At 38.3% G+C, this 68894-nt stretch overlaps 1 protein-coding gene across 4 annotated transcripts; it reads right to left on the bottom strand.

Moving 5' to 3' along the window:
* Positions 1-9042: 9042 nt before the first annotated feature.
* NMU (neuromedin U) lies at positions 9043-23278 on the bottom strand. 4 transcript variants are annotated; one of them, XM_066549094.1, is made up of 10 exons: positions 22865-23270; positions 20002-20060; positions 16529-16576; positions 16371-16430; positions 15789-15818; positions 15631-15681; positions 13537-13611; positions 11307-11360; positions 9968-10007; positions 9043-9392 (listed from the first exon to the last, which is right to left on the bottom strand). In XM_066549094.1, exons 1-9 carry the CDS (start codon positions 23007-23009, stop codon positions 9972-9974), a joined length of 558 nt encoding a protein of 185 aa, XP_066405191.1. In that variant the 5' UTR covers positions 23010-23270; the 3' UTR covers positions 9043-9392; positions 9968-9971. The 4 variants fall into 4 exon arrangements, with proteins under 4 accessions (XP_066405191.1, XP_066405192.1, XP_066405193.1 ...); XM_066549095.1 differs by lacking the exon at positions 15789-15818 and having other exon boundaries at positions 22865-23275; XM_066549096.1 differs by lacking the exon at positions 13537-13611 and having other exon boundaries at positions 22865-23272.
* Positions 23279-68894: the final 45616 nt, after the last annotated feature.

Here is a 68894-nt window from a genome sequence, read left to right as displayed (position 1 = left end):
GCGACTATTTAAACATAATCCTGTTGTTATAAATGATCAAATCGGTAGCCAAATTTATGAAAAATTTAACAAAGATTTATTGGATTGATAACAAAAAATAGAATTTCGAAAAAGAAGCACCACAGCCTGAACAGCGTCAGCCCCGGGTGCAGGCGCTGGGTGAGCCAGGGTCCACTGACAAAGTGACAGCGTTTCCCCAGGAGCTCACCCGAGGGCTTCCAGCGGCAGCTTGTATACAGTTTATTCTGCCTGAGGCAGAGGTGACCACACATCTCTTTGTGTCTCTTCACATGCAGAGCGGGGTCCATACATGTGCAGGAACAGACAAAGACGAATGAATCTATAGACTCAGACGAATGTCTGAGTATCCAGGCAGAAGCTCTATTCACATGTAGTAGAGTGATACCAGTTCCTGAGTACCGCACATGTAATCATGCCCAGGTGCAGGTCTTGTGAGTTCCTTGAGACCTTCCATTAATCATGGTCCAGGAAGGTCTAGATGCTGTCTCACAGGTGCAGATGCCAGGGGAGGTCATCGATGATGGTCCGGGACTGTCCCTTTCATACAGTAACAGACCTGATATTACTTTAATGCTGTCTGGGAACTGGTTACAATGAGAACAGAACTCTGCTCCCAGCCAGAGTGGTCAAAGGCATAACTTTGGACCTTCACAATATTTTATACACACATATATCTATCTATATAGCATGAATTATCTCTACCATATATTACACTGTATTGCCTGCAGCAGAGCATTGCAGCAAACCGTTTTCTGTAAAATGAAATGCTCAGGATTGTGTATTCTAAGTAACATTGTGAAAGTAATCCCATTTTTTTTCGCTCAGTTAAAAGGATTGTATTTTTCAGTTGATACCTGCGTAGCAATGTATCTAAAAGTATCTATAGAAGTTTAATTCGTGTTTGCGTCTAGAACAAAATAAAGAACTTGACTGCAAATTGTCATGGATTTCCTTTCTGGGTTAATTTTCAGGTAGTTCAATTTCCCCATTTGATTCACAATTGTGACCAAAGCCTTAGGAAAAGATACTGTAGGGTCAGGGTCTTCTTTACCAGTAGTGCTCCCAAAGAGCTAACCATGAGCTTTTCCACTGAAAGAATTCTGAAAAGCATTAGTAAAAATATTTATTTTTGTTACTTATTCATAATACTCCAATTCCAGCTTTTAGTTGAGGAAAATGTAACATAAGGAAAGTGAATAATATTATCTCTTTTGATGAAATGTGGTAGAGCTAATAGGGTACAGCAGGAATGGAACGTCCAGGAGAAAATGTGGGATTATTTTCCAAAAAAAACCCTAATTATCAGAACGAGAATATGGCAAAGAAACCAGGAGGCTACAAATAGCTTCTATCAAATTTGCCAGAAGATCTTTGGTAACCAGTGATAATTCTTCAGAAAAAGTAGGGATGCTGCACTATCTCACACCTTGCATGAATAGGAGCATAACACTTACTTACTGCAATGTTGCAGTGACAAATTGTTCTTTGACAAGATCAGGACAAGCAACACAGCTGTGGAGATGATACACATTTGCATTTTCTGCCAAAGCTGTGGCATAAGCGAGGCCATGTTTTTAATGCTACTTCTCTTTTGGCACTATTTTGTAGGATCCTGAAGGAACAGGACAGCTTAGAGATGATGTGATGGTTTATGAAACTGTTCTCCTAGAAATACTATTGCTCTGTTCTTGTAATCAGTGTGCCTTTGCTGTGTAATGATAGTTCTGATTCACTCACACGGGCTATGTGAGAGCCAGCACACCTTTTAAACAATGCCAGATTGGGAGCAGCAGATCTTTTGTGAATTGGTGAATGGTGGGACTGCATTGAGCTGGAAATGCAGAAATTTCCAATGCACTTCCATTAACTATAGCCATGTTTCCTAGAGAAATGCCATTGCCATCCTGCACAATGTATTTCAGAGCCACAGAACGACCACCTGCTTAGTGTGTTCCTTTTTGATCCACGCTGGCCTGTTCAAAAGAGGGTCTGTTTGAGGAATCTGGTATTGAAACTAAATTTCACATCACTCCAAAATACTAAAATGAGTGGATGTTGACTTGAAAGCCTGTCACAATCCACATAATCCTTGCAAAGCAAGGTTGGCTAATATTCCTGGAGCCTTTTCTTCCAAACAGTGTAACTGACTCCACACCAGAAACATCTGGTTTTAACCTGCAGATTAGCTTGGATTTTGCTGCTGCTTTGTCACATCTGATGGCTTTAATTACAACCATGTGGTCACTTTGCTTGGACAAAGACAGGGGCACCAAAGGGGAGGTTTGGCTCTTTCCCTCTCGCTCCCACTGTCACACCCTGTGCGTGTGTCCCTTGCAGCAGCCACAGGCGTGGGAGGGAGGCTTAGGCTCGCTGCTGAGAGGAAGCAATGCTGCTCTTATAGCAGCCAGCTTTGATACTTGAAGGGACTCTGCAATCGTATCTAAAGTCCCTGATGACCTATTTACATTTAAAACTACTAGCTAGCGTTCTAGTTTGAAGTGGCAGATAACAGCAGATAAGGCATTGTCTCTGAAATGCATCTACTAGTTATCCCTGAATCTGGAAAATAAAAGCTTCCAGCAGTGGTATCTGACAGTAGGTATCTCCCAGTAGGCTTACCAAAGGAGTAGAAAACCATATTTGAACTAACTTATGTCAGAACACGTGATCTTAATTTTTTTTCAAGCAATACATGTTTTTATCTCAATAAAATATCTTACCATGGAATTGCAAAATACCCATGCTTAGGCAATATCCTCACCACAGAATTGAACAAATTCTATACAAATTCTTGGCCTTTTTTTCAGATCTTTCTTTCCCTTCAAAAATAATCAAATACCTTTTCAACCTTTAAAAAGTGGCCTTTAGATCCAATGCTTACAAACAATGTAGAATTTTTCATAATGTGAATTATTTAGAAACATTCCTAGTGCTTTCTGTTTTCAGATATCTTCCCATATGTTTAGCTATCCCAATGAACCTGCCTTGTATTTCGCTAGTTTATATACAAGTATTGTGGGTAAACACCTGTCCTTGGAATTCTGAATGCAGCAGTTTACAATGGCTTTGAGAAACTTGCCTTCTGGAAACTTTCAGGCCAGCAGGTTGAGGTGTTCATTAACCAGTAAACACACTGGGATACTAGAAAAGAATAAGGAAATATAATGACACTTCTAGTGTAAATTATTTGTAAAATAACTAAAGTTATTAAAGCATTTGAAGAACACAAGTACCTTTTCCTATAGTCTGCTTCTACTTTAATATGTTATAAGAATTGCAGGACAAATTTTATTTAGCTTCTTCCTAGATCATTGTGATTTAAAGAGCTGTTGAATTAAAAAATACATGGCAGTACTGTAAACAGAATATGTTAGTAAAGTTACCAGACACTTCAAGCACTGTGCCTCAGTTTCAGTCCTTACTAAGTTTTTAAAACTGATTTTGTCCATTGTGGAGTTTAAATGACAGTTTTGAATCTGTAACATACATTTTACTTTATTTAAACTAGATCTTAGTTTAACATTAAATACTTCAATCCTTAAGTAACATCAGGGAAATCTTTGTATACTTTTATTTTTACCATGCCTTACCATGTTCATTATTTTCATAGTTACTATTTAAAATACAATCTATATAGACCCCAAAAACCAACCAATGGATGAAGAAAACACAGGTACAGAAAACAACAAAACCAAGAATTTTTCTCATTTCCCTCCAGCCCTTTGAGCAATTAGGATCTTTTGTATCTGACTGAAGTTAAATCAGCTGGTATGGCCTGTGGACCTTGGAAGTCAAAGGCAGGTGAGCCAGTTTTGTTAATAGTGATGAGAGATTTTGGGGATACTCATATTCATTCCTAAGGGATTACAAGTTTCCTCAGAGGTTCTTATTTATGCAGTGGTAAAATTGGTTCTCCATTATGCAAATTAAATTAAAATCAAGAAAGGCCACTATTTTCTCTCTTCAGATCTTGAAATTTAAATTACTATAATTCTAACCATTTCACTTGGTTGTCCTATTCCTTTTGCTCCTGGAAAAAATATTTGATTCCTGACAATTGAGAAGAAGCTCCCTCCCAAAAAACTTGAAAAGGAGGAAAAGAGAAAACTTGTCTGAATCTAAAAAATGATTAAACATTCTATACTAATTCTCAGTGCTTTCCGATAACATCTAATAGAATTGCTAACATACACAGAACTAATCATGGGAGTCCTTTGACATTTCTGCTGCATCCTGTCACAACTTCTGCTACCATTAGAGAATTTAGGGGCAGTGGATAAACTAACAAGATTTCCTCAGTTTGCATAGCTGAGACTTTTTTTGAGAGGCTTTTGATTTGTCCAAGTCAAAGGGGAAATAAAGGTAGAATAATCTTGTTAGACCACTCCTGCTGAGAAAAGAACCTGCACACAGTGGACACCACTTTCTTAGTGAAACCCAGGGATCTCAGTAAGGTTGCACACATGGTGATAAGCATGCACAGCAAAATAAGTCTTTCATGTGTTTGAACAAAAGTGAACAATTAACTCTCACAAAGTGAATTAACAAATCAAGTAGGTCAGATGCTCTATGATTCCACTGCTTCCAAAAAATTGGTATCTCATTAGTCTTTTGTATTTAATTTTTCTAGATTTTTTTAATTACCAGTTCAGTTCTTTGTATTGAAGTATTCTGCATCTTATGCAAGAATGTAATTACCTTGACCAATAAAGGTTAATTATAACCTAAACATCCTCTGGAGCATTTCTATGCTTCTTTTGCATAGTGCTTTCCACAACTTTCTCTTAGCTTTACATACTTTTGCCTCCTCTGAAGATGTTTCCGTTCCTGCAAGTGTTGCTGCCTAATTAGAAAGTAAAAATAATAATGAGCATCTTTGGAACATTTAACAAGCATTTAAAAAGAATGTCTCGTACATCTCAGTTACTTAAATTATTTGAGTAACTCTTGAGCTGTTGGTCTTAAAATTTTAGAGCTAGAATGATATCTATGCCAATCTTTATTCAATAATATAACATTAAAATTAATTTTCTTAATTCATCAATATCAGATTTGGGAAACTTGAGTAACAAACAAATTGTACAAGCATTTATAATTTGAGATGAAGCAAGAAAAAATTAGAGCAGGTACTAAATATTTGTGTGATTCTGAATATGAGATTAGTTTAAGGAGGGATTACAGTACTTATACTAGTACTTACCAGACAGTTTTAAAATAATTAAGGAAAGCTGAAATGTAAAATCAGTAGATGGCAGTCTTCGTCTATAAAAATACTTGCAAGGTAGAAAAGGAAAATATTTTACTGAAACTTGACAAACTAAAAACAGCTATTAATTAACTGAAAGCCACTGTGGAATTACTTTTCACAAAAAGAAAATTAAAAGAAATAATAAATGTACAATGCTATTATACTCTAGCAACAGTACATTATAGTTTTGGTTCACAATTTCCACATATTTATGTGAATTATTTTCTTTCTCTGAGAGTATATTACCAGATACACTGTGTTAGTCCTATAATTATTTTAGTCATTTTAACAATTCAACAGCAGTAAGTACAGGTAGAATCTAGATAGAGAAAATGTTTTGATCACATTAGCTTCTTTATATTGTGTAAACTGCATGCCTCATTTTTCTTAGTTACAATACAATGTTGGGCAGAACTCAGCAGAGTAACTTGTAAAATATGTACAAAAATATACACGTGAATGTCTGGTAAAGCAACAATTGCTGAAGTCGATACAAGGTGCCAAAGTTTTCTGAACCCAAATTCATAAGCACATTGACTCTCTATGGCACTGTAAGTAAAATGATTGGTGTAGTCCTAATAAATAGTTGAATAAGGTTGATTGTGTCCCAGTTGTGCCTAAGAACAGTGTGCTGTGTATCACAGATTTCCAGAATTGTAGCCTGGCTGGGCTTGGAAGAGAGGTCACCTGATTCAACCCTCCAGCTCAAGTAGCATCAACCTTGGGCAGGCTGTCCAGAGCCATGTTCAGACAGCTTCTGAACAACACAAAGGAATAAGACTATGCAACATTTCAGTTGTTCTCCCTCACAGTAAAAAAGTGTTTTCTGGCATTCTGAAGAAACCTCCAGCATTTCAGTTTGTGCCCACGTCCTCTGGTCCTGTCATGGGGCACCACTGGAAACACCCTGGCTCTGTTTGCTTTATACTCTCCATTCAGGTACTTATAGACTTGATTAGGTCTCCCCTGAGCCTTCCTTCAATGTAAACTTCAAATGAACATTTTCCTGAGGTAAGAAATAGAAAAGTCATTAAAATCTACTTTGAATAAGAGGCAAACCAAACACAATAGCTGTTTATTAGGGATTCACAGCCGGCTTTTAAAACCACATGAGTTTATAGTCTGGAGCATCTCTCTTATAAGGAAAGACTGAAGGGAATGGGCCTGTTCAGCCTCAAGAAGAGAAAACTGAGAGGGGACCTGTTGACAGGACCTCATCAATGTAAGTATTTGCAGGGAGGATGTCAGAGGATGGAGCCAAGCCAAATTCTTGTTGGGGTGCCAAGCAATAGCAGAAGATACGCTGGGCAGAAACCTATGCACAGGAAGTTCCACTGGAATATGAGGAAGAACTTCTTTACTCTGTGGCTGGCTGTGCCCTGGAACAGGTTGCCCAGAGAGGCTGTGAAGTCTCCCTCACTGGAGATAGTCAAGAACTGGCTGGATGCAATCCTGTGCCATGTGCTCTGGAATGATCCTGCTGGAGCAGGGGTGTTGGACCTATGACCCACTGTTTTCTCACCCAGACTGCCCCATTCTGTGATGCTGTGGTTCTGCAGCTACCACCACTAGAGCACAAAAATTTTAATGTATGATATAGTGAAACTATAGTAATTATTATAGTAATTCATAATAAATTGCATTTTTATTACAGTAATATATTTAGAAACCATATTGTACTGGAAATGAGTGCTATGCTAGAAGAAGAAATGTATTCTGCTCATAATAGTCAAATTAATTACTTAATCAATTAAAAATTCTGAACAGTTTGATTCCAGCACTAAAATACAGTTTTCTTCTTTAATGGCATGCCATCCTCATACAGGTGGCAAGTACCCCATATGCAAAACATTATCTATCACAAAACTGAAGCCACAAAATACTGTTTTTCCTATTTTTCTTGTGCACACAAGAGAAAAGGGATACCCACAACCAATTGTCCATTCTTTCTGGCTTGAAATGCATATAAAACTCTATCCAAAACAGGAGGGAGAAAATGGGATTCAGAACTTCTTTACCCGAACCTTTATCATCATTGCACAAAGTCTGAAGACTAGCAGAAAAAAAAGTGTCTTTAGTGTGCAGAGTTGTCTTTGGTGTGGCAGAGTGAGGGGAACCCTTTAATCAGGCAGAAAGAGAATGAGCCCTACCCGTGTAACTGGGACAAATGTTGAGACTGTAACACTTCAAACATAGCACACCACCAAACACACTGTGGCCCAATGCATCTTCAGCTCAACTGAGGATGTGTAACAGTGGTTTCCACTGTGGCCTGTTCAACAGTGTCTTTTAAATATCCAGCTATCAGAGTAAGGAATTTTGCCCTAAGAGAACACCAAAGCAAAATATGATGTAAACTGTTTCTCTGTGCCACTGGGAGTCAGGAAGAAGTAGGACAGTAATGTGGGTTCTATCTGATGTCAAAAGAGTAGAAAGTAGAAAAAGGTGGTTGTGTGAGTCAGCAGATATTACTATTCAAAATATTCTGAGCTTATTTTTTAGGAGCATGTACAATAGTGACATGTGCACTAATCTGGATGGATATCTCCCACTACACCTGTATATATTAATAGCTTTCTTATCAGTCTCATTAAAGCCAACTTCAGCTCCCTTTAGTTCTTCAAGATTCATTCATTCATATGGTGTCACTAGATACACAAAAAACCCAAACCAAAAAAACAAACAAACAAACAAAAGTCCACCTTTTGTTCTCCAGAGTCACCAAACATTTTAAATGTATGAAAAGTAATAAGCAGATGTAATGTAGAACTAATGAAAGAAAAATATGCATTTATTTGAGAAAGTAGTTAAATTTGTCATAACTCTGGGTAAGAGAGAGGGAACAAAAAGGACTTTATTTAATTGTAACTATACAGGAAAATACAGAAATACAGGGGTGGATTGCTACTAATAATTCAGAATGGTAATCTTCCTTACACCGACTGGCTTCTTTATGAAATTATTTAAGTTAGTTATCTGTACATGTTAGATGTCATAGCACTTGTCACTATCTGCATTGTATGTTTAATTCAGGATCCTTTTTGAAATAATTAAGTGAAAATCATTAAAATTAAACCATGAATATTGAACAAATTTTGTTATAACAAGTGTTAATTATTAAAATGCAGAGCAAAAACAAGTGGGCAAGAAGAGGAAAAGGTCTTCTCAATTTGGCTTCCTCTGAGGCCATATTTTTCCAACTACCTTCTGAAGTTTTATTGCTCAGTGCAGAAGCAGCAGTAATACTGAGGCCAATTCAAACCATGACCAGCCAATACAGTGTTAAAACTTTAGCCCACTTCTAAACTGAGTCATAGAAGCACAGAATGGTTTGGGTTGGAAGGGACTTAAAGATCATCCAGTTCTGAGTGATTAGTTACTTTCAGTATAATTACAACCTCAACAACATAATTTAACACAATTTTGGTGTGAAAATAAACTTGGAGAGATAAAGTGGGAAGACTGTAAGGCTACCTTGTACTTCTGAGTAGAGTTTGTTTCAGTCTCCATCAAAAGCACTTGGGTTTTCAAGTGAATTGTGATCCCAGTTGCAATTAAGTCTTCTAAATGAGAACCATAGTGCATCTGCGTTCTTAATAGCTAAAAAAGCATGCCATTATATTTTAGTTGAAATAAAGTCACAATATTTCTTCAAAACGTGCAACTTGTTTAGGTTCCTTTTATTAAGGGAAAAGGGATTCTCTTTTTTTTTTTTTTTCAGATGGTAACCACACAAGTCACAACATATTCTGGAACAAACACAGTAGTCTTGATTGCAAACATTCTCATTAAAACACTGTCTGGCTGAGGGCCTTTATTTAGAAGGGAAAGTTTCCTTAACAGGGTTGTTAGAGGCAATGTCTGTTGTGTGCAAACACTGGCTCTTTTACAGTTGAATTACATGTGGTTGTAAACATCATAACACTAGGAAACAAATCATTTTAATATGCTTTTAATATAATCAAGATAGTAAAGACCTTCTTAACAGAATCTGGTTTAAGAATATTTACATTCAAGTGATTTCTAATTGTACATTAATAATGAATAATTATTGTAAGGAAAACAGTATGTCCATGTACTCAGCATTCTTGCAGTTTTAGTTCTAAGTCAGGAATCTATAATCCTGAAAAATAAGATACAGCATTAGCTGTTGATATAACACTTAAAAATGATGGCAGAATAAAATACATTAGAAAATACATAGTATTGGTCTACATTTTTACATCTCTCCAAATAGTTGCAGGCATTGAAATTAAATCCTGAAGTTTGCACTCAGTTTCAGTATGAGTTTTTTATCTTTGTGAGATTAGGGAATTATCTTCAGGATGTCAGTTTACTTCTCAGCACTCTTTTGACAGGTAGTTGACTCAGTTCTTTCTTAGATTCACTTGTCATCATTAGTATTTCCAAATTGTTTACAAATGTGGGATATTTTCCATTTCTTGCTGCCTGAAACACCTCTGTGCTCTTTGTTCTGGGAACTGAATACCTGCAGCTTCTGTTCACTTTGAAGATAAGTGTAATTAACACATCCAAGTGTATTTAACACATCTAGGAAAAGTTTGTGGGTGGAAATCTAAGCTGATTACACAGCTAAAGGCTTTCTGAGACAACTTCTCAACAAAAATATTGTGGTCTATTTGGATAAAAATGAACTAATTTACATGTAGATCATGATCAAAAGCATTAAATAAATACCTCCTTAGCGAAAACCCACTGATCTCCTTCCATTACGTGGCTGAAAGACAAATATTCAGTAAGTTATATATTCTGTAAAACTGAGAGAATTTAGTAACAAAGCCCCAAACAACTTGGTGTGTATAGAAATAAGTGAATTTCTCAGTAGTGTCATTGTGATTATTATCAAAGATAGACCTAAGATAAGTTATGGCTTGATCTGTATCTTCCTCTGGAGGAGAATTATACACTAAAATTTACTGCATATCGATTGAGGAATGAATTTTCTATCTTGTATGATTTTATAAGGGGGAGAAAGCCATAAGAGGTCACTTCAAGAGATCATTAACCCTTATTCTTTTTGCACTTTCTTAAAATGTGTTTTCTGATTGTTGTAATTATTTCATTATAAGTGCTTGTTGCTATTAACAAACAAATACATGTCACTCTCAATGATTTTCTTTTTAGACTGTATTATTTGATGTAGGCAAGGACTTCTTCTATTTTCACTGTAGTGTTTTTCAGAAATATTTTGCACTAGTGAGGGACTTGATACAACCTCTACTAAAGCTGATAAAAATTTCTTCCTGGGCTTAATAAGGATTTGTCTTTTACTCTGGAAGCAAGAATGCACCAATATTAATATTACCCATAACTTTGGCCTGTCATAACAACTCTAAGGATCCAAGCCTGATATATAAGAAATGTAACTATACAAATCTCTGGTCTTTTCATTTGAATTATAGAATAATTTAGTTTGCAAAAAGGCCTTTAGGATCATTGAGTACAACCCTAGCCACACTTTTATTTAAAGCCATCAGCCACTTTCTTTTTTAAGTAGAAATGCCAGAAAGTCTGACTTGCCACCTTCTCAATTTTGCTAAAGTGAAGTAAAAAGGCTCTATGGTGCAAAAGATGAACACAGTAGATTCAGTCTCATGAGAATTTCTGTATCTAATTTCTTTTGACCTTACTGGTCAAAACAGAAGGAAAATGGCAAGGTCAGACCTAGCATAGCGTGTAAGCGTGGAATCATATTCATGTCATGTGCAAACACACCCTGCTGAACAATGCTTTATGAAGATTTTCCAAGATGCCATATTTTCTAGAACTTTGTCTGACAAATAGATACAAAATAACCAATGACTTCTTAAGGCATAGAATGGTATCATGTATACACAAACCTAGGAATATGATTTTGAAAAAATTCCTACAATGCCTTTATTATAATACAAGGAAATGTCAGGAGCAGACATGGAGATGTCCTATAGGGTGGAATGGTCTAACTTAATCCTTAATCACAGTTTTTTTTAACTCTCACTACAAAACAAAAATAAAAAAAAAAATAAACAAACCATACCCTGTAGAAGAAGTAGCCTCTGCTTTGAATCATTCCAGGTCCTTGAAGTTCTTCCTGAAGAAAAAAGTATTTTAAATTATAGCTACAGGTGTAAATTAATACATACAGAGAGGTTGTTTATATATATATATATATATATATATATATATATATATATATATATATATATAATATTTCTTCAGTACTACATACAGTTTTACTCTTTAAATGCTTTATGTGTATTTCCCCATGTCAGTAACACAGTTTATGGTGTCATGTAGAAATGGAAGAGAATGTATGAATGGAGCCAAATTCCACCTGAAGTTTTAGATCAGCTCAGATTGCTTCTGAATGGTACAGCAATGAGGAACTGAATTGAGGAACAGCCTTTGCCTCTGATTTTCCAGGGTTCACTACCCAGGCATGACAAGAGTGTCTTCATGACAGCAGCTCTACAGATAGAGTTGCTTTTTGCATCTTGCAGGAGGACAAAAATACAAAGTTTAAATATCAGAAATGCTTGGGCTTCTCCCAGGAGTGAGACCCCAGACTGTTCCCAAAGATGTGCCATAACCACACCTCTCACATTAACTCCCAAAAAGCAGTACTTGTGATAGTCCATCCTGTCCATGCTGCACACAGGGTGAAACATCTGCCCAGTGATCCACATAGCAAGGAGGCTTACAAATAATGAAGAAAGTAGACATTCTATTTAAATGTAACAAGTACAAAGCAGAAGGTATCCAGTTGCTTTAATGAGACCTTCATGATTAGAGAACACATAAGCTTAATCACAGTGTTTTATTTCCTTCTGTTGGCATCAGAGAGAAGTGATGTGTCTGTCCTGCAGGTGGGGAGACAGTAAACTTAAGTAACCAAATAATTTTAGTGTTATGCTTACCAGAACGTTAAAATGAAGATGGCTTTTATTTAGCAATGGGAGTATTTCTCAACTGAAAACTGCGTTGCTGTGATCTCTTGGGTAAATATCATAAGGTGAAGTGTCATAGAAAGGAATCACACCTGCTCTCTGCTAATGCTGTGAGAATTGGGTAAAACAGGATGACTCCCATCATTTCCAAACTACAGAAGTAGATTCAATCCAGGGAAGTTTTCAAAGGAAGTGGAGTTTAAACTATACATAATTTTTGAGTCTTAATTTTAATTCTGACTTCAATTCATCACATATAGCATTGTATTCAGTTTCTTACTGCACATGAAACATCTGTATGATTTTTATTTCTATTATTCTTCTCATTCTAGCATTATCTGCATTTGAAACAACCATTTTGGATTTATAATCTGATCACTACTATAATTTTTTATATTTCAAAAGGATAAAAATTTTTCTGTACATTGCCATTTGAGTCTTATGGTATTCATATGTAATATTTTCTACTTTTTCTATTCACTGTGTGAAAAAAACTGAAAACAGGAACAAAATAGGCAGCTGTTGCAAGACTAAGAAATTCATCCAGAACAGAAAGAGTAAAATTACTAGTGAGAAATTGTGATTTATGTTAATGTCATTTTCCTCTTACAACCAGACCCTCCTTAAAGATTACATGTTCTTGTTTGAGTTCATGTCAGAAGTTTGGTATTAGTAAACAGCTGAAGCTAACAATCTGTCATTTTTGTAACACTTGCCTTCTAAACTTCTAAGGGTTTGGAGATGTTAAAAAAAAAACCAAACCTGCCATAATAAATATGCAAGTTTATTCACAAACCTGCATATATATATGTACACAGAAAAATATGTATTCATGAAGACGTATGATTACTTAGAGTTTTATTTTAATGCCTGCCCTCTAGAAGGTATTTTGCTCAGTCTCCTATATTGACTAGCCAAAATAATGCTTGACTCTTCTTTCTTAGATCATATTCTATCAGGCAGGCTGTGGCTCAAGAGGAATCAAAGCTGTGAAAAAATCTGGCGCTGTTTCAAATTGGGGAGAAAGAATGAATTTAATAGACCATGTTTCCTCCTTCACTCATCCACCTTTTCAATTGCTTATCTAGTCAGGGAGAGAGGTGGATGTGTTTATGTACAGCAGGTTCTGTTTTTCTTCCTAATATGAGGAAGAAAAAAGATAACAGCAAGATAACCCTTCCTGAAGCACGTTCTGTGACATCAAGATTTGGGTAGACCAACCAAAATATATAAGCAGAAAGGTCTACAAGGGCATTTTTGGAACAGATAATGAATCACAAAGTGTAAGAACATAAGCATGCAGAGTTTCAGTTTACATACGTCCAGTTTGTATCTCTTCAGTCTTCTCTCATTTAGCTGAGGAACGAGTTGCAGTAAAGGATGCAGGACAGATGACTGAGAGGACACGAACACATAGACATGAGCAACAGTGGAATTTGGCCCTTATGATGCACAAAAAGTCTCTTTCTGCAGTATTGACTCATGGACCAAACATGCACCAATAAAGGACTAAAGACTGAGAAACTGATTAATTGAAAAACTTATTTTTTTAAAACATTTTGACTTGACAACAAACAGAAATCAACATTTATATTTACACTACATAGAGTGATGGAGGGCAAAGCTGTGTATCCTCACCTTTGCTAATTGAAAGTTCAGAACCATTTACAGACTCCTGGAATTATTCAAACTTTGTTCAGTCTCTATGAATGGTACTGAGAATATTTCCATACAGTATTCCTACTAACACGTCTACAATTTTCTACTATAGAAGTTCGCAGCTTCAACCTCTGTTGTACTGAGAAGTTAATTTTACTTCAAAATAAATGGCAACCAAAAAAAATTGATTTTTTGCTGAAGAACAGTGCACAGTAGAAATCCATTTTCAAGGGACATTTGTAACCATGGCACTGGTCACTCTATCTAAGCTCTGGTCATGAAATTCCTTGTGTTCAACAAGACTTTAAGCTTGCAGACAATTAATTATGCACAGTGGCATTGTGTGCAGCCTAAGTACTCACTCTGGAAAAACCCAGCTATGTGGGATTTTGGAGAGACATCCACAGGAAGAAATAAAGTGTAAAAAACCTATGTTCCATTAACCAATTTAAAACTTCAACTCATATAAATGTAATTTAAAAAACAATGCATTTTTGCTGCAATACTGCTTGGAAAAGTAATGCAATTAAGAGAACTATAACCAGAGTTACCAAAGTGTTATTGTACTTAACAGGTAAAAAGAACTTGCTTATTTGTAGCCAATTTTGTGCTATCTGCCTAAGGTAAGCAATATGGGATCATAATACCTAAAAAAAGTAGGAATCTGCTGTGATTGAAGTAGTTAATGAACATCCCAGCTGTCCACTTGGGCTCTGTCGTGCAGCCAGTGGAGAGAGCTTATAAAGATGAGAATGATGGATCTCACCTAAGAAAGTATCTCTGAGAATGGCTAGAGAATTGTCATCTGAACAGCTAAACCAAAAGTGAGAGAGCAGTAATCTCTGGGAGCAGCAGCAATGGTACTCAGGATGGTGGTGCAGTGGAATGCAGTAACCTTTTAAGCAGGACCAGCAGCAGAAATAGCTCATTTCACTGTGCCTTAATTGCCATTAAAGCCTCCAAAGCAGCTGTAGCATGAAAACATTGACACCAATATGAGCAATGTCACTTTCTAGGAAACACACCACATATTTCTGAAGAAATGTAAAGAACAAGGCAAAAATGGACATTTGCATGTAAGAATAATTGTTAAGAAACAAGAAAATATGAATATGTTTAAGTCTCTCAAAATCCTGTGGTGCATAGATGCACACAGATAACAGAGTATGTTTGCATTTCAAAAGCGAGAATGGATCACGTACTTGGCTTGTTGGTTTATGAGAATACTTTTAGAGCAACAATTCTTGGCCATGGTTTAAACTATACTTTTCATTCAAAATATAATCCAAAGTCCAAGTGAGACTTAAATACTATTTTGGCTCTACATATTTATGATATGCGCAAATGAATTAAGACACTTTAATTAAAAATTAATAAAAATGCTTTCAAGAGTATCTAATAGTTATGGTCATGTTCTCAGGTCCTGTAAGTCCACATTGTATCTCTGCATGTGCTATGTTCCAATACCCAAAAAAAGTATTTGTTCTCATTCTTAAAATTTGAAACTGCAAGATTAAGATTCAGTTGAGTTTCCATGAATGTTCAGGTGAGTTTGTTAGATTTTTTTTTCCACAACTCTACAGTACTGATCATCCTCTCCCATATTATTAAAACCCCTTCTGTACTGTAAACATGCAACTCCCAGTCCTGAGTTTGCTGTACTGTTGAAGAGACTACTATAAAAAGGAATGTTGCCTTGGTTTTGTATACAAGTCACACATGTACTCACTCATAAGGAGGTGCTATGCCACTTACCATGATGTCTGAGTTCCCCGAGTCATGAGTCTTAGAGTAATGAAATAAGAACTGTTCAAAAAAAATTAAAAGTGGGGTTTTACTACAAAGCAGGGCAAGAGTTTTAAGATTTTCTTGCCTTTTTTAGTGTGATTGTAGGACATATATAGGCATCTTACCCTTTTGGTGTTGTCTTTCTCATCTAAACCCTGTGGGAAAAATGGTTGGTAGAAAGGCTTTTATTCATTAAAATAAAAAGAACAATTGATAATTTTGATTAAATACATAATCTTTTCAGCACTGGGTTGAAATATCCTTCTTCCTTGGCAGATGTATTGTATGCCTTGCTTATCAATCTAACTAATAATTTCAGACTCTGTAGAGAGCATGGATTACTCTGCCCTAGAAGAGTTAGATGTGTTTAGCAGATGTTCCCTTGTTCATCCCTTTTACTTAGGAGATTTACTCTCCTAAGTAAATTTCTTTGTCTGTTGAGAATTCATAGTTTTTCTAGTCTAGAGCAATAAAAACACATAACATTTTGTACTCAACCTGGAGATAATTTTCCAAACATTGATGTATCCCTGTTGTCTTTACAAGGTGTTACATTCTGGCACATGGCATTTCAGAGTAAAAACTGATAGAAGTACTTCCAGTGCTGAATGACACTTTGCATACTGGGTCCTCAGAATTCATTGTAGACAATGGCACAGTAAGAGATCAGGCTTCAAAAATGCTAAGCAGCCTTTTGTGTGGGTTACCTGTGGTTTCTGGAGAAATCCCATGATCAAAAAACAAAGTTCTTCCAGTGTACTGGATACCTAATGCAATGAAAACAGGAACTCAGGTATCACACTTCCAATTCTACTACATATAACAAACAGTATCCAAATAGTAGAGTTACCTCTGTCTGACTCACCTGAGGCTGAGAATCTGTGGACAGGTAAGCAGAACATGCATCGTCTATCTGTAAGAGTTCACACAGTGTTTTTAGGAAGTCAGAGTAATAAAGACGAGTGAAATATGCATATTTTCAGAAAAGGGTAAGTGCAGCTAATGACATGGCAAGCTTGCCTACTGTTAGACATCCTTATAGGTCCATTCATTACAATGCAAGGTACATTCATTAAGTACCTTGCATTTAAAGGGGGAAAGGGCCTTAATCATATTAAAAAAAAAAGAAAACAACAACAGCAACAAACTTATATTTGTATGATCTGAACAAACATACGTATCTGTGACTCTTATTCTGTACCCAGCACATACTCCTCCTAACTGCAAACTTCTCAGACTAAGTCAAATTTTAAGTTATAATTGTAAGCATCTGGGGCATGAACTATGAATTTGAATCTCTTCTGCAATATCTTTGAATTATACAAAACTGTGAAGAAAATAACAAAACTAAGGCAAGGGATTCAAGGATCAATCCTCAAACACAACTCTTCCATTGGATTACTGCATCCCTACAGGTGTATGACGCATGCATCCCTTGAGTGATTATGATACGTGCTGGCACATCTTATGCACACCACTCAATTTGTGCCAGAAGTTTCCTAAACACTGTGTGAAGCACCACTACTGTTTGTCTTTACTAGTCTTTTCAAAGCTGTCTTTATTCCATGCTGTCATGATCTCCATCATCCATCTTCCATCCTCTCCCTACGGTTCATAACCTTGTATTAATTACATCCTCCTTCTGTCTCTTTTCCAAGATGAAAGAATAATGTAATACTGATTAATTTTTACTGGAATTATTAATTGAGAAGGAATAAGAAATGGAATAAAAGGTATTTGAGGTCAGAGAAATAATATTACCAGCACTGAAAGCTTGGAGTATTCTGTAAGGAAAAGTCTCCAGCACTGCAAATGAAGTTGCACAGTTTAATAATGATGGCAAAAAGAAACTTACAATTTTATTAAGTAACTTCAAAGTTGTATCCTGGTAATCTCAATCAGTATATGCTATTTTTTTCCATGTAATATTTGTTAGTGTTAGACAAAATAAAAAAATTTTGCCATTCATGTTGTTCACAGGCTTTCAAAAACATAGTGGTTTTGGGGTTATTTTTGATAGAACAGGCAATGCAATTGTTCTTGCAAATTTTTTATAGAGAAAAAGCCCTAAGTACCATGCATTAGCAAAGAAAACATTAAAGGAAAAAAGAAATTAAAAAAAAATAGTGCTTATCTGAGCACTTCAGAACAAGAGATGATTCATTTCTCCAGAGACAATCTATGAAAAAGCATTAGCAGATATAGTGGAAAAACTAATAGCTCACAGGATTCCCTTTTCAAATAGGTTTTGTTGGTAACACATCCTCTCTGTTCTCTTTTTCCTTCATCTTGCACGTGTTTGAGTGTGTTAGCTCAGCTTCACTACTTTCAGAGTACAGAGAAAGAAAGTGTAGAGGAAGAAGTCAGCAATGAATGAGATAAAATCAAGCTGAAGTAATTTTGGAAGCTTATGTTAAAGAAAGGGCTATTTCCTTTTGGGGGTTGTTTGTGCTTGGGTTTTACTCGTTTATTTACTTGACACAGAGAACTACCACAGTTCAGTAGCAGAACAAGCCAGAGGCTGCTTTGTGTTCAACACAAGGGTATCTTTCAGCTAAAACCTTTGCAGACAAAGCAAGGGCTGAGGAAAAGCCACCATTTCTGTTAATTCATTTTTAAAACATTAATAGTTTCTATATTTCATGCTTCTTCTCCAAAATTTTCTCTCTTGTCTCAGAAATGTGGCCTGAGGGTAGAAGATTGCAAGTTGCTTGGGGTTGGTTAATTAACATAAAGAAACAAAAGGAAGTAAGAGACAAGTAATGAAGCAAAATACATAGTGACAAAGTTCTCATATTTATAAACTCAGAGCCATTCCTGGAACATACTTGGTTTATTTAAAAGCAGGGTCTCTTCTGAATGATCCACTAGCAAAGTAGCAAAGAGGGAAGAATTATTACTTACTTGCACTTCATGAAACCCCAGTGATCTAGTATGAGTGAGTAATTAGGTTGATTTAGGGTATTATATAAATATATATTATATATTTATATATTCTATATTTATATATAATATATTATATATATTTATTATATATCTATTAATATATATTTTTATCTATTTTATATATATATATAAATATATATCTAATTCTCTTTCTTTAGACCCTTTCCAGTCCAGCATAATTCAAGTTCTAATGATCACTTTTATATTGCTTCTATTACAAAATTTTACAATATTTAGTATCTTATGCACACTGTTTTCTTCATTGAAATCAACAGGACCTTTGTCTTGGTTTCCAGGCACCACAAGGACAAATCTTACAGCTAGCACATCTTATCAAGACATGCAGAAATGTATAAAGCAGCTTTTTAAATCCAGAATGTAAATAACTAATTTTCAAAAATTCCTTATAGCTGTCAGGTTCTTACTTCCCAAGAGACCATTTTTTCCCAGGTGAACAACATCGCTAGGGCTCATTCAAGTGCCAGTCTAGAATAGGTTAAGTTTTGAGTCAATGTCCAATTTATGTCCAATATGAACTGTGGGGAGATGACAGTAAGCAGAATGTCTCCTGTAATTGTCTCAGTCAGAAGAAATTTACTCTCTGCATCTGCCCCTGTGATGAGTCACTTATTTTCCAATGTTATCAAAAGCTACTAAATTAAATGTCAACACAATAGTTGACAGTTGCAGCAACACCAGGGCATGCAAGTTGCAGGACAAACCCTCTCCACATGTTATGCCCTGCCACTCCATCTGTTCCAAAGGGCAGGGAAGAGCCTGTGCTAACACATGCGTCACACTCCAGAGTCAAAACAAACGTTCATTTCAGAGGTGAGGGTGGAAGTTATGATACCAATCAGTAGCCCAATGTTAGAGGGGCTAATTGACACAGTACACTGTCCTTTAACTAGTAAATTGAGAGGCTAGGATAGGATTGAACAGTGTCCCAGCCTTGTGTGCAGAGCAGAGGATGCAAGAAGCAAGACTGGATGAGTTAAAACAATTCCTGAGTATCATGTACAGCCTATAAAACTACTATATAGACTATAAATCTACCAGATGTGAGGAACACTGTGATGTTTCCGGGAACAGTGTCTGCCTGGTCATTGACAGTTCTCAAACATGGCTCTCCATTGAGACAAGACAATATCTTCTCAGAATGACATCTCAGCACTTAGTCCCAACATCCTCCTGAAGCAACTGTTCAGATTACCTGGAAAATTAGATATTTCACCTCTTTGCTGATGCCAGTATAGGAGACATACAGAAAGACGTACTGGAAGAAAACACAGATGAACTCTGTGCAAGAGAAACCCTGGATAGTGAGGTGGGACTGTAGCAAGGATGGGCACAGAAGAAATGGGAGAATACCACATGGCAGATGATGCTTACCTCTCTCAACAGCTGCAGATCCTCATCTGACTCGAGTGCTTGGGATGGCATTGGTGCACCTGGAAGCACAAACTGTGCTTAGCAATGCTGTACCCTAGCAAAGGTCATTTGTGTAAGTGTCCCATGTCAGACATACCTAGCACAACTATTAACTGCAGAGGCCAAGAGCTGCTTGGTCCAAGGAAGTCTGTGACCCTGGGTGCTCTGTGGTTTGTCTGGTAGATTTTCCCTGCTCTCTTTCAGCAACACAGCAGGATGCTTTATCACAAGTTCGCAGCAGATATGGACACTCACATGTCTGAGCAATAAACAGTGTGGAAGTTACTTAGGTCTCACTGAGACCTGCTCAGAAAATCACAGTCCAGTTCCTACAACCTCAAGTTTTCTGAGAGCTCTGCTCACCTCCAGTGCATGCACTGTGAGTTGAGCATCTGGACTCCACTTCTTGCCTTCTTGCATGCTACAGCTGCAGAATTGAACATGCACTACGTAATGTAAGATTGCGTATAAATAGTGCCCATGATACGAACATGTTGTTGTGACAAGGTGATAGACAGTACCTCTGTAACTGGATTTGTTTCCTCTGTCTTGCATATGGGATGTGGAAAAGCTTGTCCAGCTTGTCCCTCGGTAGATTAAATGTGTTCTTTATTGCATAATTATGCAGTGAAGCTGTGCTTAACTTGGGGGAGCTCCTTTCTCTGTCTCTACCCACCCATGCTGCAGGCATGGAAGTCACTGTCCCAGCATCCTTTCCAGCTCAATGTCCAGAATATCCCTCTTACCAACCACATTGTTATTTTACCTGGCAGTGTATTTCTGATAGCAGTGCATTGTTAGAGTCTCTGTAAATAGCAGAAATGAGCATCACCAAATTGTGAGTACGTCAGACACCACACAATGGTGTCAGTGAGGGGATGTTCTGTAACTCCCATGGGAGGGAAACTGGTGCTGGACCTCTAGACCTGGATAGAATGTCCAGTGGAGCAGGGAATACATGCCATCATGTTAATTGTTTTACATTTTCTCCTAATAACAATAATCACAATAGTAGTTATTTCCAGGCATTAATGGAACGGGATGGATTTCAAAACCACATTTTTGTACTGGCACCGACTTAAGGTGACTAATTAATATGGATGCTTTCTTTACCCCAAAAAGAGTTAGAGAGGCTCTTAATTTCACACTATAGAAGTGGGATTTTAAAAATATGTTTGAATTGTTCACATTACAAGGAAACTGATTCCCAATTTTTTGTTTCATTTCAAAGAAAAATGCCAAATAAATTAAAGCTGCTACAGTTGTCTTATGTTGTCTTCTGCTCTTAAATTAGTGTATTCAAACTGGGGTGTCACCTGGGATTAGTATCCTAGTTAAAAGAGTGGAACAGGGCAACATTTCAAATTAGAACACCTTCCCCATCAAAGCACTGCCTGCCTATCTCTGAACACTGCTTCTGCCATTGACTGGTTCCCAAGGCTTTTCAGGGAGACCTAAAGAAATTTGTTTGCATGCATTAGTAAACCTTAGTGCAACAAGCAGGAGAGCCTGAATATCATAACTTTCTCCTTTATTTTTGGCCTGTAGCATAAACTTCTGGACAGAGAAGAGAAATTGTTTCCCACTCCTCACTTTCCTTTACCCTTCTCTACATATTCAGAAAAGTTTCATTCAGGAGCAATCCTATCTGTTTTGTGCACCTAGGACTGTGTTCCTCCAAGAGCTGAGCAGTGTTCCTTCATCACCCCATCCAGAAAAGGGCTGCAGTACCTACAGGACTTCATTCATTTCCACAACAGCACACACAGTGAAATGGTAAGGTTTTTTTGTAATATACACAATAACCATAGGGGGAAGGGGGAAAAAAAAAAAAAGAAGGCAAGAGAGAGAAAGAGAGGAGAGAGAGAAGAGAGGGAGAGGGAGTAAGAAAGAAGCATGTGCTATTAAAGAGTCCTATTTAAAGGGAACATGGAGGTGGAAATCATTCTACAAAATCAACATCATCCACAGCACATTTGCTCTCCTATCCTTCAATTCTGCCCTCTTTAAGAAATGCAACTTCTTTCAAGGCAGTAGAATGCCATATGCACAGCCTGGGACTCACGTCTTATATCTTCTCTTCCCTCTACTGCATCCCTAAACAAGCTCCTGGCAATCATTTGTGTAAGAACAGTGATGAAATACTGTGTGCCACTGCCCTCCATTGTGCTCCTCTTCCTTCCCTCCCCTCTTCCACATCTTCAGAACTTATTTTTAACATATTAAGTATGCTACCATTAGATTTCTTTGGTTATTGGTATTAAAAAAACAAAACAAAGCAGAAAAACCCCATCACAAGTAGAGCAAATCACACAAATAAAATACAAATAAAATATAAATAGTCCTTGCACAGCATTTTGTAACGTTACTTTACAAGGTGTAAGCAGCTAATCTGTCTGAGGTGGGAAAATAGAGTCAAAAAGAGAGCCTGGTTTGTTAAACAGTCCGCGAGATGTTTCACAGGAGCCCCCTGCTACTAAAATAGCAACATTCGGGATTCCTCACCTGATCAATACTGCTACAGGTTGGAATGGCTGCCAGAGGATCCTAATCTGTCCTGCAACTTTGTGACACATGTTGTTTCATGTCTTTTCTTACCTTTTTAAATCAGAGTAAATGACACTTAAAATGAAATCTCTTTTAACCAAAGCCTATTCCCCAAGTTGCTGGAGTGTTTTGCCAGGACAGAGTAATCCTGCCGGGATACGGGAAGGAGCCCCCAGACCAGCCCCGGAGCCGTGCCCAGCCGAGCCCGCAAGGCTGGCCGGCTGCGGGCACCCTGCTCCGCCACGATGGGCAGGATTGCGAGCGAGACCATCCTCACCTTTGCAAGCAGAAATCGAGGAAGCGAGGAGGACGAAGAGGAGGAGCAGCGGGGCCCCGGGCAGCGCCGCGCCCGGGTCTCCTCCGTTCCTCGGGCTGCGCTCGGGGGTGCCCGCGGGGCGCTGCTGGTGGCACAGGTGTCCCATGTCCGCCGAGCTCCGCTCTGCCAGCCGCTCTGCTGGGCATGCCCTCGCTCCCTGCCCCAACTCTTTAAATCCCCCGACACGTGGGGCTCCGCAGCCCGGCTCGGGAGGGCTGCCCCGCTCCGCGGGTGACTCAGCCCGCTCCGCCCCGGCGCGGGGGAGTCCCTGCTCGGCACAGAGGCGAGGCGCTGGCCAGGCTCCAGGCCCTTTGTTAACCCCCCTCCTTAACAAATCCCCCCACGTTTTCGTGCCCGGAGCCCGGCAGGAGCGGCGGCGGCTGGCGCGGCGGTAGCGCTCCCTCGCTGCGCCGCCGCGGGTGCTCCGAGCGCCGAGGCGGGGGCGGCCGAGGAGCGGGGCTCGCACACTGTCCCAGCCCCGTGTGCCGGGGAGCACAGGCGTGATTTACAGCGGGTCAGTGCGACCCACTGGCTGATCTGCCCCCAGCTAGCCCATCGTGGGAGGAAATCCCGTCGAGCTGGCGTGTGGAGAAGCCGTCGGTGGCTCTGGGGATGGACAGATGGACACCCCTCTGCCTCGGCACCCGCCGACTGGTCACTGAATTTTCTGAATAGTTCCCGGCTGCAGAGGTGTGACTGCCTCCAGACTTTTCCTGTGCCTTAAATACACGCACAGTGCCACACCACGAAACAGAACTCAGCAATAGGGTAATATTTAGCAATTAAAATCCTAATATTGTGCTTAGCAAGGTATTTTACTTATAACACAGCTGCAGACCTCGGTCCCAGTTGTTATTTATGCCTGTAGATAATGAAAGCAACTACATTCTATGACAGTCAAAAGTACACAGACTCCAGATCTGTTAAGGCACTTGGGCAATTTAGTCCAGCCATCCCTGAAGCACAACAAGGTCTGGCTTACCACAGTGGCTACCCAAAGTCTGCCGTTCCTCCTGCTGTCAGATCCAGCAAGTGATGATCACCAGTGCCAAGAGTGAGCAAGATGCTCAGGCTAGTGCTGACCTGCTCCTCACACCGAGCCCAGCAGCAAGGTCTGACTTTGAAGTATGGCACATGTCTGTCTGTCTCTGCTTTCTTCCCATCTGCTCCAGGAAGATCCTGCACAGATGAGGTGCTGCTCTGATGCTACAGAAGTGGTTTCCCATGGGAGATCCCAGTTTAGAGTCTGCCTTAATGTTTTTTTTTCCCCTTCTTTTTACATTCACTCATATTTTTTTCTCTTGGTTGCGTTTTTCCTAAGGAATGTGACAATAGCACAGTAGTAGAGATTGTCATTTTCCAAAACAACTTGCAGTTCTTTTTACCATTGCAGTGGGTTTTGACTGGGAGCTAAATAGTATGTGGTGGAGTAAATCTGCCTGACAAGAGCAGTGGCTGTTACTGTGAAACAAAGCAAAATTTTGATTTATAGCCATAACATTGGTGTTTGCTCTTTGCATTCACCTCTATCAGATGTATGTGAAATAAAGTGGGCTCTGCCACCCTGGACACTTTGATAGGCCATCAAATTTGCAAAAGCTTTGCCAAGAAGAATGCTAAGATTCTGTAGAGTTCTTTTAGTAATAGAAGCATCTTCTTTATCAGATTCAGTAGCAAAGCTTTTCTTTATACATCTGGGGACAGAACTAATTCTCATGTCAATGGAGAGCCAGTTATCAAACCAGTATATAAACTAAAGAAGCCTATATTTTGTATGTATGATTGTATTTATATCTACCTAATTAAAAGAGGGTTTTTTTAAACAGTCTTAATTGAGGGATTGCATTTAGTTCTGTTTTTTCATTAATAAAAGCAGAACACATTTATTTGAAGAAATTATCATAAATGGGGAGTCATCAGTGATTAAAGGTATCTCCCTAATCTATCTTGATTCAACTGCATGAATCAGTGTCCCAAGCTTTAGCCTAAGGAAAGATTTAATTTGTTATGCATTTTAATTATTACAGTCTTGTTAAATATTTAATAGATGGTGAAATAAAATAATTTACAGTCTATCATGATTTGAGCACTGGATACCTGTAAATATTCTGCACCTGTTGAAAGGTTCAGAGTGTTTTAAGAACTGAAAAAAAGATACATCTTGACTCCAACTTTAGTTTCAGGTTAAAGGGTTCTGATTAGCCCAGAAGCTGCATTTTTGCACAGTGTGTTTTACTACTGCAAACTGAAAAATTTTGCTGAGCCCACTTGCACAGAAACCTACCAGATTTTGAAGAATATGAGAAAAAATCTCCAGGTAGAAAATTTCTGGTCTTCCATTTACCATTAAAAAAAAAACATCTCTCTTGCTTGGATTTGTATTGCTTGAAAATCCTTCATCTGAAATGTGAATTTTATTTTCAGCAGACTCCTGCTAATGGGCAAAAGCAGTAGCCATTACACATTCAATCCTGTTTGTGCCATGAGTTACAGTGTCTGAATCCTAACAGGCTACCCTCCTCCAGTACTTCCAACCCAGTATGAACTCCATTTCATTTTTGATTATGCCTTTTTGCTAAGAGCATCAGGGCAGTTTTGCATTTCCTGATACATGGGTAAGGTAATCTGATTTGGGCATAGTTATAATCCTCCTTGTAATATACTAGAAAGAACAATATAACTTCTAACAAAAATGTAAATTTGCACTAAGGTCAGACAATATATTATACCAAGATAATATTTCTACTGAAATTGGTGCAAATTTTGACAGAGCAAGTTCACCAAGCTTGAATCTGAGTTTATAGGAAGCTTGCATGGCTTATGACAGTCATTTTTATTCAAGGAACTCACTGAAATTCAAGTAAGCATTCTTGTAAACAGGAGAAAAAAATGTCTTTCTCTATTGTATCTGGTTTTGTTTTGTTTAATAGCTTGATGAAATTAATGTTACACTATTGCAGGAACAAAACACATCCTCATTAAACGAATAGCTTGGAGGATGTTTTGGATGCTGTAATTAGCTTCTTTGAAATATTTATGTTCTTCCTAATGTTGCTTGAATAAATGTTAATTATGGCTAGTGGAAAAGAAATCAAAGAGCTGAGTATGTGAAAACATCATCTTGTCTGTGTGTGCAAAGGCAGGGTCAGGAGGTACGGCACTGCATCCACTCGCTGCATTCACGCACACGCAGCCTCTGACGAGGTCAATGCATGCTGCTTCTTCTACCAATTTAATTTAATCAAGATTATGAGAAATCATCCCTCCTACATCTGAACACAAGCACGAGGAGTGCTTTTATCCATACTGCACTTTCTTCACTTTCTATTCCAAAGTTACTGGAGTGCTTGAAATGGCTTGCTGAGTGCAAGCATGAGGATGTTTCTCACAACTTGAGATGGTCCATTAATAACTTGTTGATCCTTCTGTGCAATGGGAAAGTTGTGCACATGGATTTTGTTCTCGCTTTTTTATGTTCTAGAGAATTAAATTTTCTGTAGGCAAGTCTCAAAATTAATTAATGGCTGCTCAGATACCGTGCTTCTTCAAGGTATTCTCTCATTTTATTGCTAATAATGAATGCAAAGTTTGTGTCAGAACAGAAAAAAGATCCATAAAGAAAAGTCATTGGAGTCTCAATTCAAGATTAAGCATCAGTAAATGGGCTTTTATTACAGTGTTGGCCTAACACAAAGAGATAATCACTCAGTAACAGTCTTTAGGGATGTCTCCCTACAAATAGAAAGCAAACAACAAAACCCAAGTCATATTGGGCATGATAGACCCTGTATTTTCTGAAAAAATTCCTTTTTTTATTTTATCTAAGATGATGCCTCAGCTCTTCCTTCATGAATAAGTAAAACATAAATGACCCTCTAATGAACTAGATCTTGCCTGAACTACTGGAAATGAGGACAGAAAACCCAGCCCCTGTGCTAAGAGAGACTCCACTAGGGAACAGTGATGGGACTGATTGCAGCAAGTGTTTTCAGGGCTCTCTTCAAGAATTACAGATTATTTTGCATAAAAAATTCTTTGTGTAAAAGAGAGATGACTGAACCCTTTAATGACTAAAGAAAATCTGATGACAATAACTAAATTAATGAAAAACATGATAATCTTTCCAAAATGGTGGCTACCTGTGAATACCCAGAAGAAATGTGTAATTTTTATGGACTTGAGTTTGTTTTAGAAGTGGAACAGGTCACAGATGATAAACCTTTCTCCACCAAGCTCACACCATTTTCCATATTTTCCACCAGCATTCACCATTTATTCTATACAAACACAGAACTGGAAACAGAAGAGATTGTTGTTTTATGAAGTCCTGATGATTAAAAAAAAAAAATTTCTGTTCAAAGGAAAGCAATAATTATCTAAAATTACTGTGAAAAAAGTATGGTTGCATGAATTTTTTTGAAAAAGGCTACTCTTCAAGATACTCTCATCTCACTTTTCTCTCCTCAATATTGCTTTCAGAATCTACAGGTTTTATTAACTTAAAAGACCTTAAACAAGAAAATAGAGGAGTGAAGGCAGATGAGTAATGACACTTAGAAAATGCAATTTTGTTTTCCAAAATTTTGTTCTTTCTGTGAGATGTGTTGGTTTTACAATGGGATCATTTCTCTTGTAATGAGAGACAAACTCATATCATGACCTCACAATGCTTTTCTGTAATTTTTTCACAATATGCACATAAATCAAATAGAAAGGAAGAAATCCTGAAAATTTGGTTTATAAAGTTCATATTTTGCCAAAAGTTTTGTATTGTCACTGGCTTCAGAAAAAAACCCTGCATAATCTTGGGCTAAATTTGGTACACTGTCTTAACTCTAGTATTTCACCAAAAGTCTCCTCCCTCCCAGCTTCCTAGTGAGGTACAACTAATGCCAGCTGCAGGAAATTTCTTTGCATGGATGCAGCATGAAAGCACTTGCTTGAAAGTTTGAAGGAAAAGACCATAAAGAAATAATTTGGAAGAATGGACTAAAATCCTGAGTGCCTTCCAGTTTGGATCATTCAGAGATTCTCAGCCCAAACTGTGAAGCAATGGGATCCCTGTGGTCTGTTGTTTGTCCTGTTTATCTGCTCATTGTCTTCCTAAGACCAGAGCACTTGGCTCATGCCAGATTTACTTAGAAATTGTATTTATTAATAGAGCAGAAAACTGAAGAAAATTCATAGATATTGTTATGTCAAAATAATGATAAACAAAAACCCAATTCTACCAATCCCTTCATTCTTACCCCAGCACCACAAAGCCGCTCTTGCTGTGGGTTAATCAGCAAGATTAACCTTACTGTGCAGGATATTATTTCTGTACAGAGCCCACAACATTTTTTTTTCATTGTACCAACCACTGAATGCAGAAGAATGCCAAAACCCATCAGTAGAGTCTTTGCCCTCAAAACTCAAGAAATTGATCTTTTCTTAGTTTTAGATTTTTTGGAGTCTGTCATAAGGAGAGTTTTGAAAGATGTTTTACCTGTCTAATCCGAGGCACCATGATCAAACGTGAACTTTTCAACAGCTTTACAGTAATAAACTGCAACTCACAAAACACTAAAACCTTTTAGACATACCACATTCTTTATTATCTTAAAAATTGAATAGTTTTCTGTGCAGATTGATCAAATATATCACTGATGATCAGTTCAGCATCCTAGCCCCTCCTTCCAGATTTTGTTGAAAACCCTCTCATCATAAATCTGGCTACTCATAGTACATGATGGGTCACGCAGTTACTTCCAGGAAAAATTGAAGGTGATTTTCCTTGTAAAAATGCTACTTATCAGGAAGAAACATTTGCAAATTATGAATAGTACAGGTTATTACTACTGCTATGAGTGGCAACTCTCCCCATAACAGCAAATAAAACCCAACTCTCTGCAGTTTCCATCTCAAATGACAGCCCTGGAGTGAGTAGGATCATTATTTCTTATTCTTATAATGGAAGTGAGCCCACAAGGGCTATAAAATGTATTGTGACTTAATAATTTAAAATACTGTAATAGGTTAAAATGGATTAATGCCAGGAGAAAGACATGGTTTTGGTTTTGGAGGATTTTTTAAATACCCTTAGAAATTTAGGACAATGTACTTTTAATTGTCTTAAAGAAGGAGCATGACACTGTCATATTCTTCAGGGGAAAATCAGTCCATACTTATGAGATTTTCATTCCTAAATTCTTTTAATTCTGATTTCATATTGCTGTCTTCCCAGTTAAAGAACTCTTCAAATATACACATCATCTATGAAAAACCTCCAGTTTTACTGATGACATGAGATTTTTAAAAAAACATTCTTTATTTCTGTTGGTGAATATGATCAATGAACGCTGCAGAAATCAAATATGACAGAACAACTGCAATAAAATCACAAAGTTGTGAAGTCCAATAAAAAATAATAAATTAATTCAAGAAGTTCATGTTTAAAAATACAGAAATATTCTTCAAATGGGCTGAAAACTGACATCAACTTATGAAAATAAAAATTATCAGCCTAAAGCACAGCCCCTAAAATGGAAGAAGGCTGAAATGCATAATACTGCATAATAGGCAAAAATATATACTAGGTCAAATTGTGTCTTTTCTTGAGGAGACATGATGAAATTATCAGAAAGGATTATGTAACAAATGTTACTAGAAAGGAGGTTGTATAGAGGTTAAAGGGCTAGACCACACTTCTCTCTCCAGAAGATAGTTCATAATTTCTGTGTGCATTGGCACAAAGAGGTCATGTACAGGTTATTTTCAGACTCGCCCTGGGCTGAGCATGTTTTTTGTAGAATAATGTAATGTAGTCCTTCCCAGGTGAAAAGAGAATGCAAAACACTCTTAAATCAAAATGAAAACTGCATACAACTTTTCTGCAATAAGAAAATTAGGGCAGAAAACAACCAACTTTTTCAGTCAGGCCCAAATCTACTTTTGATTTACATTCTGGAGATGCCAGCATTAAAGCAACTTCCCTTTGAGATTAAAGTCCTCAGTGTTGTGCTTCTGAGTGACAACCACCATAAAAAGGCCTAAGAATTTCAGTCAGGTAACTTCCAACTAACATATGCAATCTGAAATCTATTTATACTCATTAAGGAACCAAAATTGATTTACAGCAATTTTTGGCATTTAAAGTTAATATAATTTAAGCTTTAAACAAAACAAAGTTTGCCTGAGCTTGAGTCACTATGCAAATTAATGGGATGCTTGAAAACAGAAGTTCAAATAATAACAGCACTCAGTGACACATAATCCTGGGGGTTTTGTCCTTTCTGGGCAGTCTTGTAATAACACAGAGAACATAGGCAGCCATCAGCTCCATCAGGAGTGACCATGAGCTGATGCTTCTGAGCTCTGCTTTTGCCAGGCTTGTTTTCACTGTGGCAGATTTTTACTGACAGGTCAGCTGCATCTCATTACTTCAAGGAGTCATGCTTCAGGAAGTGAACACCTTGAAATGTCACGACCTTTCCCTGACAAGAAGAAATGTCACCAAGAAAACACATTAGAAGGGAAAGACAGAGACCAGGGATCACAACTAATGAAAACACATTTATTGCACTCAAATAAAGTAATAGACTTTTAAATGGAAATACAATTTCCACTTGAATGGCAGGTATAGAGTACATACAGTGGTTTACCAGTCTGTCAGTCCCTTGTGAAAGAGCATCTACTGCTCTGTTACTCTGGTTTGTCACATGTGAAGCAGAGAACTAATGGAGTTACACTGACTTTAAACTGAGACCAAGCCAATTGTTAACATATTCTGTTCAGGAAATTCTTATTCTAAAGCTACAGCTGCAGTGTGTGTCAAGGTTGGAGAGCTAACATTTCACTAGACATTTTGCTAGACATACATGACCTGACAGCTCCTGGAGTTAGGTCCTTGTGACAAATGCTCTGAATCTAGAGACAGCTTCTGATTTTCAAAAATATTAAAAGGAAAAAACATTCAGCTGCTCTGTTGGCATGAACCACACAGTTATGCTAAGAACAGGTTTCAGGGGACTTATATGAAATTGCACTAGCTAAAGTTTAGCTCCAGATAATTGTACTGTCTAGTGGCTTAGGGCTGAACCCTCTATACAATAATCTATGCAGAATGTTTCTCTGTATTTATATACAATATTTAGTGCTGTATATAGAATTTTTGTACTCCTTTTTTTTTTGGTAGAACAGATGTTTTTTAGAATTTTGTACTTAGAATATTTCATATACAGTATTCTGTGCTGCATATAGAGGTTTTTCTCCATCTTCCTCCCAAATAGCAGCAGAATTTTGGAGCTGATGCAGCAAAGCAATGAAGCATCAGTATTGGCTTTCCTTAGTGGCCAGCACCAGCTCTGATGTCTTAAAGTGGAATTTAGGCATGTGACTCAAAGCTGAACAACATCCTGGGCAGGTATGTGAGGGCAAGGGCAGCCACAGGGTGAACTGTCCTGTATTATCCTTTTAATTATGCAGTCATCACCATATGCAGGATCATGCAACATGATAACCCAAACTCAAATGAAAAGTATTATTTTGCACTGATGAAAGTGAGATCCCATAGAAGTTACATGGAAACATTCCCTGTCTAATTGGCCAGACTGCTTCTGTTATCATTGAAGAGCACAATGCCATGCCCTGCTTCCTTTTCTGGACTATGTTCCTCTGAAAATTTTTGTGCATTTTCCAGTGCCATGGACAAAAATATTTGTGCAGGATAGTACTTCTACAGCAACAGATACTTAAAGAGATTAACCACTCCTGGTGTCCCCCAAGAAGGAAAGTAAAATAGAGTATGTGTTACCTACTTTTCCCAAAACCAGAGAACAGAGCTAGAAATTATTCATCAAAGGCCAACAAGGACAGCCAGTAAGGTTTGAATGCCTTGTCTTGATTTCAAAATGTGGAAGCTTACACCCTTCCCCTATCTACTACAAGAGAGGACCACGAACCACCACACACACTCTATGTTACAAACAGGCAGGCAAAAAAAAAACAACCAACCCTTCCTTCCTTCCTTCCTTCCTTCCTTCCTTCCTTCCTTCCTTCCTTCCTTCCTTCCTTCCTTCCTTCCTTCCTTCCTTCCTTCCTTCCTTCCTTCCTTCCTTCCTTCCTTCCTTCCTTCCTTCCTTCCTTCCTTCCTTCCTTCCTTCCTTCCTTCCTTCCTTCCTTCCTTCCTTCCTTCCTTCCTTCCTTCCTTCCTTCCTTCCTTCCTTCCTTCCTTCCTTCCTTCCCTCTTTTTGCTGTATCCAAGAAGGTTTGAAGGGCAGGAGCACTGATGACAAACTCCCTGTAACAGATGCCCTGGTTGCCTGTGCAGAATGACTGATCACCCGTGTTTGCAATTTCCTCCTTTCAGATGACATGATTTTATGACTTTCTGTCTTAATCTTCTGGCCTGTTTTGGGATTGAAGTGGTAATTTTTCTGTCTTTTTAAAGTTTGATTGAGAAGTGGGAGTTGGGATATCATCTTCCACAAAAAGTAACACACCACAGACATTTTGAATTGATTTAAATCACACTGCACATTTCCAGATTAAAGATCTGAAAAATTGTAAATGCCTCTGTGTGTTAGACAGATGTAGAATCTTTCCTAGCTGAAGGACACTTAGTCTTAATGCTCATATAGGCTTAATTCCATATACCATGGGTGACTCATTCTTTCCTCCTTTTTAAAATCTGAGTTGGTTACTGTCATAAAGTAGCTGGAAAATATATGTTAGGCCTGTGCAATGGATAGAGTACCTAAAACTAAGAATGCTGTTTTATGATACATTATTGTTTGAAAATAAAGATTTTTATTTTTCCCACCTTTTCCCCTATTATGGCAGTTTCCCTTTCTGCAGCCCCAAACATACAAGTCTTCTCTTTGGGATTCCTTGATATGGCTCCAGCTATGTATGATGCTTTGAAATGTCCACAACTACAGCCTCTCTCCCTGCAAACCATTTCACTTACATGGTAGGTAGAAGATTAAAGAGATTTTTCCAGCGTCTATGTCTCTTTCAGTTCACCAGTCCTGATTGATCCTGAATTACAATACACAGAACCACTTAGGAAAAGATCTTTGAGACTGAGACCAGCTGTTAACCGAGCACTAAACCATGTCCCTGAGTGCCACATCTACACGGCTTTTAGATACCTCTGAGGACTGTGACTCCATCACTCCCCTGGGCAGCCTGTTCCAGTGCTCAGAAACACTTTCAGTGAAGAAACTCTCCCTAATACTGAATCTAAACCCCCCTCCAATGGGCATTGCATAAGCATTTTCACCATCTGAGTACAAATTTTGTTTAGAAAACGAAGTCTTAGAAATAAGTGTACCCAGGAAGCAGGAAAATTATGTTACAGTCTCTAAAAAATCTGTTACTTTCTCACTATCTCTAATGACTTCTAAGTATTTCTTCATCTGGCAGTAACAATGTAAAAGCACATCTTTCTTCTGCTGCTGCAGACATATGGGGTGACCAGGTTTCTTGTACATCATCTTCATCTCACAAAAAAAAAAAAAAAAACTGTTGAAAAATAATGTCCCTGAAGTCAGCTGATACTAAAAGTCAAGCATGAGTTAACGTCTCCTCCCTGGGCAGATCTAAGTCTTTGAAATGTCTTTTATAAGGGCTGCAACCTTTTCCACTGTGGCTCTCTCCTTTTCTGAATTGCTTGATGTTCCTGGTGTTGTCAAGGAGACAGTGGGATGATTACAGTCCAAACCCAAGGAACTCGAACATAATGCTGTGTTCCAGCCATTTAAAAAGCAGTAGGCTTGTGATGTAGGAGTTTAAAATGAGCTTTTATACTTCAGTTGTATTTTCAGAGATTTAATACCTGTGGAGAATAATGGTTGGAAATTGGGGTTATAACAATATATATTAAAATACTGTTCAAGAAGTCTGAGCTCTTGATTTCAATCTAGAGAAACACCACACACAACTATTACAGGCCAGTTCTTTTCTTTCACATTCTCAAGATACACCTAAGGAAGCAAGTCAGTGAGCTTTTAAAAATAATGTGTCTGATGAATTTTTTTATTGCTAGTACCTAAAAAAAAGATTTTTTAGAAGTTTTTTTTTATTTTACTAAAACCAAACTAATTTTAAGAAAAGGAAATAATTTTTTGGAAGGAGAAATATGAGATATCCTTGGTTTTTTTCCCAAACTTGTGATCTTGAATTAATTTGACACATTTCCTTGCTGAGCCCTCCAATCACCCCATCCAATCAGGTGGATGTAGGAAAACCTCAGCAATTTGTTCATCTTTACTGGTGAAATAACTGATAACACAGTCTCAAGCTGCATCAAGGGAAATGTAGGTTGGATATTGGGAAAAAGTTTTTCATGGAAATAGTGACAAAGTTCTGGAATGGCCTGCCTGGGGAGGTGGTGGAGTCACCATCCCTGGATGTGTTTGAACAGAGACTGGATGTCGCACTCAGTGCCATGGTCTAGTCGAGGTGTTGGCGCAGGGGTTGGACTCGATGATCTTGAAGGTCTCTTCCAACCTTGTGATTCTGTGAATTCTGTGAATAAATATTTTAGGTGAATTCTGTGAATAAATGTTTCTGTGAACACAAGTTTTAGGTAAGAATGTTTAGAACAGCAGAGTGGGAAAATCTCTGACTTCAAGAAGGCTGCATTATTATTGAAAATAAAAAGATGATAATAAGAAAAAACTTGAGCCATTAGCCTAAATTTATGCATGGAGTCAGTGTGGATACCCTAATATCAGTTTTTTCCATCTTTATACCTGATTCAAATGTAGTACAGTGTCAAAGCAAAAGTGGGTGGTTTTTTTTAATGCTGCCAAGTAATCTTGCACTTTCACACAGATCATTTTCAAGGACATCAATTGACATGATGCCAGCTACATGAGACAATGCTCTGGGCTGCAGAAATTTGATTTTAAAAAATGGAACTGAATTATATAGGTACATGGAATGCTAGCAATAGAAATTAAGCATAATGAGAGATGAAGCATTCAGATTAAAGGAGTAAATTTGTTGCTAAATAACCAGTGGAGTCGCACATCAGCAACTGTTTTCTGCATAAGAAAACAGTGGGAGATGAAGATGCACAGTAATCCCCCCTCCTTCTCACTGCTAAGAAATTACCTGCTTTCCCTGGTCACCAGAACAGGACCAAGGTGTACCAGCTCCTGTGCTGCAGGGATTAGGTCACCACACTGTTCTCCTGGTACCTCGGTACTTTGGGAGATACGTCACGTTCATCAGCTTGTGAATGGGGACACTGGAGGACCTCAACCTCCACTGCCTATGTCATGCTGAGAGAAGACTCTTTAAAGGTGAGTAATTCTGTGTTGCCTGGACAGCTTCTCTTGATTTCCAGCAAACCTTGCTTTTCCTCTCCTTTCCGACCAAATGTCAGAAAATTATATCCTGCAAGCAAGAGTTATCCATTATAAGGCTTCATGCTGGCTTTCAGTTAACTTCCAAGGATAGGAAAGGTACATGTGCCTTACCTTGGTTAGTTAGGAGAAGATTTATAAAGCAGGTAGGGCAGCACAAGCACTGAAGTGACTGCCAATATGCCTGTCTGTAGGATTTAGCAGTACTAATAGTGGAATAGAAAATAATAGAAATAATAGAATAGAAAATAATACCAATAGAAATAATACCAATTTTCAGCCTGCCTTGAATTTGTTTATTTCATGATATCAACAACACATATTGAAATTTTAGTAATAACACATATACATTTTTGCAGTTTGGTGCTCAAACTGCAAAACATTAAAGAAGAGCTCAAAACTATGAGTCCTCAGACTAATGCTCTCCCCTTTTATGACACTCAACCAAACTGCTAAATTTTTAATGATGTGATGAGTGTAGGATGGGCCAATTTAATCTCTCTCTACTTGGCTGAGATGGCTCTTTTGTTATCCTGTGCATGTGGCATTAGCAGTCGTGTATCATTAACCAGAATGGCAGATAACAAGTTCATCTGCACACTACTCCAATAGCCCATTTTCCTACAACTCTGAAGGCCAAGTTTCTTCCAGATATCTTCCTCAAGTAAAGAACCAATGTCAGGTTGACTTAAGAACTATTATTTTCTTAATTTTCTTTGTGATTATGTTTTTTCCTAGCTTGTTATAGGATTCTTCTCCTAGCTAGACAAATACAATTCGTCTTTGAGGGTAACTGTTATAAACCACCTCCCTGCAACTCACGGTGCCACAAGCTCCTCACACACAGCTTTTTAGATTTTGCCTCCCTCATTGGTGCAAATGGTTAAATACACTAGGGTATTACTTCAAGCAGCCTAAATATGATACATATGAAGTGGTGACTCTACAAGTGATGCCCAACACCTTAAGCATCCCAAAGTACTTTTAGAAACAGCATTCCCTTTGGACCAGCTCTGCTGTAGTTTATAATCTAGCATGTGTCATTTAAAATCATGCTCCTCTTTCCAAGAAAGAGGGGAAGTTAATGCACTCAGCCACAAATGATGCAAAGGTAACACAGCTGTTACAGCAACAAAACGTTTCATCCTGAGGTGATAAGGGGCTCTGACACACCTGCAGGTGTGATGCTTCTGAACTGATTCTGACAGGCTTCTCTCTCACACCTACTCCCCTTTGCCCCTTTGGAGAGGGTCAGAAGTTTAAAAAGGGGTAGAAATTGAGCACCATGTCATTTATGAGAGAAACATAAGAGGAATTTTCTATCCTTCAAATATAATCCCACACTGAAATCTGTAAATGAATCCTGCCATATTCAGACATGTTTTCAACAATGACAAGCATACTCTAAATTATAGATGATTAAATCAACTACAGATTTACACAGCGAAAAGTGTAATAAAGTAAAATAAAGTAATTCATTCCCCTAAAGACCCAGGGAGAATTTGATGTACTATGTGAGAAGGTGTTTCAGGGGCAAACTGTCCATTGAACATCTTGAGATGCTTAATAAGCCCTCATCAATTCTATACTTAATAGTTCACCAGTGGAAGTCTGCAATAGACATTAATTCCCACCAAAATTTCAGGCTTTTGGTCACTGTCAGACTGTAAAAGTAATCCTGAACCTGTAATGGTGTATCCTAAAACTGTCCCTATAACTTCACAGACAGCCTGGAAAAGCAAGGTTTTGGGAGGGACCCTGGAGGCAGCAGAGGGCAGAGGGCTCTCCTGGGGCTCCAGCTGGGCCTGGGCTCCAGCTTATGGGCTGTTAGGGGCAGGACAGCTCTATTAACTGGGGAGGTTGTCTCTCCTGCAGATGCTAAATACATCTGCATGGCTGATGCCTCTTAAAGAGCTTTTGGCTCAGGGCCCCAAGGCCCTGGGCCAGGCTCCCTGGAAAAGCAGCTGGATTTGGAGAATTTAGCAGAAGCTGTAGTACAATCAGAATAGCAGTGATATAAGGACCTGGCCAGGGATGCAGCTTGGAGGATAATCCTGAAGTGTCCTGGGATTATTGGGCTGAGGCTGTCCCCACACACCCTGCCCATACAGTTAAAGTGCAACAGTTCCCTCTGAAAGAGTGCCTTGCCTGGGAAACAGAGTGTCTTGGAAAACAAAATACAAAACGCCAGTTTCTGCTGAATTACACCTGAACCTTGAGCCTAACCACAGCAAAAAGAATCCAGGGCAAATCATCTGTCTTCAGTTTAGCCCACGCTTGGTTTGGTAATTTATTCTTTTTTCTTTCCTGCTCCAGCTCAGAGCAGAGTATGGCCCCCAGCCTGATGAATAAAAATAAGAAAGATGACAAGGGCAAAAACAGTTTGGTTCATACCAGAGTAGGAAAGTTGTCCTGAATTATTTGCCCTGCAGCTTTTCCTTCTCTGTTGTTGTTGCCCTCCCATGTTCACACTGTGACACTTCCAATAAATTTACCTCCAGTAAACAAGTAAAACATACACGATCTATGCTATGTGGAACCAGCAGTAAAACATTTGAGTTTTGAAAGCTTTCTCCCAAAATCTGTATTTCAGCACTATTTCCAGCTGCCTGCCTGTTGTTCAGAGGTCCCAGAGGACCTGTTTTACTGCTGCCTTTCCATGTGCCCAGCCTGGAGCACCACCACAAGAAGCACAGCCCGTGGAGGAGCCCTTTGTGGCAGAAGCCCAGATGCAGGAGCAGCTGCTCCAGCAGCTGCCCACAAAGTCTTCCCATGGGAATTGCTGTCACTCCTGTCACTGCTCTCCCCTCCTCACAGCTCACACTTAAGAGCTCTTTGGGCACAAGCTTCTACTCATTACATGAATACTAATTACAGCATTACATGCAAAATAATTGAAGTTGCTGTAATACTTCCCAACTTTCCCAGCTTTGCCCTGGAGCTTAGCTCATCATGACAATTCCCATATCTGCCTGCTCAGTGTCTTTCTGACCCAGGGTAAAATTGGTTTCTCATAATGAATGCACTCAAGCACAGCCATGGAGCTCTTAGCCTTATTCAGCAGGGGTTTTTAATATTTTTTAAAATTAACTGCTCTGCAATCACTATCCTAAAGTAAAATCCTAGAGCTCTGGTAAACATTGTCTGAGTAAAAGGTAGCTGTTGGGAGAGTCCCCCCACGTATACTTGGGATTTTGACATCTGAAGTGTTTTGGGATGTGTTTATCCCATGGAGCACTAAAAGTTTCCATCCTGGCAATAGGAGCCTGACTTCTGTGCTAGTGTCCCTGGCCAGGTTTCACTTAGGTCACACCTTTCAGGCAGCAGAAATGAAGAATCAGTGCAGGTTTAATTTTCTTTGTGGATTCAAGACACAGCTGAGGTACATACCTCATTTCAGGAGCCAGGAAGGACTAAAGTAATGAACTTAAAATACTTAAATACTTAAAATACTTAAAATACTTAAAATACTTAAAATACTCATGCAAATCCACAGTTTGGCAGTGCAAGTCCCCAGCTGAAGAGAGGACAAGGGTTGACATGGACTAGGACTACAGGAGGATGCAGTGCAAGAGATGCAGCAAAACTCCACCAGAGACAGCTGAACTCTTCCCGAAGCACAGGTCCACAGGAGGCACAAACGCACCCCAGAAGCCCAGGCAGGCTGCTCATGTTGGTGTGGCTTAGTCCAGGGTCATCTGATCTGTGGACATCTGCAGACCTTACACACACACAGCAAGTGTAGAAGCTGCAGCACCTGTCTCTCCTCATTGTTATTCCAGGCACGATCCTGTGGGATGCATTAATAGTAAGAATGATTTTTAAATTACGCAAATCTCTCAAGAGGCACCTTCTATTTCTGGAAGCACATTGTAAAAGACTCCTGAGCCTATTCCTTCAAGAGACTCTTTAAAGATCTCATCAGGAAAGAACAGAATTTGACTTTATTTAGTTCTCTCTTTTCCAGTGGTACTATTATTTTTGAGGGCACGTTAATGGATCTTGAATGTAACTTTTCTCTTGCCCAGGTTCTGGTGGTGGATTTGCCTAAAAACCCATGAAATTTCAACTCAGTATTCTTTGAGTGAGAATCATGAGGGAAGGGTGTAATTCCAACTTCAGTAGCCCTCATTTCATGATATAAAATAAGACAATAAAGTAACTGTCAATGGCAACACATTGTTAAGAGGTTTGCTCACCTTCCTCAAGGGGCAATAATTTTCATAGACTGACTCACAGTGGACAAAAAAGAATTTTTATTTTCGAGGGTCTGTTCCACCTCTCATAAAAAACCTTTGGATTTACTTGATTCCTATATCTGGGAAAGCAATTTATCTCACTTTTTATGAGGATACTGGAAAGCAGGAAGTTGTGTGTATCTTCCTAGCACAGGCAGGATCTTCATGAACACACCTTTCAGGGTGAAGCCATAGCGCTTGAGGCCATTTTTTATAAAGAGCGAAATTGTGCATACAACCTACAAACATTATGTCAGCACATGCACCAAATCATATGATGGCTTAAAATTAATAGTTGGAAAAAAAAAAATCTGTTGTCATTACTCTGAACAGAGGCTGCTCAGAGTTGTGTGCCACTTTTTAAGATAAACATGAATGTTCCTGTTCTGCCTTTGTTCCCATGCTTAAGTGCAGAAAGATTTTGGATTACATATTGAGAGGTCTCCTGCCTGACCTGCAAGATGTAGGATGGTGTGGTAAATCCTGCCAGCTCTAAATATGTTTCCTTACAAATGGCAAGGCTTCCATTTTCATTGTACTACTATTGGGACTGACAATATTAGTGACATCAAATTCTTCTCCAGCCCTCTCCAGCTTTCCTTGCATTCTCCCAGAAAACAACACAAGTCTGTGTGGTTCAGAAAGACTCACTTCTTACATTGCAAGAAATTGCTTCCGTTTCCAGTTACTGGAACATTTTATGGCATTTTATGACTATTTTCACATAACACATGTATTCTGGTAAAAAATCCACTGTTTCCCAGTTGTTCACATATAAATATCACAGTTTACAACTTCTACACTTACACAGCTACATTTACAGTAACTTTGCAAACTACTTCTAGACAAATGCTGATCCAACTCAAATATAGCTGAGCTCCACAATCCCCCCCCAATTCCAGTGACAGTTTCTCTGACAGGATGGTAGTCCTGTGATTGCCTGAGGCAGCTTCCCACAGTACTGCTTTGAAATAAGTCATAACATACAGAGACTGACCCTAAGGATACAATCTGAGCAAAGTCAGTGAAGACAGAGGCTAAAATACACTATAAGATATATTAAACACCATTTACTGTTTTATCTCTGACAGCATATAATAGGATATAATTGCAAACTCATTTTTACCTACCAAGTAGCAAAAAACTCAGAACTTCAGCTCATGCCATTACAGAAATATCAAACTGCATGTAGAACATCTGAGATGCTAAACCAGCACTGCAAGGTACTCTAAGTAAGTGTTGTGGTTAGGAAAGTATTATGACTCCCTACAGAGATAGGTTAAGCTAATGCTAGATGGAGTGGAAACAAAGAAAGTGTTATTTTGAAGCAGAATGGTTCCTAATTTCCCTTTGCACAGTAATTGGACATGCAACCCTGCCACAGTGCAGAGGAGGGGAAATGAGCCTTGCAGGGTACATGGAGATATGTAGTCTGGTACACCAGGAGTCCAGGAGTCATGATTCAGTTTGTGGTGGCTGGGCTGTGCAAAGCTGCAGACCTGCTCCCTTGGGTACTCATGGACTAAGAGCAAGAGGCCAGGGCAGCCATCCAGCCACATCTTAGCCCACCCTACAAACTCTTCCATCTCCAATGTAAACACTACTAAAATACTAGTATTGTGCTGGGCATCCCTGGTTTGAGAAATCTGCTGGTTTTTCTGCTTGTTTCAGCTGTGAATCCCTAAGGATCCCCAGCACATGCTGACCCATGGTATTTTGGGCAATGACAGCCATCAGATAATTAACCCCTTTGCCCTCTGCTGCTCAGTCTGTGTCTGACATTGCCCCAATAATTTAAGCTCCACATAGTAACCAAGCAAATGTCAGCACTGCTCTGCACACACATCACATCTTACAGCTTTCACCACAGGCACAAACACCAGGGTTGGGGCCCAGAAGTGAACTGGACAACCTTCCAACCTGAGTGAACTGCTGAGGCAAGCAAATGGAGTGGTTCTTAATGGGGGAAAAAAAAAAGTGACTTTTCAAGGAAAAAGCCTGCTGTTCAATTGAAGTCCTACCCTCAGCCATGCTGCAAGCTCAGGGAAACACAAGCTCTGTCTGAGATGGTCTGCTTTTGCCTTGTGGCATGTATACACAGCTACCAACCATCACCCCTAGGAAACACATGTATGGTCAATCATTTTCCTCCTTTGTTTTGGTGCCCATAATGTCTTTATAATATTAATATGAAGTAATTCAGTATTAATTTCATTCATCAATATTTTGTTGTTAATTTAACAGCTAACTTTCTAGACAAAATCTGTATTTCAACCTCTATTAAACTTGTATTTTAAATTGTAATATGCTAATTTGCTAATGCCTGCCTCATTTTGAATCATGGGAATGTTGAACACCAGCTCACATCTTGAACAATACAATGTGAAGCATCATCTACTGATAAAACTGGTAGGAAAAGCCATGGTGAGCAATGGAAGGAATCACTCCACAGCCTATGCAGGAGGACTTAGCAAAGTGTCTCAATGCACTGTTATTATTCTCAGTCCTGCAGTATTCTTTGTCAATGAGGCATCACCCTCCCAAGAACTAGTACATGAAGTGAACAAACAAGGGCCAGAGTTCAAATATATGGAATCAGAAAGACAGCAACAGTTTTGTATTTTATTTTTTTGTCTGGAATATTTATTTTGGTTGGAAAGGGCTGATTTGTTACAAACAAAACACTTGCACTTTGAAAGTTAAAAGTTGCAAAAAAAACCCCAAACCATGGCTCAGGGAGAACAAGGAAACTGGGAGAGGATACTGGTGAGCATGGCAATCACATGGTTAATATGAGCCTGGCATCAAGCTGGTCTTTAGGCTTGTAGACATGCAATGTTAATAATCTAATGAATATTATTTTTGTTGCAGCTCTCCACTATTCTGCACTTATTAAAAGAAGGAGTATTTTATTAGCTTTTATTCCAGCCTTTGTTCATTTAGCATATTGTATGTGTACTTGTGTGTGTGTGTGCACAAACACTGAAGAGCTCAGATGTTTTCTCTAACAAACAGTCAGTTCCCAATCTCTTTTCCTCCTTTCCCACGGAAGTATTAGTCTCTGGAGCAGGATGTAGTATCCACAGCATCAGCTTTACCAAAGAGACAAATTTCCATTTAAAGCCACAGGAGACTGTACATTGACAGTATCTCTAAAAATCCTTTTCATCAAGCTTGTATTTGTTTTTGTGAAAGCAGTCAGGATGACATGAAAACAAAACATTCCCCAGATTAATGAAATGCTGAGCACTCTAAAACATTTTACCATTCCAATAAGGAGCAAAGAAGTTTCCAAACTAATTTTCCTAAATGCATGTTGACAAGATTCACAAGGGAAAGCTTTTTATTATTTTACTCCTCAATAAAACAAAATTGCTTTCAACTTAAAAATCCCCACAAATCTGGCTGACAGCAATCTTGGTAATGTTCTAGAGGCTTACAAACTGCAGCAGAATAGAGGCCACTGCTTTCAGGGGTCAACAAGTAGGTGCAGAAAGAGCACTTTGTGATCCACTTTGGAGTTCCCATTGCAGCAGCAGCAGAGCTGGAGTGCTGCAGCTGAAGCCCTGATTCTGCAGGGGGACTGATGAGCTGCCTCTGTCTGCGTGCTGGGCGCTGCAAGGCTCCCAGGAGAGCACACAAGGGGTAGGATCACTGACAGCTCAGAGCCTGGCTGGGGGCTACTCTTGGCTTTGTCAGACATTTCCTTGACTTCTTGATTTAGAGCGTTAGAAGCCAGCTGCATCTCTGACTGTAAATTCTACTTTTATCTGGCAAGACACATTGAAAAGTGTCAGCTTACTTTGATTTGCCAGATATTTCCATGCCTCAGTCATATGGCACAAAAAGTAAAGTGACTTTAGATCCCTTTTGCTGTTGTATTTTATGATCATGAGAATACACTCCCCTGTTGTAACATTAACCTGTTTCCTCCATGGCCAAATTTTCTAGTTTTCAATGTATAATAGTTATACTATTTTAAAAATTATTTTCTTGATACTTAACAGCCTATATCCCTCTGTTAAGTATAAAATCATCCTCTTAAACATCCACTTCACTATACCTTCACACAGATGTACAAAACTTTACAATGGGATCTCCACCAGCTAAAAAGCATTACAGCTGGTGTTGGTGAAGATACTGGGACTAAAAACCTGAATATGTCAGCAAAACAAAAGGTGTGTGGAATAGAAATTATCTTTAATCTGAACTATTCTAGGTACATAAAACATTACAAGGAGTATCTGCAAGTTGACCATCAGATTCAAATTATTATTCAAGCCTTATTTTCAAATGGTTCAGGAAGCAATAGGCAATACCTGTGAGGAGAGAGGTGTTGCATGATTTATTTTAATTTATTCCTTTTGGGAGGGAAAAATAGTAAGCAAAGAAGGAGAAGAAGGGAAAACAGTGGGATGTGCTTTTAAACTGTTGTAGAAGTGCAATAAAAGCTAAACCTACCTAGTTTAGTAGCTGCCTTATCTCTAAAAGGCTACAGTACAAAAGTGGATGTGACATCTTGCTGGACTCTCACAGTCGTGTGTTTATTTAAGAGTATTCTTGTGAAAAATGACACAGAGAGAGACTCTTGGGGTAAAATCTTCATCTACACTGCCAACAAAACATTTTGCATCGTTGTTGTTGCAGGCTGTGCAGTTTCACAGGTAAAAGAAATATTTTATAAGGTGATTGAAGAGCTCAATGCTGGGTACAGGAGCAGACCTTATTTGAAAACATGGCTCTTGAAATTGTTGCTGGCAACACAACAAATCCTCTAGCAAGAAATTTTTAAGTATTTAAGGGGGGTAAAAAAGGCTTTTACTACTATTTCCTTAGCTTCATAACTGCATTTAAGTTAGTAGAGTTCTGAGGAGTCTCTGTCTTTGACCATCTGCTGATGATGAGGAAGATCTGCCCTCACTCAGAAGCTCTGCTTTCACCCTTTGGCTTTCCAGCAGAGCTGTCACTTCCCAGAAAGGCTGCCTGCTGTTTGATCTGCCTGCCATGCCTCGTTACCTCTCCCTGCCAGGGCTCCCAAGGCACCTCTGGTGAGCAGAGAACGACACGGTGCTGCCATTGCCGATTAAACCAATTGAGTAAGATGTTATAAGAATAAAGTGTTTAAAATATTCATTAGTTTTTAGAAGCACATATATCTTCTTAATTAGCTTTGTCACTGGATCAAATTAACAAGGCTTTAATGACAGTTAGTAAGTGATACATTCATTAATTTAGGAAATGATTCATTTTCTCTGACTTTTTAAATTCCCTTCTAATAAAATAAATTCTGGCATGAGTTTTTCAATTAGGCATGATGTCCTTATTTCACATGCTGTAATACTGCAACTTGAACACCAGGATAGGGTGAGTACATTCAAGCAAAAAAGTGATTAATTCTAAATAATTGTGTGACCCCTGAAGTCAAGATTTTATTTTACAAAAAAAAAAAAGTTCAGTTTTGGCTAAAGATTTACCAGCACATTTACTGTACTTACAACTCTTCCATACCAACCTAAAATATGCTTATGTATCACTTGATTAATATTATATCTTACACATTTTTACGTATGCACAACATCAGCACTATCCAAAGAAAGAAAGAGAGAAAGAAAAGAGAAACATTAATCATAATAAAGAACCATTAGTTCATCATTACCTGGCTCGACCAGCTTTCTGTCCAAATCCAACAAACTGCTCATATTAGTTCCAGGCTAGAGCTTAGTAAAACATACTTATTGTGATTATGCATTTTATCAGTGTTTATGCAGAAACATGCAAGAAAGTCAAGCTAACACTCTTCTAGTAACTTTAAAAACACAAGGCTTTCTGTTATGAAATCTCCAGCCTGAGAAATTGCATACAAGAGTCTGGTCTGTGAGGAATAGGAACTGCAGGGGTTCATACAGTTTTGCTTTAAGGAATACAGATTTTTATTTTATCAGATCATATGAAGAAAAAAATAAAGGTACAGTATTAGTTATGGTATCAACAAGCAAATACCCGTCCTATATATTAAGGTTGCTCTGATTACCCAGAAAATTCATGCTAGCAGAAGACACTCTCCCTTTCAAATTCTTTGGGGTCTTCCACTAGCCTTTAATCAAAATGCAAAACCTTAGCCATAAGTCTTGGCTCCAGAAATTTAGAATGCTTCCCAGATGGCTCTTGTGGTAACATCTTTCCATCCTTGAGAAACCCTCAATAGTTAAAAAATCTGTACTGTTTGGTTACTGAGATGTTAGAACTACTTCCAGCTTTCAGTGACTGCTTCAAGCCTCAGCAGACAGATGTAGCCATGTGACATTTCTCTGTGGTTTTGCTTTTTGACAGACAAGCAAAATCCTGCATGCCCACTGCACAAAGCTGTGCAGGGGCTGCTTCACAGGAAAACCCTTACATGGAAATGTGGGAGGTCCTGTCAGCCAAAGAACCTTTAAACCTGTCAGACTTTCATGACTGTCAGACTTGGCGTTAGCACTGTCACAGCAGCCCCCAGTACTGTGCCTTAGAGTGGCTTTAAATGCCCCTTCTGGGAAGCAGGTGTGTGTAATACACTCACTGATATGACAGTGACCATTTGAGCTTCCTGAGATAATGCTTGTTCCTGTCCTAAAGGAGGCAAAAAGCCCCAGAAAGTCCTAGGAGCAAAGCAATCTCCAAAATTACTTAGGGTAATTTCATGCCATAAAGTGAAAGAAATTTGTGCTTTGCAAACTGCAAAAAGCTGACTTGAAAGCAAATTCTTTTAACATATTTTTCAGTTCATGGCAAAATTTGAAGCCTTATGAGTAGAAACATAGAGTTTATGTAGCTTGTTAGAAGCCCTATGGCACATATTTTAGTAATGGGTAAAGTTTAACTGGGTACAAGTGTTTCAACAAAAAATATCCTTTGTAATATTTGATTATGTTACGTTTCAATAGCAAGATCTATAATATCTCTACAGGGAGCAGTGTACTGGAGAGATTCTTTTTCTGAAAAAGGCACTGCAAATATGTTTGAAAATGAAACAGTTTTGTGCTTCTTAATAAACCTCCTACTCTGCTGCAAAATACTGGGATTTTATTTTTACTGAAATTGAAGTGAATTGCGCTTTTTAATTGGGATCTACAGATCTTTCTGTAATACATAAAGCAAATAACAATGAAAAGTGAGCCTGAAGTGCAGAGGCAGTGCCTCTGCCCACACCTTTGGGTGGCTTTTGCTCAGCTTTGTGAGAGGTTTGCACATGCCTTGAGACCCCCAGCTTTGTCTAGACTCTGAACTACTTTGTTTTAGGTTTTGCTTGGCTTTGTAGTAGTGTGTGGTGCAAGGTGTACATGACTGCATTTGCTAAACCTATCTAGCTTAGCAAAATTACAGATTTATAGGGGTGCCACTATAAAATTCTCTATGTCAATAATTTTATCTATCCCAGTTTTCCCTGTGATCTACCCTTTTCCAACCCAGAGCAGTATCTGGAAATTATGCTGTCATATGGCAAATTTAAGGAGATCTGCAAAGGAAGGGCCAATGTACTCATAAGGTGCTTGATTCAATTCTTTTTAATATCCAGAAGCCACAAAAAAATTTAATTTTTTAGGGCTTCTGTCCTGCAAAATCCAGACTATTTTTTTCTAAATTAAATTTAACCCAGGGAAAGGAAGAAAATCTCCCTGTAAGGATTAGACAAATATGAAATAACATTGGAAATGACCTGCTAAATAGTGTATGACGTCTAATTTCATGATACATCTGCTGCTTAACTAAAACTGCATTGCACTGCAAAGCAATCTGATCATTTCCCTGGTGTTATTCTTTATAAATTGCTCCATTCTTGGGGCAGCATATTAGGGTCTTTAAAGCAAAAGGGGATCAGCGAAGATTGGTACCAAGGCAATCCTTCTCCCACATATATGGTAAAAAGGGAGACTCTGGATGTAACAGTGGCAACCAGAGAAGCGGCAACTTCTGAACTGAAGTAGTTTTGTGTTTTGTCTTTCATGGCCAGTTTGGTAGTAAGTGGACTAGGTGAATTTGAAGTGTCTGCTGTGAAGGAATAGCCCCAGGCATGCATTCACTGCAAAATTAATTTTGCTTCTCACATTTTGTTTCTCACACACCTACTCTCACACGCACTTACGCACAGTCTCTCCTGTGATACAGAAATTAAATAATACCCATTTTATTCAATTAGGTGTGCAATTGCATCTATTTAGACTCCTGCACATCCTCAATAATCCAGCCATGAGGTTACCATCCATGAGCCTCCTAACTCCCAACAAGACAACAGCATGCTCAAAGCTGTGCTTGATGGTGCAGCAGGGAGTCTGTGAGGTTGTGGTGTCTTAGGAAGAAAATTAACTCTATCCTAGCCACAACCAGAATATTGGTGCCATCAAAAATACCAAGGCTTTTTCCTCAACTTTGTCTAAGTCACAGGAGCAAATTCTGTAAGGCAAAAGATAGGTGACATCTTCCACTGCTGAGATCAGGAAGCAACGTCATATAATTTCAGGCATCAGCTGAGCAAGTTTCGTATGAATCAGAGCAAAGTCATATGTTGGAGTTGGCTTGGCCGCGCCTGCTGCTGCCAGAGGAGAGTTCTGTTGCCTCCCTTCCCAGCAGGATCCAGCTGGGTGGGTGCTCTGCCTCTTCCCTGCCTGCAAACCGTGGGCCAGAAGGCACATATATAACTGCATTAGCACTGCCTGTGCGGAGGGGCACAGGGGCTCTCCAGCCCGGGGCGGCTGCCGAGGGATGCAGCTCCTCCAGAGGCAGCACGTGTGGCAGCAATGGGGATGGTGTGCTGGGTTGGAAGCTCAAGTTCTTACATCAGTTCCTGAAGAAAAGCTGATTAATTGCTAAAGGCTAAATGCACCCCATGCTGTAATTTTCTCATAAGTATGGCCATCACAAATAGTTCAAAGTGTCTCCAGAATGCCTACAAGTATTAAGAGTCTGTCCTGGTTTCCTGCAAGGACAGGGCTAAGTTTCTGCAGTGGCTGTGAGGGGGCCAAGTCTGGAGCTGTGTGGGCACATCCAAGATGTTTTGCTGTTCCACAGCATCTTATGTTGTGGCTGGGAGTGGGCAAAAGGGACTCTCTCTCTTCCCAGGTCCCTTTTCCTGGGGAGCAAGCAGCAAATGGAGCAGTGGGGTAACACTGATCCCAACTGGAGGATCTGTCCATCCTGTGTTCATTTTCCCTATCCGTGAGCAATTTTTTCCTGTAAATCATTCTCTTTTTGTATATTTGTATCTATATTGTTGCTGTTTGTTTTCTTATCTCATTGCAGTGTCCAGTAAATTGCTTTTATCTCAATCTCTGCCTCTTGTGTCTCCCACCAGAAAGGGGAGGAGAACAACTGTGGGAAGGATAAGGCACTAACTTAGGGAGTGCTGCCTTGATCATCTTTAATGCATAGGTAAATTTCTCCCTATGCACAGTCAAGGATTTTAAGCATTTCTTCACTTATTCCATCATTTTAAGTGATATATATCACCTTGTCTAAATTACATACAATTACTAATGGTGACAGCATAGAACAATCATAGAAGATATCAGTTTCTCAGTAAAATATTTCATAAAATTGTCAAATATGTTATTATGTGAAGCATTACCCCTTATTATATGCAAATAATGTAGTCAAATGAAGATAAATATCTCGGCACAAACACAGTAGAATAAATTCAATGACAAACAAATGTAGAAAATAAAATTGCCTACGTTTTTTACTTATTGATTATATCTAGAAAAACAATTATCATACTGATTTTTTTGAAAGCAAAAGCCCTTTCATTAACAAACTTATTACAGAATAAATATTTTAAATTTTCAAACAATTACTTGAAGTGCTTTTATAGTTTTTCAAAATGAACAAATGTTGCAATAGAAGAACACCCACACAGAGAAATCAGACAGAATTAGCTCCTGCCTCAAGTAAGGCTTGTCTTAAGGAGAAAAACAGCCTACATCTGCTACAAGTATTTGCACTGGCAGAGAAGCGAGCTCTAGGAGAGAGTTCTCAGGGTCAGTTGCACTGACCTTTCAGAAACTCATCTTATTTCCACTTGAATTTGTCTAGTTTCGGTTCCTGGTCACTGTGAGGTTTCCCTGGGCAGCTCACAGGTGCCAGTCACTGGTTTGCCCAGGTGCAGATCAGCTGTGCCGTGGATGCCAAGGGAGCAAACCTGGCTCTGCAGGAGGACACCCAGGCCAGCCCCTGACTCACAGCTACAAGGGCTCATCTCATTCCTCCACACCTCTGGGGAATCCTACCCTCCCATTATTTGAGACAACAGCAGGCACATCAGGTTTTCCTGCTCTTTAACCATTCCTGCAGCTCTTTCAGTCTTTCAGAATTTTCAGTGTTATTCCTTAAGTCAGGTCTTACTTGGTAGTCCTCTGTTTTATACATTTGCAGAGCAATATTGGCTTTTCTGGCTACTTGTCCAGTAGTTTGCAATGGGATTTCATGGACATTTGGTTTTCTACCATAAAGCTGCAGCACTTCCAAGTTTCCTATTTTGTAGGGTGCTATGCAACAGCCTGTAAAAATGCCCTGCCTACTCTCATATCTATTTGTGTAACTATGTAAATTTTTTTTAATTTATTCAATTACTCAGTGCTTTTCCCAGCATCTTTAGATTTGGTTGGTATCCTAACTTTTGCTCAGACAATACTAGTTGTCCTAAGACCTCTGAAGTGAGGACACAATACCACATTCTTATTAAAATTACTCCTCATTACTCCGAGAATTAAAACTGTTGCTGCATTATTACAGAAAATATTACCTCCCTTATATGAACTTCACCCCACAATAGAACAGAAATGTGTATTAAGCAATTCTTCCCTTGGCAGATTAAGAATTCAAGCAATAGCACCTAAAGGGCTCTGGTATCATCACCAGACAATTCAGATAAGTAGAATTCCTTTTGGTCTACCCAGATTTGTTCACTTTTACTTTTGTCTTACAAAAAACATTCTCTATTTTGTTCTGACTGTTCCCTAATTCTTACTTTATAATCTTAAACAATACTTATAGAGGAAGTATTTATTTTTTTTAAATATCTGGACTGTGGGTTCAGCATCTTGTAAAATGCACTTGAGTGACTGTTAATTGTTATTTTCGGTGTTCAGTTCAAACCCTCTCTCCACCTGATTTTGCTAACATTTATTTGTGAGAAAACATTCCTTGTAAGCCACCAACCCTGACCAAGTTCTTTAGAATGTTCATTGCACAGATGACATCAATGTTACACACTTATAGCAGACACCAGCTAATTATGCACCTTGAGTTTTCTTTATAACTTTGTCCTTACAGTATTCAAGATCATTTGCTACAGAAAAGCAGGCTGAAGACTTGGAATTCACTAGTTAATAATTTCCTTGCTGGGACTGAAGTTTAACAGCATCATTCCTTAGCTAGGAAATATAAAAATAGAGTGAACAATGCTGATACCTAGTGGTGAAGAATGAAATAGAGCCACAGAATTTTAGAATTGTTAGGGTTGGAAAATATCTCTGAGATCATTGTGTCCAGCCATTAACCCAAAACCTGCCAAGTACACCACTAAACCATGCAGCCCTTTTATATGGCAGGGAAGGAAGGAGACAATTAGTGAATTACTCAGGACAAAGGCTATTATTGTCCAAATCTTTCCTTTTTTTCTGTGCATGTTGGCATATGTGTGCATGTTAAAAAAAATGGAAAATCTCAATAGGAAGAAAATTGCTGGTGAAAGTAGACAAGGATACAAAAAAGTCTGACTGTCCAACAACAGGATTTAAAAAAAGGCCAAAGATTGTTATAACAAATGAGAATTTCTCTCCTCATGAGAAACATTAGCAACAAGCAGATGAATTGAAAAATCAGTGACAAATAGATAGAGGACTTTCACCAAGAGAAACTGCTTGGGAATGAAAAAAAATTAAGGAATTTTGTCACAAAATGGTGGATTTTATTAGAAAAAGGAAAACATTTTGAAAAATCAACTTCTACCTGTCTAAGTCTCAGACTGACAAGGACACTTGGAGCAACAATGACATAGGATCCACAAATTTCTAACCTTGTTACTGTCAAGAGATCACACAATCTCACCATTCCTCCAGGAGAGTTTTATGCACAAACAGTAAAAAGGGAAAAAACTCCTAATGTGGCTTTTGGTGGGATCCATAAGGCCACTCAAGCTCAGCTTTTCAAATGGAACCTTTACAAAATCATTCAATCACTGCCTGCTTGAAGCACTCAGACGTGGATAAGCGTGAGCTGAAATCCGAAAGGGATGAATGCCTGGAAAACACTCTCTCAATTTTCTTCTCACTTGCTCCAGGAGAAATGCAGATGCTCTTCAAAATTAAACAGTGCCACAGACAGAACTCACCCTGGGAAGAGCTTACCCCCTCCAGCACTGCTGCAGGCAAAGCAAAGCCCGGGCCCTCGGTGCCTCCCAGACAAGGCTCAGCTCTTGGGCAGGTGACATGGGGCTGGAGGGACCTGGAGAGGTCTTGGTGTCACACAAGTCAGTAGGAGCCCTGCAACAGAAGGCCTCCAAGAATCCACAAGAAGAGCTGTCCAACACAAGGAAGCTTGTGGGTGGGTGAGGAAGCACAATCAGAAGATGAGATTGGACATGTGTCTTAATGGATATTTGAAGTTATCTGCACTTAAAACTCTGGAGGCAGATTGTAGAGTGGTTGAGTTATTGACAAATGGTTAATTGCCAATGACAGTGTGGACAGCAACCTTTTATTTTCATTGAACTATGAAGCTATGAGCCTTTCTTTTTTGATTAACATTCTCATAAATTTGTTGTAGCACATGCTACATGAGTCAGCATCACTCATCTATCAAGAGCTGAGGCAGGTACAAAATGCAAGATTAAAGGTTTCATGCTGAGGTCATCTATTACACCAGACTTCCTTCAGGAACAGCAGTGGGTTCGGCTATCGACATAAACACCTGCATTTAGTTACAAAATCATTAGGATTTGACAAGTCCAAATTATCATACTGAGGTGATGAAGTGGTTAATGGCTAAATCTTGTGAGAAATTTATACAAATGTGTATAAGAAAAATTTTTATGAAAGAAATTGTCTCCTACTGAAGAATGAGTATGTAACTACAGTTCTTAAAAGAGTTATCATGAATACAGATTTTTGTGAGCTTATATAATGTGCAAGTATCTTTAAAATACATTATTCAATAGAGTTGCAATTTTTGCTAAAAATATTTTATTCTGTAGCACTGCTATTTTTGTTTACATCTACTTTCAATAGACTTAGGACAAATAGAGAAAAAACAAAGAGAATTGAAATATTTGCTTATAAAATACCACATCAATTCTAAGGAAAACAAGTCATGTAAGCGATTGTTTTAGTTCCTGCTCCCATGACACGATTACTGTCTCACCACCATTCCTTTTAAGAGACCACAAACTGGTTTTTACCTTCTCCCTGCCCGGGCTGGGTCCATGAGTGATCAGGCAGCACCATCTGCTGGGCATTTTCCCCTCCCGATGACATCCGATTGCCTTTTTCTCTGAAATAATTTGGCAAGCAGGTGAAGGCAGAGCAGATCAGCTGGGTCTGTGCAAAATCAAGCGTTCTAATCTGTTCCCCCTGGGTCTCTTGGATAGTAACTTCTTTGCATCAATTAACGTGCTCAAGATTTATTAACTAAAGGCTAATTTTTGCTCAGTTTCACAGCATTATTTGAAAATAATTAAGGTGACCTAAAATAATAAGATTTGCCCTCCTTTCTACAAAGATGTACTATCACACAGAGTGGTATTTAAAAGTTTATTACAGATTATTATTACAGATGGGGGAAAATCGGATATTGCCTTCCATAGGTTACAAGATATTGCATCTCAAAGCTAGCCATATATAGGAAGCAAATAAAACATTAGCAGAGAACTTCATAGCAGGGCATGCATATGTTTTCTAACATGTGAACCTTATACCAGGCATAAACCTTTTCCCACCATCTCCTTGTTACAAAACCAGCACCAGCTTTCATCTGACACAGGGAATCCTGTCTGTAATCTTGGCATCAGATGTTACCAGCTGCATAATTAAAAATTTCAACTGTGTGGAAAGAAACCACTCTTCTGCTGGGAACCCCACACATATTTAGTAGTAAAGAGCCTGGCCTCTACTGAATGTGGTTTTGCAGCTCACAAAGGAATATGTTCAGTGTGCACCTGCTCCCTTTACAATCCTTGAAATCTTTCATCAATGTTAAGGAGAATAGGCCTAATGTAGTCTGGAGGGGAATAGGATTGGGCACATGGGCACGTATTGGAAAAATGGTCAAAACCATTTGTAAGCCAGCAAAATGTGTAATCTGTTTGCATTTATGAGAAGGATCTAAAAGTGTTTCTGTTTGAGGTACTATGCAAATTGACAAGGAAGATTTTGTCCACAAACACACATTTCTAGGGGCTTGGTTGCTCACCAGAGGTTTACTTCAAGATCAAATAAGCCAGAAGTTATTTCACCTCCTGCTGCTGCTGCTCATTCCCACATCTACATCAACCTCTCCTGCTGGCAAAAGCAATTATGAGGCCAAACTGGTCTGGGGAGATTATTGTTTCCTGCTGCTGCTGGATTGTTTTCAACTTGGATTAAGCCCTCAGTGCAGTTTCCTGCACAGCCAACACAAATTTGTGCTCTCACAAGGGAGGTTGCAGAGACAGGACAAGCAAATCTCTGTACATGGATAATATGCTGGTAATACACAGGTCAGCATGAGAAATTTGGACAGGATGACAGATATCAGTAACGGCAGCAATGGAGCATCTCCCTCTCTCTGGTCCCTCCTAGTCTCCTTCATCAGTTACACCAAAAAACCCCACATCTGTTCCAAGTTGAAAGTTTAAAGCTCTTATGAAGAAGAAAGAATGGAAGTTTAAAGCTCTTAGTTTAAAATATTATTTCTAGTACAAGATGTGCATTTTGATTTCACCGTATGCATTGAGAAAAAATATTGTTTGATTAAATCTTTTGCCTTTACAAAAATTATATAACAATTCCAATCACAAATTGCTGCCAGAAATGCCTGACATATTCCAGTCTTCTTAAGAAAGAGTGAAATATTTTAGCAAAACAAAATAGAAAAATTCTAAAGCCAGGTTTAAACACATAGCATTTCTAAAAATAATGCTGGGAACAAATCCTCTTGCCTCAGCCTTGCTGATTTACTGTAAAAAATAAGGCCACATCACAATGGGATTTAAACTACAAGTATACATCAGTAATGTGCTAACATCTAAAAGCAAAACTAAACAGCAAATGTGGTAATGGAACATTAAGCATTAGGGATGGACATGATTTATGCTGGTAACCAGATATGTTTCTATCTGAGGTTGCCAAAAGTAAACCCAGAACATGTTCTGCACTTCAAGAAGGCTGAAAGAAGGCCATATAAAAAAAAAGAGATGGCAGATTCAGAAAAAAATAATATTGTCTGGAATTAGTTCTGGAACAATGTTTTGAATGGTCTCACAACTTCTGAGACAGGATCCCTTTGTTCAATTTCCAACCTATGCTCTAGGAGATGGAAATATGCTAAGATCCTCACAGTGCAGCTCTGTAGGTGAAAGGAGATGCTTGGGCACCAAGCAGGAAGAGCAAACACCTGTGTAAGCTGAAGGCTGGAGCAAGAGCTTGGACTGTGGAAGCTGTTCAGGAAATGCTTTCCCTTCAGATTCATTCACTTGGTTCATCGTTTCTGATCAGACTTTAGAGATCTCATCATCATACTCCAGGTTTTACAAAGGGAAATGTAAGAAAACCTGGTTTGTGTCCAGAAACTTTGCCCCCCCTGGCAGCTACTACACAAACCAATGGATGCTTATGAGAATATAGAATGAAAAAATTGAAGAGATGGGAAAAAATTTAAAACTATATAATGAAATACATCAGCAAATTTAAAGAAATATATTAGTAATTAGAGTAGCCATGCTGCTCTAGAATAGCCATGCTATCTCATTTTGAGAGACATTGTTTTTTCTGTATAGATTTGGGGTCCATGTATTTTTTGTGGTTTAAAACCCACACACATTGGTACCAAATTTTTGTGGGCATCTCTGGGAAATGGCACCATCCTTTATGCAGTCAAAGAAAAAAGAGTGGGAGGTGCTAAGTTGTGCTCTGTATATGATGTTTTGAAGTGTTTGAGATGTTATGATAAAAAGACCACACTGACCCAGTTAAAGGAATAGGGGCATGTGGTGGACTATATCCAGAAAGCAGGGAAAATTATTATTATTTCCATAAAAATTATTACAAAAATAAGATGTGCTGTTATTAATTGAGAGTCCCTCACAAAATCGGTAAAAGACACCAGAGACTCACGTGGTGGCAGAAGTCAGAAATCAGAAAATGGCAGGCTTAATACTAATACAGCCAGTTTGAAAGACTTCTGGGTGCAGATCAGTGCAGAACAGACTGCTATCATTTTGTGTTGGAAAGAGAACTAAAATTAGGATTTTTATCTGACAAAAATACGAAAAGTGTTGTCTTGACAACCTTCATTCTGTTTAAAGCTGACTGCTTCTCTTTTGGTAACTTAAGAGGCATAAGAAAACTTTAATACCAATATAATTTTCTCTTCCAATAGTTTGTACCAGTTTAATCAAAGTGCAATTAAACCAAATTTTAATTCTGTTTGATGTGACTGATATTTGTATCATATTTGAAATTGGATGTAATATACCCATTTTCATTTGTTTGAAACCAGCCAGCAGTGCAGTGCAGTTTATTATTATAAAGAATTCATAATTATAAATTACTAAGAAAATGTGTCTGGATGTCATGCATTACGCTTCTTATCATGATTATTGTGTGCTTTTGTTTGTATGGAGATGTAACTATGGTGATATTAACACAAAGACATTTTAAAACCCCTGATTGATACAAGAAATAGGCATAAACCAAGCACAATGCAAAATTAAGATGCTTTTAAAGATGTCTATTGTTTTCCCTGCTTCTCTTTCATGTTTCTATTATGTTCCTCCTTCAATTGATGCATGTTCCACTACCTTGCCTTTTATCTTCAGTTTCCAAATCAGATACCTCTCACAAAATCAATGCTGTTTTTAATGCCACAAGTGAATTTATTAGCAGCATCTCTGTGGAAGGGACATGGTTAAATTAGAAATGGATTTGGCTCACGACACTGGAATAGTTATCAGCACTCTGCAGTTGCCTATTCATTATGACCTGATTCAAACCCCAACAGTGAACCAGAAGACTCCAGTTGTTATCAGTGGATTTAGACCTGAATGGAGCTAAATAAAATCCAAAGAAAATTAAGAAAGACAAATATATCATCTTACCTATAATACCTAAAACAAAAATGGTTTGATTGAAATCAGCTTTTTAAAGAAAATTTTACCTTGGAAAGTTATATATTGTGCAGTGTTTTTCATACAGCAAATATGCAAGTATACGATTGAGAGATAGACTGAGCCTAGCTCAGTATGCTGAGATGAGCTTGGTTGGTGAGAGCATGGTGCTAATAACACCAAACTTGTGGGTTCAATCCCCATGTGAGCCATTTATTTAGGAGCTGGACTTAATGACCCTTGTGTCCCTTCTAACTCAGAATATTCTGTGCATGCTGTGAACCTGCAAGAAAAAATGTTGAAGTGATAGCTCTCGAGAAATGTGAAGAGTAAGAAACAAAATATCAGTAAATCTCATGCTAAAAAAGCTGGTGTCAGGTTCCTGGGACCTGTTAATTAGGAAAAAGGGTGCTTGTTCAAAGATGATTATAAGAAACAAGATAACATAACATTGTTACATGAAAGTAGCATGACAGATATAAACTGTGTGAGGCCAATATCCACACTAGATAAGAAGAATGAGGGAGGCTGGGAATAGTTTGTGCAGTCACCCATGCCACAAACCACTCTCTTTCTGTTCAAACTTCTCTAAACACATCACTGGGAACAAAGTGGCCACTCACAATGTGTCACTGGCCCTCCAGGCAATGTGGAATCACAGAGACCAGCCACCACCTGCAGAGCAGATGTACCCGTGGAGGGTTTGAAAATCAACAATTTTCAGAAGAAGAAGACATAGTTACTCCATTTTATAGAACATGAGAGAGATGTACAGTATGTAAAGGCCTCTTAAAAATGAGAGTATAATGTCAGGATTAAATTTTTGAAGATCTTGAATGTCCCCTCCCTTTTCAATCTATTTTGCTGCTCTTCTGCCTTATTTAGTTCATTATTATTGTTCTCTTCATGCTTTAACTTTAAAACAAAATTACACTGGTGTCTGACTGATCTCACACAACAAATTACACATGTAACTCATTTCCTTTCATAGCTTTTATTAATGAAAAAGTGAGAGAGGCATCTCACACACAAGATGTAGGTTTCATTTGTGAGGGTACTCAAATCACAGAACTCAGTTTGAACCTTGCTGGTGAAAGCTTGTGTGTGGTCATTCATTCTCAAAATGAAAGGGAACTTATTCCAGGCAGGACAGTGTGTCCATCTTGACCAGGAGACTGTCCTGCATCAAGGAGTCAGTGACCCACACTGACTTATTAACCTGAGCTGGCAGCTGAGGTGCTGCACACCCAGCATGGCCTTAAGGCCAGGCTGTGCTGAGCCACATTGCTTGAGGAATGTCCAGCAGGACAACCTCAGCCACCCCACTGCAACACCAGAGCCTGTGGGCAGCACCCATTCAGTACCAGCAATTACATCACCTGCACAACCCCGCCTTTATCAGAAAGTACAGGAAGAAGCGCTCACCTGAATATCCTTTATGTCTTATTTTCTTGTAAGAAAGGTATATAACAGGTCATATGTATAGAAAGAAAGAGCCTCTGTCCGTGAAGGGGATACAGAGTGCATGGGAATATCCATCTGGGGTCTCTCTGGTGCTGAAAGAATGCTGTGTGCTCAGAATCTGAAGGGAATTTAGTCACCATCTATAATCCTTTTTTTTTTACTGTGTCTTATTAAAGAACTATTTTGTTAAGTCATTTTATCAGTCATTTCTTCAGAAAGAGCACTGCTTGTCTATTTCTCACCTCATGAACTCTGCTGCTGGTGAAGAATGGATTTAAATATGAGTTTGCACTTATTTAAGTAAAATTATAAATGAAGTATAACTTCTGTTTCAACTTTTGCCAGGAATTCTTTAACTCAAAATTTACCTCTAAATCTAACACCTGAGTGCACCTTTCACCACCTTTTTTTTTTTCTTAATGTCATGAAAGTAACACCCAGCTACCTTCCTAAAAAGACACTGTTTTAAAAATATGAAGCACAAAACATTGTCACTGAAAATTCCTGGGATGCTTACATCGATCTGGAAGCTGCTGCTCAATAACATGGTGGAGCCATAACAGAGCTTTGTGCTGCCTTCCAGAGGAACTCCATGGGCTTGGAAAGATCCCTCAAGCCCTTCATGCTTGGTTTGCTCCTCCAATTACAAACTTCTTCCAATTACAAACTTTTTCAAACACAGCCTAGCCCAGAGGTGACAGCCACACACCGAGTAATTAGAGAACAAAGCCCGAGGACCAAAGCTTTAATTGAAGGAGCAGGTGGAAGCTCCACATTCCCCTCTGCCAGTGTGCCCAGCAACAGGGCATGCCTTCAGTAAGACAGAACCTTTACTTTAAAAATGTGCCATCAGGTCTATTAGGGAAAGCATCAATAATTAAAGTTAATGCCTGGAAACTGGCATCAGCTACGGGCATGATGACTCAAGCTCTTGGAGATCCATTCATTACATTCAACTACAAAAGCTAGAAGTTATAAAAAATGCATGAATAAATTCTTAAAGTATTAACACACTACTTCTTTAAATGTTTGCTCTGACCCAGGTGGCGCTGCTCTAACTTTTTCTGCAGCTTCTTTTCACTTAAATGACCTTAGATTATCGTAGCTGTCTCTCAGGATTAAACAAATTACTCTCTTTAAAATATATTATTGAAGGATCCTACTTAGTAAGAAATAGAAAATGGTGTCTGGCATCTTCTCCTCCAACTCATTATAAAATGTTAGATTTCACAGCAAAATTTATAATCTTAAATTGAAGTCTTTTGAGCTAGATAATGCCATTTGCTAAATTCCCTTCTGGGCTTGGCAAAATTAAGTAAAACAAGCTAAATACTACAGAAGAGATCCCTATTTTGTATTTCTAAAATTCACCAAGGTAAAGCAGTAGACACAGTGCCACAATAAAACTTTAGGTCAGAGGTGGTAGCACTCAAGTGTCTTCCACATTAAATCAACAGCAATAACAAATAAAAACAACTTTGTGGAAGTTTGGGCATTTCTGATATGGTAGAGTGAAAACTTTTTGTTGTGAAATATTTGGTTTAAGTTTCTAGATGGCATTCCTTTCCTGTTTTGATTAAGTTTGCATTTAGGGTGGTATTTCAAGATTCCTTGTTGATGGGTTAATTTTGGCATTTTCTTCATCCCTGGTAGGGCTTGGCTGAAGTTTCTAAATTCACAGGTTCACAGAGTGTTTTCCACTTCTTTCTGCACTTGAATTTTTCTTTTCAGGGCAAGAGGTGTCAGTAGCATTTTCCAGATGAAAGAACAGCCAAATGTTTCAAAGAGAGTTTGAAACTTTCTGTTTCTGGCTCTGCAGTCAAATATCCAGAAGTTTCAAGCTACCCATCATTCTTTTTCAAAAAGGTAATCTAGAAAGAATCCAAAATTCCAAAGGAATTTGGACGGGCCCAGAAATGTCTTTACAGATGAGATTAAAAATACAAGAGTTATTAATTCAATGCTTGTAGTACTTTTGTAAAACAGAATTACATTTTAACTCAGCATGATAACTTTGCTTACTGGATCTCATAAGACATCTGAATTTTTTCCATTGAACTCCTGAAAAATTCACATCAGCAATCTACACATCTGAATAGTAAACTCTTAGAACATTTGCTGCAGCAACTAACTGTTATTAAATCTAATTATTCTGCCTACCTTATTTGTTTAAGTGCAATAAAAATTATAAGCCAAGTAAAATTACAGAGGATAGGCATTTAGCATTAAAAACAAACACTGTCTGACCTTCACATGACTAACTATAGGAAAAAAGCCTATACTAGGCCCTTAATTTCTTTAAAGAACATTTGGAGTTGAAAGTGGATTAAGATATATCCTATTTCGACTTCAAATGCATTTTATATGTGGTTTGAAATCCCTTTATTTCACCCTCCTGCACTCTTACAGACTGCTTTGTCCAGCAGTAAAAGGGCTGCCTTTGGGAGTGGATGGGTCTGTCAGGATTTAGGGACCAGGACTTTGGTATCTAGAATCATAAAAGACACAGCATTCCTGGGTTTTGGCCCAAAGACCAGAAAATTATCACATTATCATAATGTGGTCAGTATCACAACTCCAAGAACAAATTAGCTGCCCATCCTGTCTGTTTTATCTTATCTCTTATGAAAAATATCCAATTAAAGTGGTTCTAAAAACCTTTCTACAATCAAGTTCCTAGGCTCCACTGTCTTTATAAAGAGTTTTTGAGTCCTAATGGAAATCTTCTTGCTCTACATTTTGTTTTGATTGTTATAGGTATGACATGACAATTTCTTCACTCTAGCCTTCATGGAAAGCTGCTACAAGCATTGATAGTCTTATTTAGTCCGTGGAGGGAAAACGATGAGAAGGTGAAGCAAATTTTCTCCTCAACAATTTGATTTTCTAAATCTCTGACAATAGTTTTGTGGACCTTAGGTATTTCTCTTTCCTGTGGATTTCAAAATAGATAGTGTGCTTCAGGCACTAGTAATCTCCAGGAATGTCTTCAGGATTTGAATATCACAGTAGCGGAAAGGATGTTCCTGCAGTGCTTATGGCAGAAAACGAGCCAGCGATGTGTCCTTGCTGCAGAGCAGGTAAGTGGTATCCCAGGCTGGGCTAGTGAAAGAACTGCCTGCAGATCAAGGGGGCAATTCCTTACCCTCTGCTGAGCACTGGGGAGGCTGCCTGTGTACTGTGTACAGTACTGGAATGCTCAGGACAAAAGGGATATGAACGTACTGGAGAGGGTCCAATGAAGGGCCATGAAGATGATTAAGAGACTGGAGCACTTCTTCTGTTACAAAAGGACTATTTAGCTCCCAAAATGAAAGCTCAGGGGCATTGTATCAATGCATATAAATGTCTGAAAGGCAGCTGTGAAGAGGACAGAGCCAGGCTCCTCTCAGGGGTGTCCAGTGACAGGATCAGAGGCAGTGGGCACAAACTGAAGTGCAGGATTACCCCTCTGAGCACCAGCAAACACTTTTTTACTGTGAGGGTGACCAAGCATTGGAGTGGGTTGCCCAGAGGGGTTGTGGAGTTGTTCAGAAGCTGTCTGGGCATGGCCTGGGACACTGGCTCTCAGGGGCTGTGATTGAGCAGGGGTTGGACAAGGTGACCTCCAGAAGTGCCCCCTATCCCCAGCTGTGAATCTGTGATAACAATCTTGATATGTTTCATGGGGACTTCCTATAAAAGAAACCAAATTTGATCTTTGCCTGAATATGACAGAATCTTCATTGCAATTTGCATCAGCTGTTACTGGACAGGGACCACTATGTAGCAATATTGCAAAAGGAGGAGTGCACAGCAGATGCTGCTGCTTTGGGATCTCTTTAATATATCTGCTGAGTGTAATTGCCATTGCTAAAGTGCTGAAGAAGCTTGTCCATGCTTTAAATTCCTTCTACGTCAGTTTATTCATGCAAGAGGTGAAAACCTTCATACTGTAGCTCCAAATCCCAAGAGCTGGGCAAGCTTTTAAACTCTTTTTCTATATTCCATTACCTAGTTCACCTTAAGTAGACAAATTCTTACAGAGTTTAAACTTCAATCTCTTTCCCTATAAACAAAGAACCACAAGCCCTTGCTGACTCTATGACATTAATAATGCATAAAGATGTAGATGGACATCTACCATGTGAGTGGAAGACTTTCTCTCAGCTTTAGAGGGCATTTCCCCATCAAAATATGCATAATGAAATTCATAAGAAGCAAAGAAAAACAGAAGAAACATTTCTCTAAAATGGCTATAAACATTTCTCTAAACGTTCCTCTAGCTATGGTTATATGGCTATCTTAAATACCTGTAAATGCAACAAAAACAGTTATTGTAAAAAGTTACATTTTTCTCAAGGCCACTTAAACTTTTTCAATGTATCTGTCATCATAAAGAGAGTCACAAATAAGCTAGAGGGTTTAGCAGATGATCACTGTCCCTGTATGGATGACCCTAAGCACAGATGCCTTTTAGTGGCTGGGTGGTAGCAGATGAAGAAATGAGTTTTCCTGCTGGATATATCAAGTGAACAACAGAGATATGCAGACATGAAATCAAACCTATCCTCCACGTGTACAGACCTAGTTTGTCCTTTGTGGAAAGTGATTTACTACTGTGTGGGTCAACACCTGGCTTTTGAGGAGAAGATGAGCCACTAGGCTTTTTCAGTCTTGACTGTGGTTCATTAATTGAGACTAGACCTAGTTCATCTGCAAAGGAAAGCTGTGCAAGTCCTATCTTCCAGATTAGTTTCTCCATTACTACTCAATTTTCCAAGGTGTATGAGATGCTTCTTTCTGTACACAAAGATTTTGGCATTCAGCTCATAGAATCAGGAAAGTTGTCTGTCTTAGAAACAGTTAATACTAATGGGGTGAATCATTAAAAGTATGATCCTTTTGTCTCAGGACACAGGATGATCTCCATACTCATTCCTATCTCATGATAAAATGGGATGATTCTCATCCTCTGCTCCTTTGAGCATCTCTGTCTCCAACAGCACTTTTAAATCTAAAATTAATCCAAAAAACTTTGAATCTTAGAGCAAAATACAGGAAAAGTTCATCTGGTTTAGTAATTATGATATTCTCCAAAATTAAAATTAACATATTTTTGGTTAAAAAAGAAAAAAAACAACAAGAGGGGGAAGGAAAAAGATATTTATTCTGCTAGTTCTGTGCCTCAAGGGCTCCACTGATCTCTTTTCCCTCAAGCTCTTCCAATTCCTGGATGCAGCTTACTCTTCAGGCTCCCCAGGGATGTGGTCACATCAGCAAGTCTTACAGAGTTCAAGAAGTGTTTGGACAATGATCTCAGGCACAGGGTGTGACTCCTGGGGTGTCCTGTGCAGGGCCAGGAGTTGGACTCGATGATCCTGGTGGTCCCTTCCAACTCAGAATATTCTATGATTCTTTCTCCATTCCTCTCTACAGTATTTACACATGGAACAATATCGTTTCTTTAATAGCACATTCTGCAGCACAGGAGATTATTATAAATCATGTACAATTTTCACAGTTTTTTGAAAAACAAGAAACTAATTTTCAATATTTTGGTTAAATTATTTTTTTTTTAAATCCACAAAACTATGACCATCACGAACCAATACACTTTGCTAAAACTTATAACAAACAATCTTGCCGTCGACATTCTCAGATTGAGTTACATTATTGTAGAGTAGTTTGAGCATTATTCAAAACCTCACTTATCTCTGAGAATATTAAATATTGACTTTTATTTGTTTAGCATTGACAAAAGAGTCTGATTAAAAATACTTAACCTTTCATAGCCATCTAGAACCATTATTTGATTCCATTAAATAACTCTGTGAAGTCTCTCCTTGCTTTCCTGTGTATGTCATTAAACACACCAATAACCAAAAGCACTTTTGGGCTATCACTGAAGACCACAAAGTATCCTACAGATACACTGCAGTGTTCTAACAGTGTCAGTAAGTTCCCCCATTTCTCCATTCTCAATGGAGACAAATCAGGTTTCTTACTTCAAAGTTTCCTACAGAGAATATAATCAATTAACTCCAGAACCTGGCATGTCTTGATATAAAACCTACTGCTTTCATTAGAGCAGGAATACACTGGGTAAATAGCATTAAAAAACTACTTAGAGAGAATTCTAACCTCAGGGACTCATCATTTGAATAACAACTAGGACACTTGAAAATGCCTTTGGTAAATAGATTAAAAATACAATAAAGAATCCTGGAGTGGGAAACAAAAACTTTTGCTTATTTGTAAGCTTAAAAAGAAAAAGAAATCTTCAGCCTTATATCTAAAATGACTTCTATATTAAATGTAGGGTAAAGTCTTCCTCAGCTTGCCATTTCTTCCTGTACAGATGTTCTTTTTGAAGATGTACAACAAATATTGCTGTCCAAGGGGCTTCAATGTCATTTACTTGAGTTTTCCCATTCACCAAAATAAATGAAGCTGTGCACACCAAAATTATCGGATAACACTCATCAATATACATTCATGTGTGCAAAAGTGCAGATTTCACTATTTTGACACTATTAATATTATTCTATTATTAATAAAAAGTGCAGCAGGTAATTGTTAAAGCACTGACCTACCTTCTTCGCCTCTGAAAACAAAACCTTAAAGATTTTAAGGGCTTTCAAATTAATTTTTAAAAATTTGATAGTACATACAAAAAATCCCCCTCTTCAGCTTTCAGAGGCAAAAGCCTGAGCTTTGAAATTTTAACTGTTTCAGAGTTTTCTGAACAGCATTAAATAGCATTCACCTGGTGCATGTTCTTGTCTTATAATAGTGGTTCTAACTTCACACATAAAGAACACACATACACAAAACCAAAAAACTAAACTGGTCCTGAAATATCATCAGTAAACAAGTTAAAATGTTGGTAGCAAAATGTAGACATTGGAACATTTCTAAGAAAACCAAGCATAAGATTCCCTCACTGAGACTGCATCAAGGGCTGTATGGAAAAGAAGACCATGTGAGAACAGTCCACAAAGTCACTGATATATGCACCTCTCCTGTACAATTACTATCAAATAAAACAACACCAAAACACTTGACTAGTAATTTGCAGCCACATTTACTTCAGCTGTTCTCCAACATATCAATCACACTTTTATATTAAACACATAAATACCAATTTTCACAGCCTTAGCACATAGATTCTAAAAGACTGATTTTTAAGTTTTTATTTTTTTACTGATGTATTGATCTTCAAGGTCTTTCAAAGACCTAAAAAAAGGAAATAACAAAGTAATTGGAAAAATTCACTTATGCTGTCTTGAGACATGTCAAACATGCTGGCCATCCTTTCAGAAATGTTTACAAAGGAGGAAATTTTCCAGTGTAGTGGGTCCCCCAAACCACAGAGGATAGGATAGGATAGGATAGGATAGGATAGGATAGGATAGGATGCTAAGAAGCCTCTCGTATGGTCTGAAAGATTTTAAATTTAAATAATCATCTTTAACATTTTAAAGAGTGTTCTATATGGCACACTGGTTTTGCCATGCAGCATAGCATTGATTTTTCTACAGTGGATATTTATTTCTTAACTACTTTGGACACAGTTTGATGGGGCTGTGGCTTAATTTGCAAAATATCAGAAAGATACTTGTCAACATTTTACTTCACAAGGTCAAGAGACTGAGGTATAATTAACATTTTTTGATGAGATTTTGAGTATGGTTTTATTTGAAAATACTGCCTGTTTGGAGAGTGGTGCAATGTTCTTTCCTTTAACTTTCAATAAATTATAGCTTGGAGGTGTGTTTTATTAGATAAATACAGAAATGTTCTGCTCTTCTTTGGAGTTACTTGTTAAAAAAATCCATGTTTTTATTATAAAAGGGCTCTTTGAAACTTAAGAAATATTAAGAAATATTTGGTAGAACAGAACACTGAATATACTGTCAATTCTGTGAACTGACATAAAAAAACCAGCCAGCTTGCAAAAATATGGAACTGCAAGCACTAGGAACTGGTATCTAGTTGAACAGTCACCTTCATAAGTGAGACAGCTGATGCTGTAGCCTTTTAAAAGAGGCAATATTTTTCAATATTTGCCAAATGCTATAGACCAAGTCTTATGCCTACAGAAAAGGTTTATCCTCTTCATATGACTAAACAAAAACCTATTAGCTCTAAAGCCTGTTTATTTTGTATCCACTAAGAAATTGGAATCAAAATTTCTTTGCTCTTTATTTCAATAAAAGAGGATTACTCTATTTACATAAATATATTAAAGCTTAGAGTGCAGAAAAATATCTTGTCCTCTGTGTCTGTTGTCCTGCTTAATTGTGAGAAAAAGAAACTTGATAATGCTTTAGAGAATGTCTTTGAACTAGTCTGAAAGTCTAAAAAAAATCCCATAATCAGATATAAATCTCCCATCTTGAATATTCATCGTATCAAACAGTATCAAAAAACTGTTTTCATGCATCCTTAATTATCTCATTTTACCCTTGTTCTCTCTCTTTACCCTCTGCAGAATGTAAAATAACAGCAAAGACTCAAAACAAATTACTGCTTCAATAGGAGAAATAGTCACAATATGAGAAATAGTCACACTCTTAAAGTACTGGCATAGTTTAGTACTCTAGTATTGCATACTGGCATATTTTAGTACTCCAGTATTTATGTCTAATAATATATCAAGCAGGGCCAAATTTCCCCAGAGTACACACACTGCCAGTGTTCAATACTGTCACCTGCTCTTCTTTTGTCCCACAGCAAAGGCTGCCAAGAGCAGCTCCCTCAAGACTGGGAAACTGGGATCAGATAGATTAACACTCTCTGCTCAAGGCAGGAAGGACAGCTCCAAGTGAAATAGCGTAAAACATGAGAGCTGTCAATAATGTTGCACTCCAAGCACACTCCAAGCAAATGCTCTTTCTCCTTCTAAATTACATTTGCATAAATACAATGGTTATGTATAAGGGGCAGCAGCATTACTGGATTAATTATTTATCAGCAGAAATCTATTTTCCTTACCTGCCTGCAGTCTTGCTGGCTTCTTTGCTTGGAGCAACTATTCAGTAAATACTTAAGCTTTTCAAAATCTGTGTTCTGAAACAAGGGCCCTGCAAATATCTGGGTTGCATCCCACTTTCCCCACAGACACTAAATGTACTTTAATTGTAAAAGTTTCTGCAGTAGTGATAGGAAAGTATCTGAGAAACAAATTTTAGGTTTCTTCAGAAAAAGTCCTGAGGTACATCTTAATCTATAAAACATATTCTATACAAAATACAATAATATACAGGTTGTGAAATACTTAATATTTGAATGCTTTCTACTACACAAATAAAAACTCAACCAACAGCTACTCCTGAGTTTCAGCTTTTATACTGTAGCTGATTTTTTTATCTGCTCTATCCACTACAGAGACTGTGTCTGAAACATGTTGAACTTTCTGGTGTGATTTTTTTTTTCTTACTATCGCTTCAAGAATATAGGAAAAAGTAGAAAGAATTTGTTGTGATCTGTCCAGGCAGACCTCTACACCTGGCCACATCTCCTGTGAATGAAGGAGTCTTTATATATCTGCAGGGTCAACCAGATGGGCAGACTACAGCAAAGTTAGGGACTGAATGGGTAAAATGAGAAATAAATCTCCTTGAGTAGACAACATTCGACAATATTTTGTGTCTGACAAAAATGGGCAGAAACTACATTATTTCACAGGATAAAAAACAACCTGTGAAACAACCTAACACAGAAGAAACGAAATGTTTTGCAGAGATGAGTCGTGGCTGGGCATGTTTTAAACTGTCAAAAAAAGCAGACAATCCTATGGTGACATTGTCCAGTTGAAGGAGTATATCCAGGCTTCTGAGACATTTCTCTGAAGAGAACTAGAAATGAAGAGACTGATGTAGGCAAGGCTTGTATGGGGTAAATGGAAAGTCCTCCCATGAACCCATAAAAATAGAGGAAAAACAAAAGGCAGAAACAAATGGTTAGTTGTCACTAAAAAAAACCAAACAAACAACTTACTTCAGGGTTTTTCAGTGACCATTTAAATAAAATATATTGACAAGTAAACCAGAAAGAAAAGGGAGTAAATAATTAGGTGACAAAATTTATTGAGAATACAAACTTTTCCAGGTTGGCCAAATCTAGAGCTGACAGTGAATGACAAATAGCTGGCATTTGATGGGCTGCTACATTCAGCTGAGAAGTACTCTCCAACAATAGAACAAGAAAAATCTTGAGGCAAATGTAGAAAGATTGATCAGAGATATAAGGAAACTGCAAAAAGGTTACAATCTTTCAGTTTGCACATTAAATAACCAAGGATAAGGATATAGTATAAGCTACAAAATCACAAACCATTTGAAAACAGAAAGAAGCCCTCCATTTCTTCTTACAAGAAAAACATGAGGAAATGTCTAAAGATGTTTTTAGAAGCAGGTTTGAAATGAAAAAAAAAAAGAATACTTTTTAAATCCAACAGATTAACATAATTATGGAACTCACTGCCAAAGGATGGTAAGGAGGACAAAAGTATAAATGATTTTAAAATTAAGTTAGATAATTTCATAGAAGATAGGTCTACTGGTGGTTACTAAACATAACAGACTGAACACAATCTCATGGTTAGAATGTCTCTA

The sequence above is a fragment of the Molothrus aeneus genome, chromosome 4, assembly GCF_037042795.1.
Source record: "Molothrus aeneus isolate 106 chromosome 4, BPBGC_Maene_1.0, whole genome shotgun sequence".
Classification (NCBI taxonomy): Eukaryota; Metazoa; Chordata; class Aves; order Passeriformes; family Icteridae; genus Molothrus; species Molothrus aeneus.
This window is presented reverse-complemented; position numbering and strand designations above follow the sequence as displayed.

Excerpts from the sequence above, each read along its gene's own strand:
- NMU (XM_066549094.1), bottom strand. The coding sequence starts at position 23,009 with ATGGGACACCTGTGCCACCAGCAGCGCCCCGCGGGCACCCCCGAGCGC. Across the intron at positions 20,061-22,864 it reads CTCGATTTCTGCTTGCAAAG|GTGCACCAATGCCATCCCAA; the intron begins GTGAGGATGGTC and ends TTGTGCTTCCAG. Across the intron at positions 11,361-13,536 it reads TGAAGAGATACAAACTGGAC|GAAGAACTTCAAGGACCTGG; the intron begins GTATGTAAACTG and ends TTTTTTCTTCAG.